General features: G+C 45.7%; 1 protein-coding gene and 1 pseudogene across 1 annotated transcript; both read right to left on the bottom strand.

The window, feature by feature from the left end:
- Nucleotides 1–29,108: 29,108 nt before the first annotated feature.
- LOC119357719 lies at nt 29,109–37,092 on the bottom strand (annotated as a pseudogene).
- An 18,488-nt stretch (nt 37,093–55,580) lies between these two features.
- On the bottom strand, nt 55,581–56,361 carry LOC119359124 (protein RALF-like 33). Its single transcript, XM_037625448.1, has one exon. It carries the CDS (start codon nt 56,173–56,175, stop codon nt 55,801–55,803), a length of 375 nt encoding a protein of 124 aa, XP_037481345.1. The 5' UTR covers nt 56,176–56,361; the 3' UTR covers nt 55,581–55,800.
- Nucleotides 56,362–62,271: the final 5,910 nt, after the last annotated feature.

Genomic DNA, 62,271 nt, shown 5'->3' with positions numbered 1-62,271 from the left:
TATTTTTCCCTTGGGAGTCGCGCTCCCGAGGGTCATCTTTATTTTAACCCCCCCCCTCCCCGGGCTAGTGCTTCTCTAAGTGTTGGTCCGAAACAGAGCCATTTACAGCGCCACCTCGGGGAAACTTGAGGGTTGGTTTTAGTTGTACGTAGTGTTCATTAGGTGTTGCCCTGAGAACGAGATATGTGCAGCTCCTATCGGGATGTCGGCGCATCGAGCGGTCTTGCTGGTCTTGTTTTACCATTGTAGAAATGTCTTGTGACCGGGATTCCGAGTCTGATCGGGTCTTCCTGGGAGAAGGAATATCCTTCGTTGACTATGAGAGCTTGTGATGGGCTAAGTTGGGACACCCCTGCAGGGTTTTGAACTTTCGAAAGTCGTGCCCGCGGTTATGGGCAGATGGGAATTTGTTAATGTCCGGTTGTAGAGAACTTGAAACTTAACTTAATTAAAATGCATCAACTGCGTGTGTAGCCGTGATGGTCTCTTTCCGGCGGAGTCCGGAAAGTGAACACGGTTCTTGTGTTATGCTTGAACGTAAGTAGTTTCAGGATCACTTATTGATCACTTCTAGTTCACGACTGTTGCTTTACTTCTCTTCTCGCCCTTATTTGTGTAAGTTAGCCACCATATATGCTAGTGCTTGCTGCAGCTCCACCTCACTACCCCTTTCCTACCCATAAGATTAAATAGTCTTGATCGCGAGGGTGTGAGATTGCCGAGTCCCCGAGACTCACAGATTACTTCCAAAACCAGTTGCAGGTGCCGCTGTTACTAGTGCAGATGATGCGGCCGAGCTCAAGTGGGAGCTTGATGAAGATCGTGTTCGTTGTGTTGTTTCGTTTCCAGTTGATCAGTAGTGGAGCCCAGTCGGGGTGATCGGGGATCTAGCATTAGGGGTGGTCGTCTTTTATTTTGGTTCCGTAGTCGGACCGTGATTGTATTCTGGATGTTGTAATGCTATACTTATGTATTGTGTGAAGTGGCGATTGTAAGCCAACTCTTTGTCCCTTTCTTATTCTGTACATGGGATGTGTAAATATTACCCCTCTTGCGACATGCCTACAATGTGGTTATGCCTCTAAGTCGTGCTCCGACACGTGGGAAATATAGCCGCATCGTGGGTGTTACAAGTTGGTCTCAGAGCCTTCCCCGACTTAGGAGCCCCCTGCTTGATCGAATCACTGATGTTGTTGAGTCTAGCAAAATGTTTTGAGTCTTATAGGATTATATATATCGAAGAGTAGGATTCTTTTTACTCCTCAGTCCCTTCATCGCTCTGGTGAGGTCTCCTGACGTAGAGTTTTGACTCATCTCTTCTCAAATTTCACTAAAAAAATTTAGGATCACGCGGGTATCTTGGAATCGTTCTGATGGTTTTGTGATGAGAACATTGTTCTTGGTGCCTCCTGACATTTAGGGGTTGTGGCAGTGTCCCGGGGAGTTGAGCTCCGAGGTGTTGTCGTCACAATTTTATCGTTGCAATTCTGGAATACCTGAGTTCGCCGACATCGAAAATCTCTTTTATGCAGTTGTTAGCGAGATAACCTCGACGCCACCCAGTACTAGGGCGGGAGTTCGGGAGTATTGCCATAACTCGTATAACGAATCCTTTTCGAAGGTTGAGGTAAATGATTTCCAAAGGTTTCTTGGTTATTTGTTGAAGGATGGATACAGCTGGATGTAGGATTTGCTAGTTTTGGGTGAGATATAATGCTTCCCTGTATCCCCAACACCTGATTGCATAACCAGAAAGTTTCGGGAGTTTATAAGTGGGAATTCAAGTAGCTCCTAGGATATTTTTCTGACAGATGCATGATATGAGATTGGGGTTCGACGTCTAGTGGTCCGCCCATCCAAGGTTGGTTTTACAGTGGTCTCGTTGTGTCTTAAAGAGTCCTTGGCTATGCTGACTCGGGGATGCTTCGTATGTCATGTGCGCTGCCTTGTACATGATGGTGATGTACGATCGAGCCTGTGTGGGCCCCACCATGAAAACTTTGAACGAAATCTCTATCATATGTTTGTTCCGGCTTATTCTACAAGCCAATCCTTTGTTTTTGTTTTGGTTTGTGGTATTCGAGTTGCTTCAATGTCAAATGTTGATTCCATACCTTTTCCTAAGCGGTGTTCTCATGCTCCTATGTGAATACTAATCCTTCATGATAATAGAGATTGTCATGTGAATCCTTTTCAACCGGTGTGTTTATCTTCAAGTGGATCTGATCATTTCTACATTCGTGAGATCAATTCTCAGTTCTTCTCAACGGTGCTCATTTCATCCGTCCCAAGCTGCCTTTGTTTTCCCGCCCTCCCACCCTTTTCCTTCAAGGATTCGGATTTGTTAATCAAATATCATGATATTGATGAGAAGCCTCTCCATTCTTTCCGTCAATGTTCTTACCCGGTGGTTCTCATGAAGATGCTCTACAAGTTCATCATTCCTTGTTTCTTTTTCTTCTCCGGTGGATCCAACTTAAGCTTTCAGTGTTGATCATACTATTTCCTCGTTTCAAATGTTTTCTCATGCCGGTGCACCTCTTAATCATCCATTTCTCGTTATTCAATTGTTCCGAAGTGCTGAAGATATCTCTAAGATTCGTGTTTCCACTCTGCATTCGTTCTAGCTCTTTCGAGGATGTTATCTCATTCAAGCCATTTACTTCAACCGGTGCAATCTCTCTTTCAAGCAATCATTCAATGGTGTATCTTTTGAGTGGGCCTTAACCCACATGTCTTTTTCCCAGGATCTTACCTGACTCTTCTAAATTTGCCGGAGCTATTCAAAAATTCATTTCAAAGTTCGACGTAAGAATGAATTATCATCAGCCAAATGTCTTTCTCCAAGATCTTCAAATTCTTTTCATCGTCGGTTCAACCTTTCTAATATTCATCCCGGAGTATCTCAACAATTAATGGTGGTGTTTCTCGTCGTCATTCTCGGATTTTGAAGACCGAAGAAGAGTTCCTCTTAAATCCTTATCCGTTATCTTGAAGATTCACGGTTCTAGCTTGTTGCCATCCTCTCATAATTATTTTCGATTGTGAGATTTCTTTTCACCTATCCGGAGCAATTCAAGATTCTTTTCAATTGGATTCTCCGAAGGCCACCATTTCGGGTTTATTCATACTCAGCTTTCAGCTTTTGTTCTCCAAATCTTACCGGTGCATCATTCAAGTATTCTATAATCAGCTCGTGATCTCTTCGTTCACTTGTATCAAAAATCCCATAAAGTATCTTCATTCATTCTCCAATTCTTCCCGGTGTTTCTTTATCTTTTCTTCGTTCATTTTCAATTCATATGGTGGTTCGTTCAAGATCTCTCTTCCTTGGTTATCATATCAATTTATTCGTTGTTTCCAAATCCTACCGGTGGTTCGTTGAAGACCGTCTCAAGTTTGTGCTATATCTATCCTAATCCTTTCTACGAGAGTAAGTTGTATGCAATCCATTGCTTGTCATCAATTTAATTGGTGAAGGATACGCATAACGTAATTCTTATTTTGGCTTCTTCCAAGTGCTTAATTCTTTTCTACCGGAGTTTGTTCATGATATCAAATTCTCAGTTCCAAGTTGTTCATCTTTTCTTTCCGGAGGTTCATCCAAATTCTTGGTTTCAATTGCTCATCTTTTATTCCGGAGTTCCAAGTTTTTCACTGTCATATCGTCGTGAATCTCTATCTAAATCATTACAAGGCTAAACCTTGTGTTTTCAACTTCTCTTTCTTTTATCATCCTTATTACCGGAGTTCTTTAGGGTGGCTACTTGTTGGTTCATCAAGGATTTAATTTCTTCTCGAAGTGTTCATCGTGATTCTTTTTAGAGGATCTCAAGTATTCTTCATCTTGTATTCCGAAGTGCATTTCTTTCTACCGTATCATTTGAGGTGGTGCTATGTCATTCTTCATAATTTGAGTTCATGTTTCATGATTCACATGTGGTCAAGAATGAGGTATCTTAAATCCATCAATCTCTTCATTGGAGTTATCTTGGATTATATTTCACCTAAAACCTTCCCTAAGGAATGTTGCTATTGGGGTGCTTATCAATAATCCAAGTTTCCTCCTATTCTCACGATGAAAGATGTTTTCATCTCTCCGTCGCTCTCAAGCAAGCAATTGTTTTCGTTTGTGGCAGGTTTTCACCTCAAGTTCTTGAGATGTTTTCCATAAGCCCTCAACAAGCCTGTTCTTTTCGTTGTTGATTTCCCAACAACTCCGTTCAATCCTTCTTTTTAAGGATGCTCTCTCAAATTCATATGAGGTAGAACATGTTGTTTTTCTTCTCCGTTTTTTTCATTGCATTCTTTCATTTCTTTCGGAGGTATTGTGATGATGCTCTCTTCACTCATCAACTCGTATTGTGAAGATCATGTTCTTTCCTTTGCTTATCCATTCAACCGGAGTGTCGTGTTTTCATTCAAGTTCTCTCATCTTATCAAGTTTTTCCTCTCTTTCCAACTGGAGTACTGTCTGAAGTTTTTTCTAACCCCTTATGCCATTCTTTTAATAGTTCCGGAGGCAGTGTGTTGTTGATTTCATCAAGTATCATCCAATCTTCCCAAGTTCATATTAAATTCCTTTCATTTACAGTCGGAGTGATGTCCAAATTATATCATTCTTATTCCTTCTCTATCTTGTTTTAACCGGAGTGTTGTGTCTATCATTCCTTTTTCTAACCGGAGTCGCATCCAAGTGCTTTCATTTTGCCAAGTTCATATTATTGCCTTCCATTCCAACCGGAGTGTTGTCGTAATTGATCTTTATCGTTTCTTGTACATCTCGTTTCTACCAGAGTGTTTGCATGTACTTCTTGTCCATTGCAACCCCTTTTCTTATGTCTTTCAACTTACAAGGTTCTAGTAATGTTCCTTGCTCCTCTTTTCTAACGGAGTGTTTTCAACTTCGTTCATCTTCGTTGTATTCTTTCTTTCAATTTGTTCAACCTCGCAAGGTTCTTTGGTTTCACTTATTGGTCAAAGAAGCAACTTAGTTTTACCTTTGTCCTCTTCCGTTTCCCTCCGGTGCCATCCTAGATCTCGGGACGAGATCCTCTTGTAGTGGTGGAGTGTTGTAACGCCCTGAGACCGATGCGCCAGGTGTCTTCCAGTTATTCGTTGTTGTTTTCTTGTAATTTGCTTGTGTGTTGCATCTTATCATATCATCATGTGCATTGCATCATCATGTTTTCAAAACTTGCATATGTCCCGGTCTCCCAGTTCCTTCCGTTGTCCGTTCTGAGCCCAGACACACTTGCACGCGCCCGCGACACGTCCGAAAAATCATTTTATAAGTGGCCGGAAAATGTTCTCAAAATGGGATGAGAGTTGGCGTGTGGTCTTATTATAGTGTAGGTAGGCCGCCTGCCAAGTTTCATCGCATTCGGAGTCCGTCTAACGCCCCAACGTTTAACTATAGCGGCAGTAAAGCCAGTCAAACATTAGACGTTTTCGGTCTCCTGAAACGGTTGCCGGGATGCCTTCTTTCCTCTCCTCTCAGCCCAAGCCTCTCTACACATTTCACTACCGACCGCCAGGCCAGCATACCCCTCTTTGCACAGTGCATCGACGCCTCGCGCGTGTTCGAAACTCACCCGAACCCGACTCAGACTGTCGCTACCGTTGTGTCCGGATCATCCCCGAACATCTACAAAACGTCTCCGTTTTCTTATTTAATCTCCCTAGCCTAATTATCCAAGACCGTCCGATTAAGATCAGAGGGTCCAAATGCCCCTAAACTTAACCCTTTTTCTATTTACTAGGACAAATGCCCGTGCGTTGCAACGGGAGTGTAGAGAAAACATATAGCACTGCAATATGATTTGTATGAAACGACGGGAAAAAGGTGAAAGATGAAGCTCTGGAGACTCGCTGCTCTAAACTTGTACTAATGATGCTAACAAAATGATAAAAAAAAATGACACGTAACTTTTACTTAGGAACATCATTCCAATGACTTCATCAAGGTGATGCCAGAGTTAGTAACCTCTGGTTCACGCCAAATATGGCAAAAATCTTGGTGTGTGGCCAATGAAACAATCGGATGAGGGACATTATCTAGATTGTTGACGGTATCGTATATTGGTATGTGTTGGAAAAAAAATTCACCGAGCACGACATAGTCTTGCGGCGGTCGGTACATATTGAATGACGAGATTCATCATTCATGATGCATGATTTGAAATCTTCTTTTATTGAATGGACTCTAATCATTACTGGTGCTCCGGTATGGAGCAAATGTCAGTTGCCATGAATAGTGGTTTACCAGATCGAGAAACTGAGTTGCGGGATACAGGACACTGACAACAAAAATGGTATATTTTGAGGGCAGATTTATAGACTTAGTTCGAGACATGGGACATGATCCCAAATCAATTGATCTAGGTGAAGAACAATGAATTGGCCTAGGGATTTTTTTTGACTTAGTTCGGGATATAGGCCATTATCCCAAATCAACTGATATAGGTGAACAATGTTAGTTTCAGATAATTACATTACACTGAAATTTAAATTAGAACAATGTCAATAAGTAATATAACATTTTCGACAATCTAGAGTACCCGGAGTAGCAAGTATACCAACTTGGTAGCAGCAAGCAAAACATGTATCTTTTGTGTTTTGGTAAAGACAGTCTCGTCGATATCAGGCAACACTGCCTGGATGCCGTCCGGATGCGGTCGTGTCCCTCTCTCGAGACATAAACGGTACTCCTAGTCTTACTTGACACCGGCTCAAAAAAGATGTTACGCGACACAGATGGTGCTCTGATGAATTGACGATTACATCAGACACAAACATGCAATGAATTCTGGAGCTGAATAACGTTGGCAAGAGGCCTAGGTTACTCCACATAGTTGTAGGCTTCCTTGGCTAACTAAACAGTTTCATTTAATGCCAAAAACTTGTAGATTAATAACAGAAATAATGTAGTACATTTTTTTGCGAGAAAGAAATAATGTAGTACTTGTCAATATTTGTGAGCAAATACCATAGACCAACATATGCATATCACATTCTATGTCAAGAGAAAACACGTGAAAAAGCACTAAGCATAATCTCACACAGGATGGATCAACAAACAAATGAACCCAGGTTGTTGGACAGCTTCAATTAGCGGTTCGTAAAAGAACAATTAATCAGGAATTTGGGGCTCACATGTGGGTAAAAGAAAAAAAATCCCCATTGATCATCGTCACCACACAACAGACTTATTACTGAACCGCGCCAACACAATGGAATATTTATAACTTCTAAAACTAATCTAGTCAAGCTAGACCTAAGGGCCGCCCTACACGAGCTATCCCCTGCACCTATTCCATACACCGTACCTATAATCCAACACGCTTTTAATTGTATTTTCTTTAGAATGCATGACCATTCTTTTTTAAAACACACACACGAATGTTCTTGAATCACATAAACTTTTTTAAATTACAAACATTTTTTAACATGCAAACACTTTTAGAATTACATGAACACATTATAAAAAGGGCGTTTTTATAAAAAATGCGAGCAATATTTCAATACATAAACTCTGTTTGAAAAACAATACATACATTTTAAAATGCAAGTGCACCTTTTGAAAATTCACTTGTTTTTTCAAAAAGCATGAACACATTTTAAATTACACAGCCATTTTTAAAGCATGTAGACACTTTTTAAAATTATATAAGCAGATTTTGGGGGAAAATACAAACCACTAATTCTGTAGCATGCACGTATAGAACTTGAATCCACGTACATATATGGATTCTGTATCCAAGAAATAAAATCTACTGTACCTTTTTTCAGCTCAAAATAAAAATCTATATGTGCGTGCACGCTAGCGCTAACACGTTTGTTGGTAGCTAGAAGAAATCAGCCGCCTCACTGGCGCTCCAGCGTCCTATTCACAGTTCCGTCCAGCTAATAAAATAAAAGAAACAACTGTGCATGCCCCACCCAACCCAAATCTCTGAGACCCCTAACCCCAGCAGTGGCCTTGTCGCTTCCAGTCATCCATCTTCTTCCTTCTGAGATTTCAGATCAGCATCATCTTCTTCCTGAGTTTTAATTTCTTTGTCCACCCTTGCCTATTGATCCCAACCAATTTATTGATTTCAACTCGCAGCAGTATTTAAATTAGTCTATTTGAGTGCAAGGAAGCGAGGTGGGATTAGACCGGCTAGCTATCACCTACGGGAGTTGAGAGTTCAATTCATATATGGAACATATATTTTTCACTTTTTTGGTCAAGGTGGCAGGAGCGGGCCCATCAAGGAAAGGCTGAGGCCCACTCGGTTGGGGCGTAGCGGCCTTTGGATTATGCTTTCTCAATGCACGAAACGACGATGAATATTTTCCTGTGAATAGTACCACCTCGCCGGATTAAAAAACTAAAAAAATCATTTAACCGCGGGACGAAACCAAGAATATCACCTTGCTTTATTAGTATTTAGTATTAGTATTAGTATAATATTAGTATTAGTATTTAGTATTAGTATTAGTATTAGTATATATAATATATAATATATATATATATAGGGGTAGGGGTAGGGGTAGGGGTATATAGATATAGATATAGATATAGATATAGATATAGATAGATCAACCAATAGCCTATTTTGGGCAAACCCTAAAATCTAGGGATTTGTCCCTGCCGCCGCCGCCACACTCATCTCCCAAATCCCCATCGGGATCCACCCCGATCCACCAGCCAACCGAAGCCGCCTCCTCCTTGCTCGTTTTCCCCATCGGGCCAACCAGCATCCCCTTCCTCGATCTCCTTCTCCAGCATCCCCTCCATCGTCCCGCGCGGCACCTGCCAGCTCACCGGAGACGAGTACCGCCACCAGACCGGACTCCCACCTCGCGCCCTCTTTTCTTCCCTCTGTCTTCTCCCATCGCAGCTCTTCCCTGCCTCGGTCCTCGATCTGGATCGAGAGGAGCACCGAGCCTCGAGCCCCCTGCGCCGTGTGCCTCCCTCGCCGGAGCTCCTCTCCAGCACGCCGGTGGCCCCGACCATGCCTGCCCTCCTCTCATTTGGATCGAGCAGGAGCTTCCCGAGCGAGAGCGCTCGTTTCAGGCGTCGACCGCGAGCTGCAACTTGCTGGAGCAGCTCCAGGCAGCAACCCCGCGCGCTGTGGATCCCCTCTGCCACGCCGTGCTCCTTCCCCGAGATCCTCCTCGTCGTCCCAGCAGCAGCACCGGAGCCACCTCGCGTCTCCTCCCTCCCGTTCCTTCTTCCTTCCTTCGCCTGCAGCCGCGCCAAGATGCCGCCGTTGCTCTGCTTCCTGACGAACAGAGGACCGCGCCTGCAACCCCTGCCTCCCTCGCTCCGCAAGCCTCGTCGCGGGTCAAACCGAGTCCAAGTCGTCGTTTGCTTCCTCGCCTTGTTCTTCCTCCGCCGCTCATCGCTGCCACGGCACACCGGCGCCCCAACCTCCTCATCGCCCGCGCGCCTACAGGGACCCGCCAAGGCCGCCCTTGGTGCTTCGCATCGCGCCGCCCTCCTTCCATGCCTCCTCTACTCCGGTCGTCATCGCCGGAACGCGCAACCACAGAGCCGCAGCCGACCCCCATGGTGCCCGTCGTCGGCGACCCCGAGCGTGCCTGAGATGTTCTTCCTCCGATGTCCTCCTTCGAGCGCGCCCGCTTCCTCCGGCCACCAGAGCCTCTGACCAGCCTCGCCGCGTGGACCTCCTCCCCCACCTGGCAGATCCGGCCTCTCCTGCCCGGTCGCCGCGTCGTTCGTCTTCGCCTAGCGCTGCCCCGCCATGGCGTCCTCTGCTTCGAGCGGGACAGCGAAATCTGCTCGATTGCCTCGACTGCGTTGACTAGTCGCCTCGCCTCATCCCGATTTCCACCCTGCGCGAGCCGGCCCAGCAGCTCCCCTGTGCCGCGCCAGCAGGCCCAGTTTCCCCACCGAGCCGGCCCAAGTGCCGTGGTGAGCAGCCCAGCTCGATACAAGTTTCAGCCCGTGGACGTTTTTATTTCCCTGGACGATTTTGACTAATTTTCCAGAGTTTGCCAGTTTTACAGAAAACCCCATGTGGTTCATACATATCATATCTCTCAAACTATGCATCATATGTAAAAACTTTAAATATGAAAAATGTTTAGAATTTTGTGTAGGTCCATAATATGCACTTTCATCTATGTTTAAAATGTTGTTTGATTAAATTTGCTCAAATGCCATGCTAAAATGCTTTAATTCATAACTAATTAACCGTAGCTCCAAATCTAATAAACTCTATATGTAAATGGGGTAGAAAAATGCCTAGTTTAACATGGTGTACTTTTTTTGCATGTTTAAAAACTCTAACATATGGTTTAGGGCAGAACAGTACTAAACCTAAAATATACATATGGAGATTTACCGGAATTGTTGTTCGTTGTTTCCGGCCTCATTTAAACTTGCCTAGATAGGTAGTTTTCTTTTACTTCACCCTTTGCCATGTTAATCAACATTTAATATTGTTGGGTACATAAACGAGATCGAACTAAATAACTTGTTATGGTGTTTCGTCAATACACAACTCGTTGCATATTGAGCCCCACTTAATTTGTAGTGTTGTTTGTTGCACTTTGCCATGCCATGCTTCATTAAACCGGACATGCATCATACTTGGTTGTGCATCATGCCATGTTGATGTGATAGTTGTTTACTATGTTGTTTGCTTCTTTCCGGTGTGCTTCTTCGGGTTGGTTCCGATAATGTCGTGTTGTGAGGATTCGTTCGACTACGTCCGTTTGTCTTCTTCATGGACTCGTTCTTCATCCTTGCGGGATCTCAGGAAAGATGACCATACCCTTGAAATCACTTCTATCTTTGCTTGCTAGTTGCTCACTCTATTGCTATGCCGTGATACCTAGCACTTGCTTTATCATGCATCCCATATTGCCATGTCAAGCCTCTAACCCACCTTTCCTAGCAAACCGTTGTTTGGCTATGTTACCGCTTCGCCCAGCCCCTCTTATAGCGTTGCTAGTTGCAGGTGAAGATGAAGTTTGTTCCATGTTGGAACATGGATTTGTTGGGATATCACAATATCTCTTATTTTAATTAATGCATCTATATACTTGGTGAAGGGTGGAAGGCTCGGTCTTATGCCCGGTGTTTTGTTCCACTCTTGTCGCCCTAGTCTCCGTCATACCGGTGTTATGTTCCTTGATTTTGCGTTCCTTACACGGTTGGGTGTTATGGGGACCCCTTGACAGTTTGCTTTGAATAAAACTCCTCCAGCAAGGCCCAACCTTGGTTTTACCATTTGCCTCACCACCACCTATTTTTCCCTTGGGAGTTGCGCTCCTGAGGATCATCTTTATTTTAACCCCCCCGGGCCAGTGCTTCTCTAAGTGTTGGTCCAAAACAGAGCCACTTGCAGCGCCACCTCGGGGAAACTTGAGGGTTGGTTTTAGTTGTATTTAGTGTTCATCCGGTGTTGCCCTGAGAATGAGATATGTGCAGCTCCTATTGGGATGTCGGCGCATCAGGCGGTCTTGCTGGTCTTGTTTTACCATTGTCGAAATGTCTTGTAACCGGGATTCCGAGTCTGATCGGATCTTCCTGGGAGAAGGAATATCCTTCGTTGATCGTGAGAGCTTGTGATGGGCTAAGTTGGGACACCCCTGCAGGGTTTTGAACTTACGAAAGCCGCGCCCGCGGTTATGGGAAGATGGGAATTTGTTAATGTCCGTTTGTAGAGAACTTGAAACTTAACTTAATTAAAATGCATCAATCGCGTGTGTAGCCTTGATGGTCTCTTTCCGGCAGAGTCCGGGAAGTGAACACGGTTCTTGTGTTATGCTTGAACGTAAGTAGTTTCAGGATCACTTATTGATCACTTCTAGTTCACGACCATTGCTTTTCTTCTCTTCTCGCTCTTATTTGCGTAAGTTAGCCACTATATATGCTAGTGCTTGTTGTAGCTCCCCCTCACTACCCCTTTCCTACCCATAAGCTTAAATAGTCTTGATCACGAGGGTGTGAGATTGCTGAGTTCCCGTGACTCACAGATTACTTCCAAAACCAGTTGCAGGTGCCGCTGTTACCAGTGCAGATGACGCAGCCGAGCTCAAGTGCGAGCTTGATGAGGATCGTGTTCGTTGTGTTGTTTTGTTTCCAATTGATCAGTAGTGGAGCCCAGTCGGGGCGATCGAGGATCTAGCATTAGGGGTGGTCTTCTTTTATTTTGGTTCCGTAGTCGGACCATGATTGTATTCTGGATGTTGTAATGCTATACTTATGTATTGTGTGAAGTGGCGATTGTAAGCCAACTCTTTATCCCTTTCTTATTCTATACATGGGATGTGTAAAGATTACCCCTCTTGCGACATGCCTACAATGCGGTTATGCCTCTAAGTCGTGCTCCAACACGTGGGAGATATAGCTGCATCGTGGGTGTTACAGTTTATTAAAACCCGGCGTGGCTATCAATGTTAAGTTGTCAGTACATGATCGGTTATAATCCGGCACTTATTGATCCGGTCTGGTTTTGACTACAAGTCACCAGTATTATATGGATAACCCGGTGTTTATCATAACCCGATACGGTTTTATCGTGAACCGGAAAACATGGAAGGAGTCATTAATACTCCAGATTGGTGTTATCACCCTTACTATAACAATAGATTGGTCAACCAACGAGGTGATTCAATGTAACATGTATCATCTATTTTGTATCTGGTTGTTTTTAAATACAGCCTTGGCTCTACACCTAGGCTATATATTTGGGCATCATGACCCGTCCAGCGGTAAACCGCCAGGACACTTTCAATCTCTTGTATGCAGGAACAAGTTAAAATACAACCACTATGGATTATGCATATAATAGATCCCAAAAGCATGGCGAGTTATCAGTATCAAGCAAAAACAAGTATGCTCGATGGCATAACAAACAAGTGTTTGAACTAGCCTATTACAAGGCCCTTTAATGCCCACACAGAATAATTGTTTCAGCAAGAGTGGCAGGCTACGACGGGCTAAACCGGCCTCCGGTTTAGGATTCATCACCAGGACGACTTGAAGATTGGGGATCATCTTGCATCGGTGCATCTTCCTCCTCCCTACCCAGTGGCTGGAAATCAATGGTTGCCCAATCAATTCCAATTAAGGCTTGGAACACGGGTTCTTCACTTATAAGGTTGGAAGGATCAATGTCAGGGGCATAAGTGTGCTTACGAATTGGCGGAACAAGATCTTCTACATCATGTGTTGGCGCAGGATATCTTTTCGGATCAGCATCATAAACTGGCTGATAATGAGAGAGATCCGTTTCTTCCGCCAATTTGCTTGCTAAATTTTGCATTTCCCTTGTGAGCCTTCGGAGATCGTCATTGTTAAATTCTGAACTGTCTTCCTTCACGCCAGGATAGCCTTTGCCAATATCTGACGGTTCAAGATCTGGAATCCATGCCTTGGCCCGGATTAGCGCAGTCAGCGCGCCTGATCTTGCAGCTGATCTTTTAAGTTCATCCAACCGGGCAGGCAACATTGACAGTTTCTCAATAGTTTCTTTTATTAACGTTGGAGGAGGCTTGTTATGAGCAGCGGTGCAACTAGCCCGTTGGGCTCCGGAATATAACTGCTCTATCAAAGTATAGGCAGCCTTCAGCTTCATCCGCATGTCAGAGCCCAGATGAGTAATGCGGGTCCCTATGACATTGCAAGCATCAGTAAACCGGTAACTGATGAGATAAAAAGAATTGAAAAACATCAGATGAGGATACTTACCAAATACATCAGAGATCATAGCGTTTATCTACCACTTTAAACCAGTTAGCTCTTCGACCACCGGTTTAAGGGCTACTTCTGCGTCCTCAGCTCTTTTTGCTAAAGCGGCTTTCTCTATGTCCCAATCCCCTCGTTCCTTCTTAAAGGTCTCCTTCAGCTTCTCCATGGCTGCTAAGACATTGGTCAGTTCCTCCTTGGCTTTAGAAGCCTCTGCTTGCTGAGATTTAATGTTCTCTTGAAGATTAGTGGTTTGGGTGTCCTTTTTGCTCTGCTCGGCCTATAAAGGAAAGACATATCATCAGTGGGCCGTGTATATTTGAAGTACCAAGCACATAACAAGTTGTGCACTTTGCACTTCGGGGCTAATGCCTATTTGCTTCATTATCAGAAAAAATTCAAGTCCCAAGTGTAATACAAGCATTATTCTTGGCACTTGGGGGCTAATGTACGTCTGCTCAAAGTAGCAGTGGTTAAAGTCCCGGTTCACCTTGGAAAGATAAACTGGCCCTTGGGGACTACATAGGCGCAAAGTTGTTCTAAATAAGTATGCAAAGCTGAGATATTGCAAAGTCCCGGTTTTTTATTGCCATCATAAATCGGCCCTTGGGGGCTACTAGAGTTGGTACTTACAATTGGACTTAAGAGAGAAAAGGTTATGTAATTATGTAATTACCTCATAACGCTCCTTCATCAGATTCACTAAACCGGATTCATAGTCACGGCTTGTGTACAAACGGTTTAAAAAACCAGAATGGAGTTCCTGGGCGTTGAGGTGGGCATAGCTTGATAAATCGGTGCTCCATTTGCCTTTTCCCATAGCAGAACGTTCCTCCTTGGCGCTATGCTTTGATAATGCAACAGGATTGCCAGGGGAGGTGTGGCCAACGCCAGTAATGATAACATCATCTTCCTTATCACCGGCAGCCTTCACTGGAGTTGACGGGATATCAGCAGCCTTAACCGGACTAGATGGTCCATCATCAGTACGGACCGGGCTCGTCGGTTTATCAGCATGGTGTGCTGCTTCAACTTCTACTTGTTCATCAAAATCATGATCTTGAGGGGGCGGTTCATCAAACATGGCGTCAGCATTTGGACCTTCCAGTTCTAGAGTTTTCTCCGGTTCAACAACCACATGGTCGTCAGACGGTTTATTCGCCCGAGCCTTCTTGCTGGTTCTAGCCTTGGCTCTGAAAGGAAAAATATGTACGGGTTAATATAGCATGCAAGTATAAAGCGTCAAAAGATTCAGTATAAAATACTTACCCAGCAACTGTCTTAAAAGGAGGGAGTTGTGTGGTCGTCGACTCGCCAGATGATGAATGAGGCGTTCCCTGATAATTTGAATCGGACGGATTAAGAGGTTTTCGGAAATAACCTGCCTTGAGATAAGAAGTATCAGAAGTGGGTGAGACCTCAGGTCGACATTTCCGAACCAGAGTGTTCGGTAAACCGGCTGAAGTGACTACTTGGCCACTGTGCCAGGTTGTGCGGTGAGCTTCGTGCTGCTGCTTCTTCAAAAGAAATTTTGGGTCCAAGTGAGCAAGGGGGTGAGAAAATTTTATTTTTCGGATTGTTTGATGGATTTTCTGTGTTGACGGAGTGTCTGAACCAGAGGGAAGAGTAATTACCTCTACGTCGTCAGCCTGGCTGCCTTCAGCGTCATCCTAATAACAATCATTGTCAATGAGGTGTATGAAAAGCGAACCAAGAGAGTCAAGTTCTACCTCTGAGTCCGGATTATCGAGGTCTTCGTCGAGGTTCAGCCCGGTGGATTCAACCGCCTTCTTCTTGGCAGGCCTCATGACCGCCTCCATCTTAGGTCGAGGGATTTTCACTGTTTTTTCTTGAGGTTTCTTCTTCCAAAATGGGTCATCGCCCTGTTAAAAGAATTGACAGAAGTTATAGGAGATTACACAGATTAAGTAAAAGCAGGAGTGAGGCAATGCTTACAGCTGGCTGTTTATTCAAAGTGTAGTAGGGACTTAACCCGGTCCTGCTACAGACAGCCTCCGATTCATTCAGCATCTTCTTCACAGATTCAGTAACTTCAGCTTCTGTCAGCTCAATATCAATATGATGTTGAGGGTCTTTTGAGTCACCAGTATACTCGCACATTAAACCGGGGATACGGCTTAAAGGCAATATACTCCATGAAATCCAGCAGTGAACAAAATCAACTCTTGTTAGACCATTAGCCATAAAGGCTCTGAGCTTGGAGAGCTGTGGAGCATATGTAGCCCGTTCTTTGGTAGTCAACCGTTGCGGAAATGGATGTGTGTTGGTAAGCCAGTGAGGATGGTAACCCGGCAGAGGATTCTCATCATCAGGGGAGGTATCTTTACAATAAAACCAAGTCCGGTTCCAGTCTTTAGGATGGCTATGGAGTTTGGCATGAGGGAAACTGACATCTTTTCTCTTCTGAATTGAAACGCCGCCCAGTTCGGTATTGGGCCCGTCTACAAACTCAGTACGGCGGTTCAAATATAAAAAGTCCCGGAATAGCTCAACAGTTGGCTCTTCTTGCAGGTATGCTTCACAAAATACTTGAAAGTCGCAAACATTGGACACAAAGTTTGGTCCAATGTCTTGAGGATGGATCTGGAAATTGGGAAGCACATCACGGAAAAACTTGGACCCGGGCGGTTTAAAGCCACGGCTCATGTGATCAACAAACACTACTACTTCGCCATCTTTGGGGGTAGGAGGGTTTTCTGGACCGGGAACTCACCACTGTATTTCACTTCGCTTCGGTAAAGTGCCAGTTCTGACTCATCCATCCAGTTGCTCTTCAGTAACCCGGGAAGGGACCCAGTTACAGGCATAAAATTGTTTGGCCATTGCAAGCGAAGAGCTGGAAAAGATTAATGCCAGTTTATGATTCATGATTGACAAAGCATAAAGCGCAACAGGTTAAGAAAAAGGCATTCAAGCATGCAAAATTGTTAAATCGAAGGCTGATGTTGTTATAAATGGTAAAGCGATAGGCGGTTTACAAGGGGACTAATGGCATATGACGGATTATTTTCTAAAAGGATAAACCGCCTACGCAGATGAGGAAGGTACAGATCTGAGGCAAAAAATGACTAAGTGAGGAAAAACATGTTTCACAAGTTCACATTGGCATTTTGGATCTACCACAGGTTAGGAAAAGAAAAAGATTTAGACCTAAAAAGTTGGTTCTGGAGCAGTTCGCAAAAGTCCAGATCTGTTTTATACATAGAAGGCATGGTTTGATAGCCAAAATAAAAGACTGATATAGCTACCGCACGGAACGCATCAAAGTTGAGGTCTGTTGTGTATGAACTGACGAAGAACAAGAGAAGAACACCATGAACTCATGTGAACCCTAAGTGGATCTACAGAGGAAAGAGGGAAAGACTTACCGAAGTTGTTGAAGTAGCGGAGGTGCGCCGCGTTTTTCTGGTGCGATCAGGTGGATGTAGCGGCCAATGGCGAGGCAGAGGCGAAGTTCGACGACGGCGTCGGCGCTCGGGTGCAGAGGCGTTGCGAGGTGGAAGAAGAGATGAAGAAGCAACAGGAAGAAAAAGAAAGGGATCCTCGGCCCTATTTATAAGGCAAAGAGATAAGCGACGGGCGCGGGAATCGAGGAGCCCAAAAAATGGATATATGACAAGGTTGTCTCCTTGATTGTTGGATGCTCATTAATAAAGGGTATCTTCAGCTTTAATGAACAGGTGACTTCACTGCGGTTTACTACAAATCTGTAGGATGACGTCACGGCGGTTTACAAGATCTATGTGAAGGTGCAAAAGGAGGAATTTTCTAAGTGTTGAAGATTGACATGAACAAGTTCAAATCAATCTGGAGCCTAATGTTGGGGATATTACTATTAAGTATAAGCCGGCCATGAGGGGTCGGGTTATGTTCACGAGGAGTTAGTCGTGTTTGAATCCCATGAAGATAAAAGGGATGGCGCTTTATGGAAGAGATCTAACATGAAGGCCTAGGGCCCAAAGGCGATTATGGCCCATAGATGTAAACCGCCATATGATATGTAACTTATGTTGTAAGGCAAGGAAAGGTAGAAACCGAGCCGGGCACGTTTATGAACCGGCCTCGGGATTCTGCAAACCGTCGGGCATCAACTTGTGTATATAAAGGGACGACCCGGCGGCGGTATAGGAACAACGGACAACCACTCGAGAGCCAGGCAAAGTGGATTCGCTCCCTGGTCATTGAAACCCTAGCAATTCCATCACAACTGGATTAGGCTTTCACCTTCACCGTAAGGGGTCGAACCAGTATAAACTCTTGCGTCCCTTGTCCGCTTTAACCCCTTTAAGCTAACCTGTAGCGATGGCACCACGACTAAGTCCTTTCACAAGGACATCTGCCGTGACAAAACCACGACAGAAACCCCCAGAAATAACCCTAGATGAGAAGTTCCGCCACCGCAAGCCTCTGTATCCATGAAAACTCAATCAGGAGCCCGTTCTGGCACCCTGCCGGAGGGGGAAATCATCACCGGAGGCCATCTTCAGCATCCATGCGGTATCTATGACGAGGAGGGAGTAGTTCACCCTCGAGGCTGAGGGTATTTACTATTAGCTCTGTGGTTGATCTCTCTCTCGTCTTCTTGATTTGGCACGATCTTGATGTATCGCAAGCTTTGTTAATATAGATGGTTCATATGGTGTTTTCCCCCTCTCTATCTTGTTTTGATGAATTGAGTTTTTACCTTTGAGGTTTCACTATTATCGGATCGAATACTTGTTGGATTTGAGAACACTTGATATATCTCTTGCATATGAATACCCGTGGTGACAATGGGGTGTTATATTGATTTACTTGATGTATGTTTTGGCGCTCAACTCGTGGATTCCCGAGGTGACATTGGGGTAATCTGTGCATAGCGGTTGATGCACGTTTTCGTCCTACTTTCTCCGGTAGAAATCTTGGGGCACTCTTTGAAGTTCTTTGTGTTGGATTGAATATTATGAATCTGAAGTTGTTTGAGGCATATCGAATAATCAACTCACAGATACTTGTGGTGACATTAGAGTATCTAGGTGACATTAGAGTTGGTTGATGTGTATCATATGGTGTTATTTTAGTACAAACTCTTGGGCTATTTGTGACACTTATAGGAATAGCTCGATAGATTGATCAAAAAGGATAACTCTGAGCTGGTTTCGTACGCTACATAAAAAATTCATATTATGTTCTCTGCTAGATAAGAACTTTGGAGTGATTATTTCTGCATGTTGAGGGATTGTTATATGATTCAATTATGTTAGTATTGTTGACAGATTGCACTAACGAAAGTATGGACCCTAGGCCTTACTTTCAAGCATTGCAATACAGTTTGTGCTCACTTTTACTACTTGTTACCTTGCTGTTTTTATATTTTAAGATTGCAAAAACCTATATATGGTATCCATACTGCACTTGTATCACCATCTCTTCGTCGAACTAATGCACCTATACAATTTGTCATTGTATTGGGTTTGTTGGGGACGCAAGAGATTTCTTGTATTTGATTGCAGGGTTGTTTGAGAGAGACCATCTTCATCCTACACCTCCCACGGATTGATAAACCCTAGGTCATCCACTTGAGGGAAAATTGTTGTTGTCCTACAAAACTCTATGCTTGGAGGTCCAACACGAGTCTACAAGAATAAAGTTGCGTAGTATACATCAAGCTCTTTTCTAGCGCTGTTGCCGAGGAGGTGAGTACTTGAAGGTATATCTTTAGTTCTTGCAATTGAATCTTTTAATTTATTGATTTATCACTAGTTTGGTTTATAAAAGAAAACTACTAAAAATGGAATTGAGGTTGCCTCATACTATTCGTCTTTGTCATGTCTTTCTTGAAAATGATGGAAAGGAAAATTATGCTCAATTGATAGAAGAAGAATTCAATAAAATGTTTGGCATAAAAACTTTGAATGGTGAGCATGATTGCAGTGTTGTTAGTTTGAATTATCTGAATATCCATGATGCTAATGATATGCAAAGCCATAAGATTAGGGATGCTATGTTTGATGAAGATGATATTTTTAGTCCCCCAAGTTTTGATGAGAATATTTACTATGATGATGTCATGCCTACTATTTATGATGATTATATTGATGAAAGTGGGTTTGGAAGAGTGTCAACTCTAGGTAATGATCCCACTATTTTGGAGGGTGTTGAATCTTATTACAATATTGATAAAAGTGGATTTGGTGAGGTCATGCCATTATTTAATGATGAATCCACTATTTTGGAAGAGGTTTCAATTGACTATGATAAAAAGTTGCTATCTATGATGATTATTGTGATGATATGTATGCTATAAAGAGTAATGATGTCCATAAAACTTGTCATCATCATTTTAATGCTCAAATTGATTATGTGGGTCAAGTGTCATATGATAGTTATTTCATTGAGTTTTCTCCCACTACTATTCTTGATAATAAATTTGCTTATGTGGAGAGTAATAAATTTTTTATGCATGTTGGATCATGAAAAGAATGTTTTATGTGATAGCTATATTGTTGAACTCATTCCTGATGCTACTGAATATTATTATGAGAGAGGAACATATGATTTTACATATCTCAATAATATCAAGTTTCCTCTCTTTATGTTGAAGGTTTTGAAGTTTTTCTTGTTTTGCCTTCCTATGCTAGTTGATTCTTGCTCTCATAAGTTGTTTGCTCACAAAATCCCTATGCATAGGAAGTGGTTCAGTCTTAAATGTTCTAGTCATGTGATTCATGATGCTCTCTTTATGTTTCAATTCTTATCTTTTATGTGAGCATCACTAAAATCATCATGCCTAGCTAAAAGGCATTAAATAAAAGCGCTTGTTGGGAGACAACCCAACATATTTACCTACTGTTTTTATGTGTTCACATGATTAATCTACTGTAGTAATCATGTTTTATAGCTTTTGTTTCAATAAAGTGCCAAGTAAAGCCTTTGGGATAGTGTGGATGATAGTTGACTTGATTCTGTGCAAAAACAGAAACTTTTGCACCTAGTAACAGAGTTGTTAAAACTCACTGGAGCTTCTAAATAATCTGAATTTTTTAAACATGATTTATATACAAATTTCCTACATTCCCCTCATTTTTCAGAATGTTTGGAGTTGCAAAAGTATGGTCATTGTTCAGATCATTACAGACTGTTCTGTTTTTGACAGATTCTGTTTTCAATGCATAGTTTGCTTGTTTTCTAGTTTCTATGGACTATATTGCTCAATATACATTGTGGAAATGATAAGGTAAAATAGGCATTGTGTGAGAAAAATTATGAATCTTGTCTTTGAAAGTACCAAAGTAAATGATTTGCTCTTTATCATACTAACCTATCTCACGAAGTTCCGTTAAGTTTTGTGTGATTGAAGTTTTCAAGTTTTGGGTGAGATGTCGATGTGAGGAGAATAAGGAGTGGAAGGACCTTAATCTTGGGTATTCCCGAGGCACCCCAAGGTAATATTCAAGGAATACCCAAGAAACTAAGCTTGGGGATGCCCCGGAAGGCATCCCCTCTTTCGTCTTGAACATTATCGGTAACCTCACTTAGAGCTATATTTTTATTCGTCACATGATATGAGTTTTGCTTGGAGCCTCATTTTCTTCTATTTTTATTTGATTTATGTTATTTATAATAGTGCTTTCTATCTTATATTTCAATAAAAATGTCAAGTATAGCCTTTACCATGCTTATTTGCAAGTCCATATGTTGTTGTTTGAAAACAGAAAGTTTTCTATCATTACCTGAATTCTTATGGTAAGTCAAAACGTGATAAAATCTTGAAATTTTTACACAGTATTTTATGATAATTTTTCTACAGTGTGGTAGTTGTTCAGAATTTTTGGAGTTAAAGAAGTATGAATCTTCTTGCATCCTTTACAAACTGTTATGTTTAGACAGATTGTTGTTGTGTTTGCATATGTTTGCTTGTTTAATGATTCTATTTGAGGATAGGAGTATTAAATATGCAGAGGCATCTAGTATGCAATGTTACATTATAATTTTAGTGATTTGCTATAGTAGGGAATGATAAGGTTTTGCATTGATTTATTCTAACTTATCTCACGAGTTCTTGTTGAGTTTTGTGTGGATGAAGTTTTTTGAGATTTAGGGAAACCGTGATATGAGAGGAATTAAGGAGACACATGAGCTCAAGCTTGGGGATGCCAAAGGCATCCCAAGATAATATTCCAAGAAGTCTCAAGCATCTAAGTTTGGGGATGCCCCGGTAGGCATCCCACCTTTCTTCATCAACAATTATCGGTTAGTATCGGTTGAGCATAAGTTTTTTGCTTCTTCGCATGAGATGTGCTATTCTTGGAATCTCATTTTATTTTGTTTTGTTTTCTGTTTGAATAAAATACTTAAGATCTGGAATTTTTAAATGAGAGAGGGTCCTCACTTAGCTACTTAATTACTTAACTACTCATTTGATCTTCACTTATATGTTTTTGGAATAGTTTGTCATTTACTCTTGTTCTTCATTTATATCCTAAGAGTAAATTGTTGAATGAATTGAATATCATAAAGTTGAAATTATATGTGCTTAATATGCTTGTATCATACTTAGTAGTAGCTTCACATTGAGTTTAAAAAGTGAAATCTATTGAAGATTGACAATCACAATATTGGTCATACAAGAAATTCATGAATGATTAGTATAAGGAAGAGTACTTTCACATATAAATATACTATCTTCGACATCTTTTCTGATTGTGAATACCCATTAATTATTTTCAAACTTGAGCAAATTAGTTGAAGTTGTACAAGGAAGACAATGTAATGAGTTATGTTTGGGTATATTTGCATAGAAGTTATATTGTTGTGGATCCTCCAACATGTGGTGCTTGCTTAGGATCTTTTGCTAGCCAAAAAATTGTACTAGGTAGAGATACTACTTGTGCATCCAAAAACCCTTAAACCAAGTTTCTTGCCATGAGAGTCCACCATATCTACCTATGGATTGAATAAGATCCTTCAAGTAAGTTGTCATTGGTACAAAAAGCAATAAAAATTGCTCCTAAATATGTATGATCTTTTATTGCAAGGGAAATAAGTGTTGTATGAACTTGTGATGGTAAAGAAATAAAAGAGATAGACTACATAATAAAGGTTGCTATCACAAGGGGTAATATAACGTGACGTTCCTTTCCATTAAGAGCTTGTGCATCCAAAAATAAAAAGCGCATGACAACCTCTACTTCCCTCTGCGAAGGGGCTATCTTTTACTTTTCAGTATTTACTTTCATGCAAGAGTCGATAGTATGCATTATCATTCAACCTCAATTATTCTCTAGTTGGTAAGTATCATGTGGTGGGGAAAGATCTAGTCACATATGGCCAAACAAATATATTTGACCATGAATTATTATTGTTGAAAATTATCTGCATGATAAATGAGTTGGGAGGGAAAACATTAAGCCCCTATCTTTATCTGTGTTCAATGGATGGCGTTTGTTCTAAAAATATGCTTTGAGCACTAGAAATCATAGAAGACTATATGATAATTGAGTATGTGGAGCTCTTACTTAGACTTTGTTGAACAAGTTGAATTGCAATTGTTTGGTGACTAAGAACATAGGTTGTTAAGTTTCAAGAGAATGCATTGTTTGAACCATAACATGTGAATTGATTGCTACTTTATAATGATGAGTTTTATGAGAAAGAGTTGTTGTTATGATGTTAGGAAAAGTGATTGAAGTTATCATCGATCAAACTTATACACTATGCTAGCATTCACACTTCATAAATTATTTCTTTTATCATTTACCTACTTGAGGACGAGCAGGAATTAAGCTTGGGGATGTTGATACGTCTCCAACGTATCTATAATTTATGAAGTATTCATGCCATGTTTACAACAACATTATATGGTTTTGGTATGATTTGAATGGAACTAACCCGGACTGACGCTGTTTTCAGCAAACTACCATGTTGTTGTTTTTGTGCAGAACTTTTTGACGTTTTTTTGGAACAAAAGAGGCACTAGAAGCTTCGTGGGAGGACCAGAAGGTGGCCACTACCCACCAGGGCGCGTCAGGGGCCCAGTGCGCGCCCTGGTGCCTAGTGGGCCCACCTTAGCCCATCTTAGCGTGACTCCGCCGCAAAAAATCCTATAAATACAAAAAAACCAGAAATAACCCTAGTTGAGAAGTTCCGCCGCCGCAAGCCTCTGTATCCACGAAAACTCAATCAGGAGCCCGTTTCGGCACCCTGTCGAAGGGGGAAATCATCACCGAAGGCCATCCTCATCATCCTGGCGGTCTCCATGATGAGGAGGGAGTAGTTCACCCTCGATGCTAAGGGTATGTACTAGTAGCTATGTGTTTAATATCTCTCTCTCTTTCTCTCTCTCTCTCTATCGTGTTCTTCATTTGGCACGGTCTTGATGTACCGCGAGCTATTTTAATATAGTTGGATCATATGGTGTTTCCTCCCTCTCTATCTTGTTGTGATGAATTGAGTTTTACCTTTGAGGTTTCACTATTATCGGATTGAATACTTTTATGAATTTGAGAACACTTGATCTATATCATGCATATGAATACCCATGGTGGCAATGGGGTATTATATTGATTCACTTGATGTATGTTTTGGCACTCAAATCGCGGATTCCCGAGGTGACATTAGGGTAATCTATGCATGGGGGTTGATGCACGTTTTCATCCTACTGCATAGGGGTTGATGCACGTTTTCATCCTACTTTCTCTGGTAGAAATCTTGGGGCATTCTTTGACGTTCTTTGTATTGATTGAATTATGAATCTGAAGTTGTTTGATGCATATCATATAATCAAATCGTGGATACTTGTGGTGACATTGGAGTATCTATGTGACATTAGAGTTGGTTGATGTGTATCATATGGTGTTATTTTAGTACAAACTCTAGGGTTGTTTGTGACACTTATAGGAATATCTCAATAGATTGATCGGAAAAGATAACTTTGAGGTGGTTTCGTACCCTACAAACAATTTTGTCTTATGATCTCCGCTAGATTATAACTTTGGATTGACTCTTTGTCGCACGTTGAAGGATTCTTATATGATTCAATTATGTTAGCACTGTTGAGAGAATGCACTAGTGAAAGTATGAACCCTAGGCCTTGTTTTTAAGCATTGCAATACCGTTTGTGCTCTGTTTTATCATTTGCTACCTTTTTATTTTTTTTATTTTCAGATTACAAAAACCTATATCTACTATCCATACTACACTTGTATCACTGTCTCTTTGCCGAACTAGTGCACTTATACAATTTACCATTGTATTGGGTGTGTTGGGGACAAAAGAGATTTCTTGTATTTGATTGCAGGGTTGTTTGAGAGAGACCATCTTCATCCTACGCCTCCCACGGATTGATAATCCTTAGGTCATCCACTTGAGGGAAAATTGCTATTGTCCTACAAAACTTTGCGCTTGGAGGCCCAACACAAGTCCACAAGAATAAGTTGTGTAGTAGACATCAGTGGACTTCACCAACGATGTTAAGGTGATCAAGAATTTGGGCATCACCTGCCAGAATCTTGTCGACATCCAGTGCCAATACAAGATCTGGGGCAGCAAGAAGCACGAGAAGGACTCACTGATTCACCTCGCCGAGGCCATCATCGACCCCTACTACAAATACATGCATGAAGGATTCCTATAACAAGGACAAGCGTGCCGAGCACTCGTCCTGGATGAAGAAACTCGACAAATCTCACATCATGTACGCTGCCAAGGAGGCGTACGCGTGCTACGAGATGTACAGGTGGACCGTTGACATGAGGAAGTGTCTCCTTCCCCAAAATGGCCAGGGATCCAGCCGGAAGCAGAGCAATGGCAAGCGTCGTCACAACAAGAAGTAGATGATTAGATGCTCGTTTCTCCTAGTTTCGTATGCATGTGATTGTTTACTTTGGTGTGTGCAAATGTTATGTGTGTAGTTGCTTATGTAATTGTATGTTTAATTTTCTTATGCAATCATGTTCTTATAAGTATACATGGTGATGTTCTGTAGAGAGAGCGTAGATATTGTGCGGACAAAGCAAATCACATCGCACACGGACTAAACAAGGGAAATCATCGGTGATGATTTCATCAATCGCTCACAATTGTATACCAACAAGCGCTTGCCAAAAACACACACAGCTTGTTAACGGGAATCGTCTGTGTTGTTATCGTTCTTCCCACATATTTCTAATTACTGACCTGTTTGCTGCGTATCACACAAATCTTATTAAGTTGAACCGTTTATGTTGTGTTTCCTAATCGAAAATAGTTCATCTGAGTGAACTGTATGCCGTATGTCACACACACCTTAATTTGTCTGACCTTTTCTATTGTGTTGCCTAATCACAAACAATTAATCCGAGTGAACTATATGTTGTATATCGCACACACCTTCATCTGGTTGACCACTTCTCTTATTATGCTCATCACAAACAGTTCATTCGAGTTCATTACATACCACGCATCACACACGCAACTATAATCTGAATCGTGTTTGATGTCTCCACCATCATAAACGTTTTGTATCATTTTTGACAGTTTTATTACAACACCGTTTACGATTAATACATCACACACAGTTTCGTCAAAGGGTCTCTGATTGTAGTTTCGTGTTAGCAGCATCCTGCAGTAGTGATCCTGAGTGATGAAGGCCTTACAGGAGTATGCCTCGAAGAAGGGGCATCAACACAACTGCTTACAAGACGCACACGGATGACTACATTGTCTTCAGCAAGGAGGGTAGGAGGAGTTCCTTGTGAGAGAAAAAAATCTACAAGTCCTGCGTGCAACAACTTGAAGATCATGATTGTCATTGACATCAATAAATTCCAATGATGTGAGGTCAATAATGCAGGATCGGACATTTCCTAAAATGCATCGTTGTTTATTGATGATAAACCATTGAGGTTGGTGGTAATGAAGATGAATTCCTCCTTTGACTGAGTACCAGATCAGGGATGAAAACAAAGATCGCCCCGAAATGCGAAGTATTGGTGGCAAAAAAGTGCACCATACATTTGGTATGAGTTTTGGGGGGTATATAAAACCATCAGGCACCATAGGCAACTAATGGGTTCCCTAGGGGCCATAGATGTTGACAGCATCTGGGCGCCTACACAGTGTGCCTACGCCCTGTGGGCCACCACAGGTGTTGGACTTTGGTCCTCCGGTGTTGTGAAATTTCTTGCCAAATTTTGTTGGAATTTTCACGGACTTTTGGTATTTTTCTTGTAAAATTGAAAAATAACAGAACAAACATGAACTGAATTTATAGGACATTGCATACTTCAAGGATTACAGACATGAAACATACAAAAATTGTAGATATCTTGGAGACGTGTCAACATCATGTTCTCGTCCTCGAGCATGAAGATGATAACAAAGATATTTTTTTTATGTAAATGCTACTGTCGGATCACGGGTTCCGGCAAAACCCTCGAGGTTCGAACACTGGGGTGCGCGCGAAGGTTTTCTCCCTATCGATCCACGCCCTAGCTCGCTAAGATCTCGCGGATGAACTCGACGAACTTGCAACACAAAGACACAAGATTTATACTGGTTTAGGCCACCGTTGTGGTGCAATACCCTACTCCAGTGTGGTGGTGGTGGATTGCCTCTTAGGCTGATGATGAATAGTACAAGGGGAAGAACAGCCTCCTGAGGTTGAGGTGCTCTTGTGCTTGGTGCACTTGTGTGGTTGGGGATGATCTTTATCATCCGTCCCCGCCTATGGTGGTGGCTAGTCCTATTTATAGATGCCCTGGTCCTCTCCCTAAATATTGAGCGGGAAGGGAGCCAACAACGGCCAATTTGAAAGGGGACAACTAGTACAAGCTATCCTGACAAAAGTAGTCTTCGCCTGCAAAAGGCTATGGTGGTGACGCCGTCCTGGGCTCCATGGTGACCTCCGTCTTGCCGTCCTTATGGTCTTGGTGTCGTTGCACCGATATGGAAACCTTTCCTTGATGCCTCGATACTCCGTGCCTGCGCTTGCCCCCTTGGCACCAAAGAGGAAGCAAGGACACTGCACGCTGGCTCCCGCCTGGCACCCGCTTAGTCTCGATCGTCATGGCTCACGTCACGAGGACTTCGCGAGGTTTTCCTTGCCTTGATCTCTCCGCCCCTCATGAGCCTGCCTGGCGAGGCCGCTCCTGAGGAGGTCTTGTGTCATCCGCCTCGTGAGGCTTGGCCCCTCGCGAGGGTCTTGAATACCTCGTTGATGAAGATGGGCCGTACAGACCTGCTAGCCCAGACACGCCGTGGGCCGCAGGCAGGCAAGTCTGGGGACCCCCGTTCCCAGAACGCCGACAACTACCTATCATGAACTTGATTAACTAATGCAAACACATTTAGTAAGTCTAAACCAATAATAAATATGTTTGAAAATGGTTTATATTAAAAATATTAAACTACCTCAGTGCATACAAAAGAAGTTCTGACATATTCTTTGGTAGCCAAATGCAACAAATCAAAATCACCATTGTCAAAGGTTTAGAAAGAATGTCAATATTTATGGGCAACAAAACGATAATCTTCTATAGGTAGCAATCACTTCTAGGTTAACCCAAGATATAGGACCGAATATGATCACGTGTTTCATGCCTGCGCTATTTTAACCAATCAACAACTTATGAAGAATCTCAGCATAATTTTAGATCCCATGCTCTAATCATTTCCCGGAGAACATAATGAGGAGTTATAAGAAGTCAAAAACAGAAAGTGTTGCACTTATGTATCTGATCATTAGGCCAAGAGGAAGACCTTATAATCGATACTAAGCAAGGAGTAGAGTTTGCCATGTAGTTATGATGCACATCGAGCTATGAATGAGTGAAAGCTCTCGTATGAACTAGTGAGGGTGAATCCAACTTACTTGAAAACCTGAAGCTTATTTGAGAAGGTTCATCATTAGAATGTGCAAACCAAGTTCTATAATATGATGTGCCGACCCAAGTAAACTTAGGTATGTACCCCAATTTCTATTTTCAGAAGGACGCTAACAACAAACCGGGCAGAGCACCATATGCCACTTTTGTTAATGAGAAAAAGGGTGGTAAAAGAAGAGAAATCATTAGTTACCCATTAAGGTTAATTTGATTCGATGACCAGAGTTTCGCGAGGATATATAGCCTGGAAAGACGATAGAAAATGCATTCATTTGCCTCAAACTTTAGAGGGGCTAATGAATGACAATAACATTTTGATTTGTAAAATACATACATTTCTTAAAGCAAAAAAGCATTATGTAAACCCATTTCGTATGTAAACCACTTATGCACGGGCCAGGGGTGATCCTCCTTTTCAAAACTAAATAAATTATAAACCCCTTAAATCAACTGACATACTTTCCTGTAATATATTTGTAATCCGAAAAGGGTAGTTGTGCATGTAGAGCAGGCTTTTGGGTTGAAGTAATTGGTCATGGTGAGATGGGGTGGAAGGCGACGGTGGAATGGTTGGCAATGTGCAGGTTGAACTGCCCACCTTTCTCGCTCACGTCGAGCTTGTCCATGCCTGGCGGGGGCACCATCTTGGAGCTCCTCACAAGCTTCCTGACGATGAGCGCCAGGATGGGAAGTGCAAGGATGATGCCGAGGCAGCTGCACCGGCCCACGTCGAACGGGAGGAACCGGAAGTCCACCTTGCCACCGATCGTGGCATCCATGTTGCTCTCCTCGCCCAAGAACCTCTCCGCCCTGAACTCCTCCGGCTTCTCCCACAGCTCCGGGTTGTTGGCCAGCCACCAGGCGTTGACAACGACCTTGGAGCCCTTGGGAATGGTGTAGCCACCAAGGATGGCCTCCTCGAAGTTCATATGGGGACGAGGATCGGGATGGGGGAGTGCAGCCACAACGTCTCCTTGATCATAGCCTGCAGGTACGCCAGCTTATTGACGCTGGACTCGGTGATGGGCTCGTCATCACCGAGCACGTCCCTGATCTCGCCGCCCACCTTGCGCTGCACGTCCGGGTGGTTCACCACCTCGGCAAGCGCCCACTCGATGGACCATAGCGTTGTCTCGATGGCCGTGACGTTGATGTTCTCGACGATGTAGATGACGTTCTCCGGCGTGATCTCGCCGCTCTTCTCCGCTGTGAGGATGTGGTCGATCGCGCATCTGAGCTTGTTCTTGTCTTCTCCTGGCATGTCCATCACCTTCCTTCTCTTCTCGACGTAGTTGGTGTTGAAGAAGGCGAGCCTCCGGGTTTGTAGGTCCCTGCACTTGTTGAGGTAGCCACGCAGGAAGGGCCTGGGGATGGGGATGAAGTCGCCATAGTTGTAGTCGAAGCTCTGCGTGAGGCGGCTGCGCTCGGAGTTTCTTAAAAGTTTGGGGTTGCGATGCTTATGTGAAAAAGCTTCTACCTGATAAGCTCGAACCCAAATCGGAGAAATGTGTCTTCATAGGATACCTAAAGGAGACTGTTGGGTACACCTTCTATCACAGATCCGAAGGCAAGATATTCGTTGCTAAGAATGGATCCTTTCTAGAGAAGGAGTTTCTCTCGAAAGAAGTGAGTGGGAGGAAAGTAGAACTTGATGAGGTAATTGTACCTTCTCCCGAACTGGAAAGTAGTTCATCACAGAAATCAGTTCCAGTGATTCCTACACCAATTAGTGAGGAAGCTAATGATGATGATCATGAAGCTTCTGATCAAGTTATTACCGAACCCCGCAGGTCAACCAGAGTAAGATCCGCACCAGAGTGGCACGGTAATCCTGTTCTGGAAGTCATGTTACTTGACCGTGACGAACCTACGAACTATGAGGAAGCGATGATGAGCCCAGATTCCGCAAAATGGCTTGAGGCCACGAAATCTGAGATGGGATCCATGTATGAGAACAAAGTGTGGACTTTGGTTGACTTGCCCAATGATCGGTAGGCCATTGAGAATAAATGGATCTTCAAGAGGAAGACGGACGCTGATAGTAATGTTACTATCTACAAAGCTCGAATTGTCACAAAATGTTTTCAACAAGTTCAAGGTGTTGACTACGATGAGATTTTCTCACTCGTATCGATGCTTAAAAGTCTGTCTGAATCATGTTAGCAGTTGCCGCATTTTATGAAATCTGGCAAATGGATGTCACAACTGCATTCCTTAATGGATTTCTTAAAGAAGAGTTGTATATGATGCAACCAGAAGGTTTTGTCAATCCTAAAGGTGCTAACAAAATGAGCAAGCTCCAGCGATCCATCTATGGACTGGTGCAAGCATCTCGGAGTTGGAATATATGCTTTAATAAAGTGATCATAGCATATGGTTTTATACAGACTTGCGGTGAAGCCTGCATTTACAAGAAAGTGAGTGGGAGCACTACAACCTTTCTGATAAGTATATGTGAATGACATATTGTTGATCAAAAATAATGTAGAGTTTTCTGGAAAGCATAAAAGGAGTTTTTGAAAGGAGTTTTTCAAAGAAAGACCTCGGTGAAGCTGCTTACATATTGGGCATCAAGATCTATAGAGATAGATCAAGATGCTTGATAAGATTTTTTCAATGAGTACATACCTTGACAAGATTTTGAATTAGTTCAAAATGGAACAGTCAAAGAAGGAGTACTTGCCTGTAAGGTGTGAAGTTGAGTAAAAACTCAAAACCCGACCACAGCAGAAAATAAAGAGAGAATGAAAAGTCATTCCCTATGCCTCAGTCATAGGTTCTATAAAGTATGCTATGTTGTTTACCTGTCCTATTGTATACCTTAGCATGATTCTGGCAAGGGAGTACAATAGTGATCTAGGAGTAGATCACTGGACAATGGTCAAAATTATCCTTAAGAGGACTAAGGAAATATTTCTCGGTTATGGAGGTAATAAAAGAGTTCGTCGTAAAGAGTTACGTCGATGCAAGCTTTTTACATCAATCTAGATGGCTCTAAGTCTCGATCTGGATACATATTGAAAGTGGGAGCAATTAGCTAGAGTAGCTCCATGCAGAGCATTATAGACATAGAAATTTGCGAAATACATATGGATCTAAATGTTGCAGACCCATAGACTAAACTTCTCTCACAAGCAAAACATGATCACTCTTTGAGTCTTAATCACATAGCGATGTGAACTAGATTATTGACTCTAGTAAACCCTTTGGGTATTAGTCACATGGAGATGTGAACTAATCACATAAAGATGTGAACTAGATTATTGACTCTAGTGCAAGTGGGAGACTGAAGAAAATATGCTCTAGAGGCAATAATAAAGTTATTATTTATTTCCTTGTATCATGATAAATGTTTATTATTCATGCTAGAATTGTATTAACCGGAAACTTAGTACATGTGTGAATACATAGACAAACAGAGTGTCACTAGTTTGCCTCTACTTGACTAGCTCGTTGAATCAATGCTGGTTATGTTTCCTAACCATAGACATGAGTTGTCATTTGATTAACGAGATCACATCATTAGAGCATGATGTGATTTACTTGACCAATCCATTAGCTTAGCACGATGATCGTTTAGTTTGTTGTTGTTGCTTTCTCCATAACTATACATGTTCCTATGACTATGAGATCATGCAACTCCCGAATACCGGAGGAACACTTTATGTGCTACCAAACGTCACAACGTAACTGGGTGATTATAAAGGTGCTCTGCAGGTGTCTTCGATGGTGTTTGTTGAGTTGGCATCGATCAAGATTAGGATTTGTCACTCCGATTGTCGAAGAGGTATCTCTAGGCCCTCTCGGTAATGTACATCACTATAAGCCTTGCAAGTAATGTAGCTAATGAGTTAGTTACGGGATGTAACATTACGGAACGAGTAAAGAGACTTGCCGGTAGCGAGATTGAACTAGGTATTGAGATATCGATGATCGAATCTCGGGCAAGTAACATACCGATGACAAGGGGAACAACGTATACCGTTATGCGGTTTGACCGATAAAGATCTTCATAGAATATGTAGGAGCCAATATGAGCATCCATGTTCCGCTATTGGTTATTGACCGAAGACATGTCTCGGTCATGTCTACATAGTTCTCGAACCCATAGGGTCCGCACGCTTAACGTTTGGTGACGATCGGTATTACGAGTTTATGTGTTTTTATGTACCGAAGGTAGTTCAGAGTCCCGGATTTGATCACGAACATGACGAGGAGTCTCGAAATGGTCGATGCGTAAAGATCGATATATTGGAAGCCTATGTTTGGACATCGGAATGGTTTCGGGTGAAAACGGGAGTATACGGGAGCACCGGGAGGTTACCGGAACCCCCTCGGGAGGTGTATGGGCCTTAGTGGAAGAGAGGGAGAAGAAGAAAAGGAGGGGGCGTGCCCCCCAAGCCCAATCCGAATTGGGAAGGCCCCCCCCCTTTACTTCCTTCTTCCTCCTCCTTCCTTCTCTCCTAAAACCAAACAAGGGAAGGGGGAATCCTACTCCTGGTGGGAGCAGGACTCCCTTGGGTGCGCCTAGAGAGGCCGGCCCCCTCCCCCTCCTCCACTCCTTTATATACGGGGGAGGGGGGCACCCCATGTACACACAAGTTGATCATTGATCTTTTAGCCATGTGTGGTGCCCCCCTCCACCATAATCCACCTCGGTAATATCGTAGCGGTGCTTAAGCGAAGCCCTGTTCCCGTAGCAACATCATCACCGTCATCACGCTGTCGTGCTGACGAAACTCTCCCTCGAAGCTCTACTGGATCGTGAGTTCGCCGGACGTCACCGAGCTGAACGTGTGCAGATCGCGGAGGTGTCGTACCTTCGGTGCTAGATCGGTCGATCGTGAAGACGTATGACTACATCAACCGTGTTGTCATAACGCTTCCGCTTACGGTCTATGAGGGTACGTAGACGATACTCTCCCCTCTCATTGCTATGCATCACCATGATCTTGCATGTGCGTAGGATTTTTTTTTAAATTACTGTGTTCCCCAACATTATTACATCACCATTTACGATTAATACATCACACACAGTTTCATCGAAGGGTCTCTGATTGTAGTTTCGCATTAGCAGCATCCTACAGTAGTGATCCTGAGTGATGAAGGCCTTACTGGAGTATGCCTCAAAGAACGGGCGTCAACACAACTGCTTACAAGACGCATACGGACGCCTGCATTGTCTTCAGCAAGGAGGGGTAGGAGGAGTTCCTTGTGAGAGAAAAAATCTACAAGTCCTGCGTGCAACAACTTGAAGATCATGATTGTCATTGACATCAATAAATTCCAATGATGTGAGATCAATAATGCAGGATCGGACATTTCCTAAAATGCATCGTTGTTTATTGATGATAAATCATTGAGGTTTGTGGTAATGAAGGTGAATTCCTCCTTTGACTCAGTACCAGATCAGGGCTGAAAACAAAGATCGCCTCGAAATGCGAAGTATTGGTGGCAAAAAAGTGCACCATACATTGGGTATGAGTTTTGGGGGTATATAAAACCATCAGGCACCATAGGAAACTAATGGGTGCCCTAGGGACCATAGATGTTGACAGCATCTGGGCGCCTACACAGTGTGCCTATGCCCTGTGGGCCACCCCAGGTGTCGGACTTTGGTCCTTCGGTGTTGTGAAATTTCCTACCAAATTTTGTTGGAATTTTCAGGGACTTTTGGTATTTTTTCTTGTAAAATTGAAAAATAACAAAACAAACATGAACATAATTTATAGGACATTGCATACTTCAAGGATTACAGGCATGAAACATACAAAAATTGTAGATATCTTGGAGACGTATCAACATCATGTTCTCGTGCTCGAGCATCAAGATGATAATAAAGATAATTTTTGTATGTAAATGCTACCTATCATGAACTTGATTAACTGATGCAAACACATTTAGTAAGTCTAAACCAATAATAAATATGTTTGAAAATGGTTTATATTAAAAATATTAAACTACCTCAGTGCATACAAAAGAAGTTTTGACATATTCTTTGGTAGCCAAATGCAACAAATCAAAATCACCATTGTCAAAGGTTTAGAAAGAATGTCAATATTTATGGGCAACAAAACGATAATCTTCTATAGGTAGTATGTAAAGATGGCAATCACTTCTAGGTTAACCCAAGATATAGGACCGAATATGATCACTTGTTTCACGTCTGCGCTATTTTAACCAATCAACAACTTATGAAGAATCTCAGCATAATTTTAGATCCCATGCTCTAATCATTGCCAGGAGAACATAATGAGGAGTTATAAGAAGTCAAAAACAAAAAGCGCTGCACTTATGTATCTGATCATTAGGCCAAGAGGAAGACCTTATAATCGATACTAAGCAACGAGTAGAGTTTGCAATGTAGTTAGGATGCACATCGAGCTATGAATGAGTGAAAGCTCTCGTATGAACTAATGAGGGTGCATCCAACTTACTTGAAAACCTCAAGCTTATTTGAGAAGGTTCATCATTAAAATGTGCAAACCAAGTTCTATAATATGATGTGCCGACTCAAGTAAACTTAGGTATGTACCCCAATTTCTATTTTCAGAAGGACGCTAACAACGAACCGGGCAGAGCACCATATGCCACTTTTGTTAATGAGAAAAAGGGTTGCTAAAAGAAGAGAAATCATTAGTTACCCATTAAGGTTAAGTTGATTCAATGACCAGAGTTCCGCGAGGATATATAGCCTGGAAACGACGATCGAAAATGCGTTCATTTGCTTCAAACTTTAGAGGGGCCAATGAATGACAATAACATTTCGATTTGTAAAATACATACATTTCTTAAAGATGAAAAGCATTATGTAAACCCATTTCATATGTAAACCACTTATGCACTGGCCAGGGGTGATCCTCTTTTTCAAGAATAAATAAATTATAAAACCGAAAATTGCATATGGGTCGTACTGGCATATAATACCATTATCCCAGCGCTTGGTCCTCCTCGAGATGCCCGCGCATGCGGGTATAGGCCCATGTATTCGTTTTACTCATGCATTTCTGAACATTGCGCACGTGGGTTGTCTTTAGTCATTTATGAGGCCCAGCTAGCAGGGTCCAGTACGGTCCTAGTGTTCTCAGTTTTTCTAGGGCCGTCCTTAGCGTCATCTGGGCCATTAGCTTCAGAGCTAGTTTGTTGCCCACTGGTCAGCCCAGGGGCGGAAGCTGCTTCCATTATAAGCTTTTATCCCGTCAGGCGTAAATCTGGTGTCCTCAACAGCAATCACACCTACATGATCTTGTATTCTCACGTAGAGGCTTCCCCTGCAACAGAAACATTTTCTCAACATGAATCAATCTTTTTTAGGGGTAATTTGTCCGTCTTGTGTAAACTTGAAGCTTTCTATTTTTACCGAGAATCCGCAGACAATCTCCTGCATGGTCTTCCTTTTATCAAGATTAAGCCTGCTTTTCCCGTATCTAATGCCGAAGCCATGCTATCGTAAGCCTCCGTCAGTGAGTCGAAAGTTGTCCCTAGCTTTGGCTTTCACTACTTCATCACCCTCCCTGTCCACAAAGCCCATGATAGTCTTCTCAAGAGCTCCCATCCTGCCTGGACAGGGGGTCGCTCGATTGGATTTGCGCCCACATGTACCCTGAAAGGAACATAGAGAAAGCAACGACAAGTACTCCCTACGTCCCATAATATAAGACTGTTTTTGACACTAGTGTAGTGTCAAAAACGTTCTTATATTATGGGACGAAGGGAGTACAATACAATTTCCAGTTTTTCCATTCGCATTCGACAGTTCTACTTTTGGCCCGCATTCACTTTCACTAGACTGTACTTGCATAAACTTTTATCTAAGTGCCAACGACAGTCAGTATTACAGGCATTTTTCTGCCTAACTTTTTGTATTGGATTTCTGTTGACCGAATTTTCTTTCTTTCAGTCTGTGTACTGGTTTACTACTTGACATTTTTCCTTTCTCCAATTTTGCAAACCCGAAACATTTTCGTTCAGTGCCAGTATCACAGTTCGTGCAGAAGCAAAAAAAGAGTTGAGCCTAAGGCACAGAATCAGAATCAAAGTCAGAGCATGCCTACCTACTTTTGCATTTTTGGATCAATTTTCTAGATGAACCATTTCTCAGATTACATTCCAGGCCTTGCATTTTCTACGACTAAGCATCGACGGTTACCACCATGGCATTTTGAAGTACAACTATTCCACATTTTCGTTAGCTTAAAGACATACTCCTACCTTCTTTATCCAGCCTGTCGACTTCGGATCAGGCTTTATTGCCGACTCCCCCGACTCCGCTGGGGCGCTCTCGCCACTGCACTCGCCGGTGGCGCCGCCGCAGCTGTTATGGGCAGCCACAGATAAGGCCGGCACCCAACCTCTCCCCCAGCCAGCCCCCTCGCTGATCACATCTTGGACGGAGCACGTCGACGCCGCGACGCCGGGGAAGATGGGCAACCTTGGCCGCACATGAACAGAAAAGGGACAGTCAGGACGGGATGGCCCCGATGTGAACCGGATATACCGGAAAGACGCCGTCTCCATCCACTGCGGTCTCGTCCCCCGCCGCCGTTCACGGCGCCTCCGCCTCCATGCCACGCGCCTGCCTCCCTCCCCTTCCCCTCTTTTCAGTGGACTAGCACTTTTTTCGAAGCAACAATGCAACCTGGCCCGTCACTGGTAACATAGCTTCACTGCCACGAGCCCAACAAAGACCCATCCACTTGCGGGAAAGTTTTTTTTCCCGTTGCCCTAGATTCAGCAAAGGGCCCCGAGATCTCTCCAGATGCAACGAGGTGGCATTTCCATATCTTTCTTTTAAATTTTCCACCGCGCCGCACGGCAGGGGTAGCATGCGCACAAGCCGCACGTACGCGCACACCCCCGAGCCGTCTTCTGTCACGCCTGGGCGTTGGCTTTCATTTAAACGAAAAAATTTGAACCATGGTCCAGGAAAGAAGTTAAAATATGGGCCGCTAGCAACATGTCTGTCAGCTCCCGGCAACCGAACGTCCACCCCTCACCGCGTATTCCTACCGTAGTTGCGTCCCATACGACGGACCCACCTCATTTTCTCCATTTTTCTTCCGGCAACGCTACAATTCATTTAATGTGCCCAGCTGCCTGATCTGTGCCGACCAACGGCTATGATAATGCTACTATATAGTAGTGGGGAAGGATGAAAAGAAAACAGAAAAATAGGAGGTGAGTGTACACCCCACCGGTCACTGCTCCGGGCGGCGGCCACCACAATACGCCGCCGTCCACCCGGGCACGATGTCCACCGTCTCGTCACACGCTGCTCCGGCTGGGGCGACCACAACTCTCACAGTGTGCCTCGCCGCGCGACTAGGGTTTTGCTTCTCCCACCTCGTTCACGGTTTCTCTTCTCTCCAGGCTGGTGACTTTCCTCCCTCTCTTCTGGTATTGGTGCGTTCTGCCTGTCGCTTTGATGCATGCTTTATGCGTCGTCGGCCTAGGTCGAGTTGTGTCGCTGTAGGTTGTTGCGCCGCTGGCTGCGCCGTCGCCCTAGGTCGAGTTGTGTCGCTGTAGGGTCTACGGCGTTGCTGCTTCGTCGCGTCGTTGGTCTAGCTGCTCGCTTTTTCGCTCGCCCCATGGATGGTTTGCGGTTCCAGGATGACATGCTTGCCAAGTATGGCTGTGCCACTGTCGAGGTCGTAGCGGGCCGTAGCCGCCCCCCCGGTGTCCTCGCCGTCGTGCTCAACGACGGCGTTACCCTCTCGCCATACTTTTTCGCCTTCCTTCTGGTCAGCTGGTTCGGTGGCTTCGCCAACGGCTACCTTGTCAGACCGCGTCAGCATGGTTGTTTTTTCTTTCAAGTTGCCCATGCATGCACTGCCAAGGAGATTGTGCTCCGGGGATGCTGGACGTCCGGTTTGCTTCGTGTCAGTATGTCTCTTTCTAGCCCGTCCTCGCACCCTGCATCCTTGTCTCTGCCACACGTCCGTGCTTCTGCGTGGCTGACTAACTCTGCGCTGCCCTCTGTACTCGGGCCCCATCCCGTGCAGCCGGTTGCCGCTCCTCGTGCCCAGGAATCCGGGAGGGTTGGCATGAGCCCGCAGGCTTGCCCCTCCATCTCCTCTCTCTCTCCAGCGCATGCGGCGTCCGGTAATCAAGTGCTTGTCAGCAAGAATGCGTTTAGTCCTTTCCAGCTTCCTGAGCCGCAGGCTCCTGCCCAACCCCTGGCGGGTCAGGGCTGCGCGTTTGTCGCATCCTCGTGCCCCGTTGCGCCCCTCACCCTCCCGCACGGCTCCTGTTTCGCTGAGCCCTCTCCGCCTCGCCATGCAACCTATAGGGAAGCCCTGCTATCTCCTCCTTCTCCAGGCAATCCCTCGTGGGCCGCGCCAAATCCACTTTTTAGATTTGGTAAGCCCGCCGATATGCATCGGCGCTGCTTCCGCTGCCTCTCTCTTAATCATAAACGTCGGGATTGTCGAGATCCCGCTGTTTGCTGGCTGTGCCGTCGGGTTGGGCATCTCAGCTTCCAATGCTCTGTTCGTGTTTATGGCTCTAACCCTAGGCCCAGCTCTGCGGCTATTAATATCCCTCCCCCGCCCGTACCGCAGCCCATCGCTCTGCCCAGCTTTGCCCCCTCTCCTTCGCTTGCCATCGTCCCCCTTCTCCCGTACCCAGCCAGCCCCGCTCCCATGGAGCCGGTTGTTCGCGGCCGGCCCACCTCGCTCGACGTCCACTTCCCCCTTGTCCCTGATCAGCACACTCTAGTTTGCCTCGTCAACATCTCTCCACCCAAGCCCAACTTCCTCCCATGGCTCTGTCGTGTGTTCCGCCAGCGTCTTGGGATCGAGGCGATTCGCTTCGCGGGGTCCTCTATGGGCATGGCTTTCGCTGTGTTTCAGCGGGAGGAGGAGCAAGCCGCGGCCTTTCGTGCGAGCCCGATCTACGTCGGCTCCTACACGGTTCGTCTCCTGCCTCATGGGGCAGGGGACAACACCTTCTCCTTCTCCTACCGGCACGTCTTCAACCTCTCCCTGGAGAAGCTTCCCCTAGAGCTCTGGAACAGGCGCGGATTCACGGCCTCCGTTGCTGGCTTTGCCAGTGTTCTTCGGGTGGAGCATGCATGCCTGCATGGCAATGGCTTCTCCAGCATCTTCGTGCTCGTCAAGGTGGAGGCGCTCCAGCATATCCCCCACCATCTCGCCTTCCATCGCCTCGATGGCGCCGACACCTACGCGGACATCCTCGTCAACGAGATCTGGGATGTGGCCCGGTCTTTGGGCGCCCCGTCGGCACCGCCGCAGCCTCCGTCTGCTCGTCGTTTCGATGGTGAAGGGGGCAGCTCTGGTGCTAGCTCCGCCCTCCCAAGGACGGCGCTTAGACGGGCCCCTCCATCACCGCGCGGCCGTCGAGCATATGGGCAGCTTCAGGACGACGATGGTGCGGCTACCCGTGCATACCGTGCCTTCCTGCAGCCCCATATCGCCTCCGTTGATGACTTCATGACCATGCTCAAGCTCTCCTTCAAGCCCAAGCTCGTCAAGGGGGAAACCTTCACCCTGCCCATGATCGAACAACTTGTGCATGAGGATGAGGCTCGTGGTTGCCTCAGCCCTGTCATCCTGGCCGCGGACGCCGTCCTGCCTCGGGCTAAAGTCTCCTTCGACCTGGAAGCCATGGCCTTCTCTTTCAAGCTTGAGCTAAGCCACTGCCGTTCTGCCGAGGGATCGATCCAGGTCCGGGCAGTGGCTATAGACGAAGGCTTCTTCCCGTGCTTTGATCTCCGCTCTGAGCTCCTAGCACGGGAGAGCTGCCGCTCCCTTCTGTTTAAATTCTGGCCGCACGATGAAGCCGGCTTGATGTGCCCCCGCACCCTGCCTCTTTTGCCTTCAGTTGAAAGCCTGCACCCACCTAAGCCCATTGTGCCTCCTGGGCTGCTTCCTGCTGTTGGGCCTCTGCTCGCTACCAACTGTGTCATCCTCCCCTCCGAAGCCTATTTCCCTGCTCATGCACGCGTCTAGGCCCATCAGGTTCTAGCCACCCGGTCCATCTGCTCCAGGCCCTTCAAGCACGCGCCTGCCCTCGACGAGGGCCTGCTGAGCTGCGATCGCTCTCCTGTCGTCTCCACTAACCTAAAGCATGGAGCCTGCGCTTCGCTCCCTGCTCATGTGGCGGTGGTCTTCTGTTCCTGCCGCACGCCGCCCCCTTAGCCTGCTGCTGGAGATCTCTGCGCCTCTCCCCCCATGCTGCAGCTTCTGGGCGCCCCTGTCGCTGCCGGCGCCGCTGCCTTGGCCCCACAGGCTGGCCCGGCCAATACGGATCTAGCCCTTGATGTGGGCTCGGACCCAGGCTCGGGTGGGTCCCTTCCGGAGTTGGGCATCGCCGTCGACAACGACAACGGCTCGGCCGTCCCGACGAAGGAGGCGTCTCCCACGGCCACTCACCGCAGCCCTCGTATCATGCGGATGTACGTGTTGGAAATATGCCCTAGAGGCAATAATAAAAGTATTATTATTATATTTCCTTGTTCATGATAATTGTCTTTTATTCATGCTATAACTGTATTATCCGGAAATCGTAATACACGTGTGAGTACATAGACCACAATATGTCCCTAGTGAGCCTCTAGTTGACTAGCTCGTTGTGATCAACAGATAGTCATGGTTTCCTGGCTATGGACATTGGATGTCGTTGATAACGGGATCACATCATTAGGAGAATGATGTGATGGACAAGACCCAATCCTAAGACTAGCACAAAAGATCGTGTAGTTCATTTGCTAGAGCTTTGCCAATGTCAAGTATCTCTTCCTTTGACCATGAGATCGCGTAACTCCTGGATACCGTAGGAGTGCTTTGGGTGCATCAAACGTCACAACGTAACTGGGTGACTATAAAGGTGCACTACAGGTATCTCTGAAAGTATCTATTGTTTTATGCGGATCGAGACTGGGATTTGTCACTCCGTGTAAACGGAGAGGTATCTCTGGGCCCACTCGGTAGGACATCATCATATGCGCAATGTGACCAAGGAGTTGATCACGGGATGATGTGTTACGGAACGAGTAAAGAGACTTGCCGGTAACGAGATTGAACAAGGTATCGGTATACCGACGATCGAATCTCGGGCAAGTACAATACCGCTAGACAAAGGGAATTGAATACGGGATTGATTAAGTCCTTGACATCGTGGTTCATCCGATGAGATCATCGTGGAACATGTGGGAGCCAACATGGGTATCCAGATCCCGCTGTTGGTTATTGACCGGAGAACGTCTCGGTCATGTCTGCATGTCTCCCGAACCCGTAGGGTCTACACACTTAAGGTTCGATGACGCTAGGGTTATAAAGGAAGCTTGTATGTGGTTACCGAATGTTGTTCGGAGTCCCGGATGAGATCCCGGACGTCACGAGGAGTTCCGGAATGGTCCGGAGGTAAAGATTTATATATAGGAAGTCCTGTTTCGGCCATCGGGACAAGTTTCGGGGTCATCGGTATTGTACCGGGACCACCGGAAGGGTCCCGGGGGCCCACCGGGTGGGGCCACCTGCCCCGGGGGGCCACATGGGCTGTAGGGGGTGCGCCTTGGCCTACATGGGCCAAGGGCACCAGCCCCAAGAGGCCCATGCGCCTGGGGAAACCCTAAAGGAAGAGTCCCAGCAAGGGAAGGCACCTCCTAGGTGCCTTGGGGGGGAGGACTCCTCCCCTGGCCGCCGCCCCCTTGGAGATTGGATCTCCTAGGGGCTGGCGCACCCCCCCCTTGGGATCCCTATATATAGTGGGGTAGGAGGGCCTCCCAAACACACCTTATGCCTTTGGTGCAGCCCCTCCCTCTCTCCCAAGTTCTTCTCCTCTCCCGTGGTGCTTGGCGAAGCTCTGCGGGATTGCCACGCTCCTCCACCACCACCACGCCGTTGTGCTGCTGTTGGATGGAGTCTTCCTCAACCTCTCCCTCTCTCCTTGCTGGATCAAGGCGTGGGAGACGTCACCGGGCTGTACGTGTGTTGAACGCGGAGGTGCCGTCCGTTCGGCACTTGGTCATCGGTGATTTGAATCACGACGAGTACGACTCCATCAACCCCGTTCACTTGAACGCTTCCGCTTAGCGATCTACAAGGGTATGTAGATGCACTCTCCATTCTACTCGTTGCTGGTCTCTCCATAGATAGATCTTGGTGATACGTAGGAAATTTTTTGAATTTCTGCTACGTTCCCCAACAGTGGCATCATGAGCTAGGTCTATTGCGTAGATTCTTTGCACGAGTAGAACACAAAGTAGTTGTGGGCGTTGATGTTGTTCAATATGCTTACCGTTACTAGTCCAATCTTGTTTCGACGGTATTGTGGGATGAAGCGGCCCGGACCGACCTTACACGTACTCTTACGTGAGACAGGTTCCACCGATTGACATGCACTTGGTGCATAAGGTGGCTAGCGGGTGCCAGTCTCTCCCACTTTAGTCGGAACGGATTCGATGAAAAGGGTCCTTATGAAGGGTAAATAGCAATTGGCATATCACGTTGTGGTTTTGCGTAGGTAAGAAACATTCTTGCTAGAAACCCATAGCAGCCACGTAAAACATGCAAACAACAATTAGAGGACGTCTAACTTGTTTTTGCAGGGTATGCTATGTGATGTGATATGGCCAAAAGGATGTGATGAATGATATATGTGATGTATGAGATTGATCATGTTCTTGTAATAGGATTCACGACTTGCATGTCGATGAGTATGACAACCGGCAGGAGCCATAGGAGTTGTCTTTATTTTTGTATGACCTGCGTGTCATTGAAGAACGCCATGTAAACTACTTTACTTTATTGCTAAACGCGTTAGTCATAGAAGTAGAAGTAGTCGTTGGCGTGACAACTTCATGAAGACACGATGATGGAGATCATGATGATGGAGATCATGGTGTCATGCCGGTGACAAGATGATCATGGAGCCCCGAAGATGAAGATCAAAGGAGCTATATGATATTGGCCATATCATGTCACTACTCTATATGATTGCATGTGATGTTTATCATGTTTATGCATCTTGTTTACTTAGGACGACGGTAGTAAATAAGATGATCCCTTACAAAATTTCAAGAAGTGTTCTCCCCTAACTGTGCACCGTTGCTACAGTTCGTCGCTTCTAAGCACCACGTGATGATCGGGTGTGATGGATTCTTACGTTCACATACAACGGGTGTAAGACAGTTTTACACAGCAAAAACACTTAGGGTTAACTTGACGAGCCTAGCATGTGCAGACATGGCCTCGGAACACGGAGACCGAAAGGTCGAGCATGAGTCGTATAGCAGATACGATCAACATGAAGATGTTCACCGACGTTGGCTAGTCCGTCTCACGTGATGATCGGACACGGCCTAGTTGACTCGGATCATGTGATCACTTAGATGACCAGAGGGATGTCTATCTAAGTGGGAGTTCATCAGATGAACTTAGTTATCCTGAACATAGTCAAAAGACCTTTTGCAAATTATGTCGTAGTTCACGCTATAGTTCTACTGTTTTAGTTATGTTCCTAGAGAAAATATAGTTGAAAGTTGACAGTAGCGATTATGCGGACACTAGAACGCTTATGTCCTTAATGCACTGCTTAGTGTGCTGAACCCCAAACGTCGCTTGTCGATGTTTCGAACATCGAACATACACGTTTTGATAACTACGTGATAGTTCAGTTAAATGGTTTAAGTAGAGGCACCAAAGACGTTTTCGAAACGTCGCGGAACATATGAGATGTTTCGAGGGCTGAAATTGGGATTTCAGGCTCGTGCCCACGTCAAGAGGTTTGAGACCTTCGACGATTTTCTTAGCCTGCAAACTAAGGAGAGAAGCTCAATTGTTGAGCTTGTGCTCAGATTGTCTGAGTACAACAATCACTTGAATCAAGTGGGAGTTGATCTTCCAGATGAAATAGTGATAGTTTCTCCGAAGTCATTACCACCAAGCTGCTAGAGCTTCGTGATGAACTATAACATATCAGGGATAGATATGATGATCCTTGAAATATTCGCGTTGTTTGACACCGCGAAAGTAGAAATCAAGAAGGAGCATCAATTGTTGATGGTTGATGAAACCACTAGTTTCAAGAAGGGCAAGGGAAAGAAGGGATACTTCATGAAACGGCAAATCAGCTGCTGCACCAATGAAGAAACCCGAGGTTGAACCCAAACCCGAGACTAAGTGCTTCTGTAATAAGGGGAACAACCACTGGAGCAGGATTACCCTAGATACTTGGTAGATGAGAAGGCTGGCAAGGTCGATAGAAGTATATTGGATATACATTATGTTAATGTGTACTTTACTAGTACTCCTAGTAGCACCAGGGTATTAGATACCGGTTCGGTTGCTAAGTGTTAGTAACTCGAAATAAAAGCTACGGAATAAAACGGAGACTGGCTAAAGGTGAGCTGACGATATGTGTTGGAAGTGTTTCCAAGTTTGATGTGATCTAACATCGCACGCTCCCTCTACCATCAAGATTAGTATTAAACCTGAATAAGTGCTCTTGCACCTAAAGGAATGGTTTATTGAATCTTGATCGTAGGGATACACATTTTCATGCCAAAAGATATAAGATAGTAATGATAGTCCCACTTACTTGTGGCACTGCCATGTAAGTCATAATGGTATAAAACGCATGAAGAAGCTCCATGTTGATGGATCTTTGGACTCACTCATTTTTGAAAAGTTTGAGACATGCGAACCATGTCTATTGGTATATATGCATGAAGAAACTCCATGCAAATGGACCGTTTGAACTCACTTGATTTTGAATCACTTGAGATATGCAAATCATACCACATAGGCAAGATGACTGAAAAGCCTCGGTTTCAGTAAAATGGAACAAGATAGCAACTTGTTGGAAGCAACACATTTTGATGTGTGCAGTCCAATGAGTGCTGAGGCATGCAGTGAATATCGTTATGTTCTTACTTCACAGATGATTCGAGTAGATGTTGAGAATATTTACTTGATGAAACACAAGTCTGAATTATTGAATGGTTCAAGTAATTTCAGAGTGAAGTAGCAGATCATTGTGACAAGAGGATAAAATGTCTATGATATGATCATAGAGATGAATATCTGAGTTACGAGTTTTGGCACACAATTAAGACATTGTGGAAATTGTTTCGCAATTAATACCGCCCGGAACACCATAATGTGATGGTGTGTCCGAACATCATAGTTTCACCCTATTGATATGGTGCGTACCATGATGTCTCTTATCGAATTACCACTATCATTCATGGGTTAGGCATTAGAGACAACCACATTCACTTTAAATAGGGCACCACATAATTCCGTTGAGATGACACCGTATGAATTATGGTTTAGAGAAACCTAAGTTGTCGTTTCTTGAAAGTTTGGGGCTGCGACGCTTATGTGGAAAAGTTTCAGGATTGATAAGCTCGAACCCAAAGCGGATAAAATGCATCTTCATAGGACACCCAAAACAGTTGGGTATACCTCCTGTCTCAGATCCGAAAGCAATAAGGGATTGTTTCAAGAATCAGGTCCTTTCTCGAGGAAAAGTTTCTCTCGAAAGAATTGAGTGGGAGGATGGTGGAAACTTGATGAGGTTATTGAACCGTCTCTTCAACTAGTGTGTGGCAGGGCACAGGAAGTTGTTCCTGTGGCACCTACACCAATTGAAGTGGAATCTTATGATATTGATCATGAAACTTCGGATCAAGTCACTACCAAACCTCGTAGGACAACAAGGACACGTACTACTTCGGAGTGGTAAGGTGATCCTGTCTTGAAGGTCATGTTGCTAGACAACAATGAACCTACGAGCTATGGAGAAGCGATGGTGGGCCCGAATTCCGACAAATGGTTAGAAGCCATGAAATCCGAGATAGTATCCATATATCAGAACAAAGCATGGACTTTGATGGACTTGCCCGATGATCGGCAATCATTGAGATAAATGGATCTTTTAAGAAGAAGATGGACGTGGATGGTAATGTCACCATCTATGAAGCTCGACTTGTGGCGAAGTGTTTTCCGACAAGTTCAAGGAGTTGACTACGATGAGATTTTCTCACTCGTAGCGATGCTTAAAGTCCGTCGGAATCATGTTAGCATTAGCTGCATTTATGAAATCTGGCAGATGGATGTCAAGACAAGTTTCCTTACTAGTTTTCGTAAGGAAAGGTTGTATGCAATACAATCAGAAAAGTTTTGTCGATCCTAAGGATGCTAAAAGGTATGCTAGCTCCAGCGATCCTTCTAAGGACTGGAGTAAGCATCTCGGAGTTGGAATGTACGCTTTGATGAGATGGTCAAAGATTTTGGATTTATACAAAGTTTATGAGAAACTTGTATTTCCAAAGAAGTGAGTGGGAGCACTATAGAATTTCTGATGAATACATGTTGATCAGAAATGATGTAGAATTTCTGGAAAGCATATAGGGTTATTTTGAAAGTGTTTTTCAATAGAAAGCCTGGATTAAGCTACTTGAACATTGAGCATCAAGATCTATAAGGATAGATCAAAATGCTTAATAATACTTTCAAATGAGCACATACCTTGACATGATCTTGAAGGTGTTCAAGATGGACCAGTCAAAGAAGGAGTTCTTGCCTGAGTTGTAAGGTACGAAGTTAAGACTTAAAGCTCGACCACGGCAGAATAGAGAGAAAGGACGAAGGTCGTCCCCTATGCTTAAGACGTAGGCTCTTCAGTATGCTATGCAGTGTACCGCACCTGAAGTGTGCCTTGCCATGAGTCAGTCAAGGGGTACAAGAGTGATCCAAGAATGGCTCACAGGACAGCGGTCAAAGTTATCCTAAGTAACTAGTGGACTAAGGAATTTTCTCGATTATGGAGGTGGTAAAAGAGTTCGTCGTAAAGGTTACGACGATGCAAGCTTGACACCTATCCGGATAGCTCTGAGTAGAGAGACCGGATACATATAATGGAGCAATAATTTAGAATAGCTCCAAGTAGAACAGTTGTTTGGAATAGCTCCAAATAGAGCGTGGTAGCTGCATCTAGGAGATGACATAGAGATTTGTAAAGCACACACGGATCTGAAAGGTTCAGACCTATTGACTAAAACCTCTCTCACAAGCAACATGATCAAACATAAAACTCATTGAGTGTTAATCACATAGTGATCTGAACTAGACTACTGACTCTAGTAGACTCTTGGGTATTAGTCACATGGCGATGTGACCTGTGAGTGTTAATCACATGGCGATGTGAACTAGATTATTGACTCTAGTGCAAGTGGGAGACTGTTGGAAATATGCCCTAGAGGCAATAATAAAAGTATTATTATTATATTTCCTTGTTCATGATAATTGTCTTTTATTCATGCTATAACTGTATTATCCGGAAATCGTAATACACATGTGAGTACATAGACCACAATATGTCCCTAGTGAGCCTCTAGTTGACTAGCTCGTTGTGATCAACAGATAGTCATGGTTTCCTGGCTATGGACATTGGATGTCGTTGATAACGGGATCACATCATTAGGAGAATGATGTGATGGACAAGACCCAATCCTAAGACTAGCACAAAAGATCGTGTAGTTCATTTGCTAGAGCTTTGCCAATGTCAAGTATCTCTTCCTTTGACCATGAGATCGCGTAACTCCTGGATACCGTAGGAGTGCTTTGGGTGCATCAAACGTCACAACATAACTGGGTGACTATAAAGGTGCACTACAGGTATCTCTGAAAGTATCTATTGTTTTATGCGGATCGAGACTGGGATTTGTCACTCCGTGTAAACGGAGAGGTATCTCTGGGCCCACTCGGTAGGACATCATCATATGCGCAATGTGACCAAGGAGTTGATCACGGGATGATGTGTTACAGAACGAGTAAAGAGACTTGCCGGTAACGAGATTGAACAAGGTATCGGTATACCGACGATCGAATCTCGGGCAAGTACAATACCGCTAGACAAAGGGAATTGAATATGGGATTGATTAAGTCCTTGACATCGTGGTTCATCCGATGAGATCATCGTGGAACATGTGGGAGCCAACATGGGTATCCAGATCCCGCTGTTGGTTATTGACCGGAGAACGTCTCGGTCATGTCTGCATGTCTCCCGAACCCGTAGGGTCTACACACTTAAGGTTCGATGACGCTAGGGTTATAAAGGAAGCTTGTATGTGGTTACTGAATGTTGTTCGGAGTCCCGGATGAGATCCCGGACGTCACGAGGAGTTCCGGAATGGTCCGGAGGTAAAGATTTATATATAGGAAGTCCTGTTTCGGCCATCGGGACAAGTTTCGGGGTCATCGGTATTGTACCGGGACCACCGGAAGGGTCCCGGGGGCCCACCGGGTGGGGCCACCTGCCCCGGGGGGCCACATGGGCTGTAGGGGGTGCGCCTTGGCCTACATGGGCCAAGGGCACCAGCCCCAAGAGGCCCATGCGCCTGGGGAAACCCTAAAGGAAGAGTCCCAGCAAGGGAAGGCACCTCCTAGGTGCCTTGGGGGGGGGGAGGACTCCTCCCCTGGCCGCTGCCCCCTTGGAGATTGGATCTCCTAGGGGCTGGCGCACCCCCCCCTTGGGATCCCTATATATAGTGGGGTAGGAGGGCCTCCCAAACACACCTTATGCCTTTGGTGCAGCCCCTCCCTCTCTCCCAAGTTCTTCTCCTCTCCCGTGGTGCTTGGCGAAGCCCTGCGGGATTGCCACGCTCCTCCACCACCACCACGCCGTTGTGCTGCTGTTGGATGGAGTCTTCCTCAACCTCTCCCTCTCTCCTTGCTGGATCAAGGCGTGGGAGACGTCACCGGGCTGTACGTGTGTTGAACGCGGAGGTGCCGTCCGTTCGGCACTTGGTCATCGGTGATTTGAATCACGACGAGTACGACTCCATCAACCCCGTTCACTTGAACGCTTCCGCTTAGCGATCTACAAGGGTATGTAGATGCACTCTCCATTCTACTCGTTGCTGGTCTCTCCATAGATAGATCTTGGTGATACGTAGGAAATTTTTTGAATTTCTGCTACGTTCCCCAACAGTACGACGGTGTGCGCATCGGCTCAGTGGAGCGTGCTTCCAAGAGGAAGGCCGCCGCCTCCGCCGCTTGCTCCGGCAGTTCCAGCCGGTGGCCAAACTCCTCCACCAATCGCCGCAAGAAGGCCAAGATAGTCCCAGTCGCCGACATCCTGGATCTCCAGTTCTCCAGCATGCCTTGGCCGCTGACCAGGGCCAAGCTCAAGTAGCTGACCAGGTGCTGTGACCTCAATGTGGAGGCCATTCTTGCTGAAGCTACCTCCTCTACTTCGGCCGGCGTAGGTCCTGCTGTGACTTCTGACGCGTCTTCTGCTTCCTCCATGGGCGACGCTTCTGTCCCTAATGCATAGATTGCATTATGCTCTGCTAGTGTGTCTGGTTGTTGTTAGCTTTGGCTTGTGTAGCTTGTCCCGTTCTTTGTATGCTATTGTTCGTAGCTCGAGTTGCTCTTGGTGTCTGTTTTGTGTCCCGCTATGTCGCTGCACCAAGGTGATCCTGTGTCATGTCAGTCTGTTTCGGGTGCGTCCTTGTTGCTGCATCAGGGTGTTCTACTGCTGTGTCAGTTTGTACTGAGCCTTGTGCTCTTTAGCTATCTTCTACTTTGATCAAGAGTCTTTGCTTTTCGTTTCCTTACATGTTGGTCTCACTCTTTTTGCACGGGTAGTTCGCACCTTTATCCATGAAAATCCTTAACTGGAATGTTCGAGGCCTGGGAGATGAGAATAAGTGTTCTTTGGTTCGAGATGTTATAACCTCCTGTCGCCCTAGCATCCTTTGTTTGCAGGAAACTAAGCTGGAGGCCATCCCTGCCAGGAAACTCCGTAGTTTCCTGCCGGCGTACCTTGATCAACAAGCTGTCGTGCCCTCCTCCGGCTCCTCTGGTGGCCTGCTCATGGCCTGGGACTCTTCGGTTGTTGCTGGCCAGGAACTTACTGCTTCCAAGTACCATATTTCCATCAGGATATCCTCTACTTCATCCAATTCTGCCTACATTATAACCACCGTGTACGCGCCCTGCGACGCTCATGAGAGACAAGCTTTCTTCGAGGCAATGGATAGCACAGTCCAGGCAGTTTCTGAACCTTGGATGGTTATTGGTGATTTCAACATGTATCGGTTCCAGGATGAAAAATCTCGTGGTCGTGTGGATTGGGCAATGATGGAGCTGTTCAATGACTGGATCAGAAGCCATGGTTTAGATGATGTGCAGATCTCTAATCGCAGCTTTACTTGGTCTAACAAGAGAGAGCATCCTACTTTGGTTCGACTGGACCGAGCTCTAGTGAATGCTCATTGGCTCCTGACTTTTGCTCAGTCCTCGGCCTCGGTGGTTCCGTCTGTCACCTCGGATCACGTGCATGTTCTTGTAGTTTTTGACAATTTGAGACCCAAAAGTCGGTTTTTTCGGATGGAGAATCACTGGCTGGAAATGGACGAGACCAGGGCGATCATTATTAATAGTTGGAGGGGTGGTACTAGGCCGATCCTCTCTGTTGCCTCTCTGCTCAGCCTCAAAATGAGAAGGGTCCGTGCCACCCTCCGGCGTTGGAAAAGGAACAGACCGGGCTTGGACTTGCTCATAAATAGTAATAAATATGTTGTGGATTATCTCAATGCTGTGGAAGAGCGACGCCCCCTGTCCTCAATCGAGACAGTCCTGAGAAAGTTTGCGACAGTCAAAGCTGACCAGTTAATACAATGGCAGTCTGCTTTTTGGCGTAGGATAGCTAAGCTCCGCTAGTGTGTCTCAGGTGATGAGAATTGCCGGTTCTTTCATGCCGCTGCCAACGGACACGCCAAACGCAATCAAGTTCGTGTCCTTGTTTAGGGGGGTGTGGAACACTTTGATGATCAGCAGAAGATGCAACTTGCCACCGCTTATTTTTCAGAACTACTGGGACAACCATCACCATCATTGCCAACTGTTGATATCACTGCTTTATACGAGCCTGCTGATTTGTCTTGCCTTGCTACGGAGTTTTCCTGGGAAGAGATTGTTCTGGCTATCAACCGCTCGCCCAACAATCGCAGCCCCGGCCCGGATGGTTTCACGAATGAGTTTTACAAGGCTTTCCACAATGTGCTCAAGGAGGACTTACAGCTCTTTTTTGAACAGTTATACCACAACCAGGTGGATCTTTCTGGCATAAGCTCATATTTCCCTCTTACCCAAGAAGGAATCACCTCTGGAGCTGTGCGACTTCAGGCCAATTTCTATTGTTCATAGTGTCCCCAAGCTGGCTAGCAAGGTCCTTGCCCACAGATTGCAAATGCATATCCCTTCCCTGGTTCACCCTCTACAATCTGGTTTCATCAAGGGCCGCTCCATAGTTGAGAACTTTGCTATGGCCGCTGACATGGTTCAAACTGCCCACAAAAGGAAACTACCAATGGTGGTTCTCAAGCTGGATTTCCGAAAGGCGTTCGACACTGTCAGCTGGGCCTGTCTCTTCAGCGTTCTTCAAGCCCGCGGTTTCCCTTCACAATGGATTAGCTGGATCTCTTCACTTCTGACCATGACTAGCTCCAGAATCATGCTCAATGGTGAGCTTGGCGAATCGTTCGTTGCCAAAAGAGGTTTTCGTCAGGGTGACTCCATCTCGCCATACCTGTTCATTTTGGTCGCTGACGTCCTACAGAGGTTGTGCTGTTTGAGGTTTGAAGACGGCAGTCTGATACACCCGCTTGGTTCTGACCGAATGTACCCAGTGCTTCAATACACTGACGATACACTTCTTTTGTTCCAAGGTAACAATCAGCAAGCAGCCATCGTCAAACAGATCCTGTCTGACTTCTCAGCTTTCACCGGACTACAAATCAACTACCACAAGAGCACTATGATCCCTATTTGCATCGACCTGAACAGCACACAGGAAATTGCTGACATGTTTGGCTTCCCCATCTCAAGCTTTCCGTGCACATACCTAGGCCTGCCGCTCTCCTTGCACAAGATTAAGCATGGCCTACTCCTGCCTATCATTCATTGAGTGGACAAGAGGTTATCAGGTTGGCTTGCTACCTTTCTGTCTTTTGGTGGCCGCTTGACTCTGGTTAATTCAGTCCTTGCTAGCATCCCAATTTATTATATGTCATGCTTCCTTTGGCCTAAGGAATCACTTAGGATGTTGGAAAAGTTGCTGAGGGCTTTCTTCTGGCAAGGCAGGAGCACAGTCAAGGTAGGCCAATGCCTCGTTGCCTGGCATTTTGTCACTCTCCCAAGATCTGCAGGTGGTTTGGGCATCAGGGACCTTCCTGCCCATAACCAAGCTTTGCTCACCAAGTTTGCTGCTAGAGTTTCGCAGACCTCGGAAATCCACTGCTTTCAATGGTTTGCTCAGCAGTAATGTATGCACGTTATCCCCCTCAAGGGCTCAAACCGTGACACGGCTATATGGAAGAACCTCAAACGTTTCATTCCTACAGTGTTGGCATCCTCCAAATGTTCTGTGGGTCCTGGCAAGCTCATCTCCTTCTGGCATGATCACTGGTTGCCAGCGGGGCGGCTACATTTCTTGTTGCCCGCCCTCTTCTCATATGCTAAAGATGACACTTGCACGGTGGCCTCTCAGCTCTGCAACAACGCCTGGTGCATTCAACTACACCCCAACCTGTCTGCCTCTGCCGGCTAGGAATTGCAGATGCTGCACTCCTTTCTGCCCCCGCCTCCTACAGATGCTGCAGCTTCCGGCTCGGATGTCAGAATTTCTGCTATACATCATAAGCCACTGACTGCTTCTCAAGTATATCAACTTTTTACCTTCAGAGGTGTGGCCTGTGAGTTCAGCTCTTGGGTTTGGGACAAGATCATCCCTCTGAGGTACCGCGTCTTTCTCTGGTTGGTTTTTTGGGGGCGACTAAACACAAGGGATAACATGTTTCGGAAACATTGGTCCCTACTTGCCGAACACCAGGACTGCGACCTTTGCCCTGCCAGCGAGTCTGCCAGCCACATTGTCCTACGCTGCTACCCGGCTTCTGTTATCTGGGTCGCGTTCCATATGGACGACCTTGCCTGTAGCTCCACGGACATCGTTCATTTTATATACAGCACTGAGCGGGCTTGGATCAACTCTAGAGGAGTGCACATTCTTTTTGCTACGGCTGCAGTCACTCTCTGGCACGCGAGAAACGACAGAGTTTTCAACAACAACAGATGGCCTCCGTCCTATCTCAAAAGATATATGTCACAACTCCTTCAGGATTGGCAGCACATGGCTAAATGGCAGGCTGACAAAGATGCTATCACGAGCTGGATGTACCTCCTGAACTAATTTAGCTTTGTAGCACTCTTTTTTCTCTCCTAGCTTGCCTTGTTCTTCTCTCTTTCCAATGGCTGCTTATAGCCATGGCACTACGGTGCTCAATGTAAGCTTCATGTAATCGATACTTTGGTCCCAGGCCTTGGCCTGTTTTGAAATATATAAGGTAGAATCTCATCTACCTTTCATTTCAAAAAAAAAACTATATAGTAGTATGAGCCATATCGCTCCTTATAAACCCCTTAAATCAACTGACATACTTTCCTATAATATATTTGTAATCCGAAAAGGGTAATTGTGCATGTAGAGCAGGCTTTTGGGTTGAAGTAATTGGTCATGGTGAGATGGGGTGAAAGGCGATGGTGGAATGGTTGGCAATGTGCAGGTTGAACTGCCCGCCTTTCTCGCTCACGTCGAGCTTGTCCACGCCTGGCGGGGGCACCATCTCGAAGCTCCTCATGAGCTTCCCGACGACGAGCGCCAGGATGGGCAGCGCGAGGATGGTGCCCGGGCAGCTGCGCCGGCCCACGCCGAACGGGAGGAACCGGAAGTCCACCTTGCCGCCGACCGTGGCGTCCACGTTGCTCTCCTCGCCCAAGAATGTTTATTTTCAATTTGTTTGAATGTTTGATGATATATTGTTTAAGTGTTTGATGCTACAATATCACATGTTGCGTTTTTTTTCTATGTGGTGTGAGGGTACGCGGGATTAATATATTTTTATAGGGCAGTACCTGCTAATTGATTTCAAAAATTATTGACTTAGGTCAAAATCATGAACGAAATTCAAAATTGAATACCTCAATCAAATGAAAAAGCTTCGTAATTAAGGAACATAGTGAATTAAAATAATTGAATGAGAGAACTCCTTAAGAAATTGTTGGCCCGGTCAAAATCAGATGACTCAGTTTGAAATTGAAAACCTCAATTGACTGTGAGGTCTTAAAAATTAGGGATGATGATGGAGTGTGTTTTCTTTTTGTTTATAATACAATGTTTTGGTGGGTCTTTTATGGTGTGATTCAATATTATTTGCTAATCTACCCATACTTATGTGGGGAAAAAATCTATGTCGGTGATAACATGTATTATGTTGGTGCTACAATATCACATGTTGGCGCTTCTTTTTTTAGGTGGTTAGAGGGTGCATAATTCACTCTTTTTATAGGCCAGTTATTGCCAATTGATTTCAAAAATTGTTGACTTAGTTAAAGTTGTGAACTAAATTCAAAATTAAATACCTAGATTGTACAGAAAAGCTCCAAAAGTAAAGAACATAGTGAATTAAAAGAATTAAATGAGAGAGCTCCTTAAAATATTGTTGATCCGATCAAAATCGAATGACTCAATTTTAAATTGAATACCTTAATTAATTGTGAGACCCTAAAAGTCATGGAGTATGAGAGGATGGACGCTCGCTAACCATGTCCAAAAATAAAACTCCGCTCTTTTTCAAATACGAAGACAAGTTCCAAAAGGAATAAATTGCCATGCATGGCAGTAGCATGAACATGATGGACACATAGAAACTACTACTCATCATCATTAAAAAACAATAGCAGTCGTTAAATTCGTTGGATCAATGATGTATAGCAGCACAAACGCATACAATTAGGTGCCATGGGAAGAAAGCGAAATTGTGCCCCAAGGCTACAGCGTGATCGTATTAAACCGTCTCTTTCCATCAATGCTCATGTTTGTTGTCTCCACGCAATTGTTATCGAGGAAGATGATAAACTCATTGAGGATGATAATTGGGGTTAATGTGAAGCTAAGTGTTTGGTGTAGCAGTCTCGTGACAAAAAGGACAAGCTATGAGACATAAGTAACTTGTAAATTTGTACAGTCAGCTTCATTTATTTATAATCATTAGTCTGTAGCAATGCACGGGCGTTCTACAAATACAATTGGTAATTAGGTGCTCGCACGGCCACACACCTCCTCGCCGCTCCGTGCGTACGCATCGATCACTGCCGTACGCGCGCAAGATCCACCAGGCCTACGGACGAGGGATCAGTTCATGTTGCGCGCGCAGTGCGTGATGGCGGAGCAGCCGCGCGTGTAGGGGTTGGCCTGCTGCATGGACCCGCAGTTGATGTAGTAGGACGCCCCGCGCTTGTCGCAGGGGATCTGGTCGGCGCGCAGCGCCGCGTAGCTGATGTACCTGGCCGTCGACTTCCGCGCCAGCGACCGGCGCAGGGCCTCGCCGGCGCCCGGCGCCATCTCCTCGTCCTCGTCCACGCCGCACTCCCCGATGATCCCGTCGCAGGCCGCCGCGCGCGACAGCAGCATGGAGGCCAGCTCGCCCGCGGAGGCCGGGGACGGCAGGCAGGCGACCGCCGCCGCGGCCGCCAGGAGCGCGAGCAAGGCCACGCCGAGCCTTGCCATGCCAGTCTTCGACTGTCCGGTAGCTGGTTTCTTGCGGGTTTGAGTCGCGGTCGCTTTGTCGGTCTGCAGCTAGGGTGGATCTCTCCCAGCTTTCTTCTCTCTTTGAAGGGAGTGGGAGGAGGGGGAGATGGAGGGGAGATGCGGGGGAAGTGGGTTTGGAGAGGGAGCAGGGCGGCCGCACGTCGGCTTGGCCAGTGCCGCCGCGCGTTGCGGCCTCCGCCTCGGCGCCCAGCAAGATCGAAACCATCATACGCGCCATAGGTTCTAACTTTAGGTGCTAGGAAGACCCATGTTCTACGGTGTCCACTGACCGCTAGTACGTGACATGTGGACACCTTCTGAGGTGCCCGTTTCGAGCGTCCTCTCCCGTCTCCGACTACGCCGCCACGAGGCCATCTCCCAGCCTCGCCGCGCCGCTTCCCTCTGTCCGCCTCCACCAGACCACGGCCGCGCTGCTGCCCTCCGCCGGCCTCCACCAGAAAGGAGATGCTTTCCCGGAAAGAGGCAACTGAAGAGACAGCCGTGGAAGAAAGAGACGAGGCTGCAAATGATATGAACTCTGCTTCTGCGCAACCGGGTTTATGCCTGATGTAACTCTATGATGGCCGCAGCAGTTTTCCACATTGCTAGTACGTACTTGGGTTACCTGGGAATTTCATGTGTATTATGTATCCGAAGTTTAATTTCCATATGGATCAGGGCTCGTTTGATCTAATCCGGACGAGCAGTGGCAACAAATGGCCAGACACAGAATTTACCAATACTGAATTTGAAAGTGCAGTTCAAGGATTCCAGACATGCAACGCCCAGAAATTCCACTCCAATATTGAGCATACTGGAAACCTATCTAACGGAAATTCTACTCATTTGCCAACGCAGAGCCAATATGCAGACAATGCTGCATAATACAGTATATACAAAGCAGAATCCCCGTCAGTACAGACTGAATGTAAATTCAACAACAGTCTCATCATATGCCAGTTGGACCTGTTAACTCCAGAGGCAGAGGGCTTCACAAATCACAATGATAAAAAAAAGCTCTCGATTTGGAAAAAAGTTAATAAAAACTAAATAAAATTTCATGGATTTTGAAAAAATATCAAATTTTTAAAAAGTTCATTATTTTTTGAAAACAAATTTGCAGAATTGAAAAAAGCTCATCAATGTTGAGTAACGTGATTGTATTAGAAAACATAAGTTAGACTAGGAAATATTCTGGCTTGCCTTATACTCCAAATAGATCATGTACTCATATATATATGCTCATGAGGCTCAAGCAATACAACGATCGATTCCACCAATCCTCTCTCTCCCTTTTAACATGATATCTATCGCAAGTCGATCCTAAACCCTAGCCGCCGCCGCTTCCGCACACACGCGTCGCCTACGGGGCGGTCGGCCTCCATGACCGTCGCCGGGGGCCGCGCCGCCCGTACCTAGGGTTCGTCCGCCGGCCGTGTTGGCCGGCTGCCCTAGAGAGTCTTTTTCCCGAGCCCTTGCTTCGGGTTTTTTCGCTCTCTCGCCGGTTGTTTTGATCGGCGTTTTTTCTTTTTGGTTTTCTGATCTAATCTTGATCAGTTTGCGTTGCCCGCCGTCGTCGTCGACCCCCGTGCGCCTCTACTCCGGCCCCGGCACGACCAGCCGGTCTCTCCTCCGACACGACGGCCACGCGCGCCGAGACGGCCCGTCCGGGCCAGCCGTCGTCCGCGCGTCGGTCCGCCCGTTGCCCTGCGCCGACCGTCACCGCCCTGCTCCAACCAGGACACCCCTGCATCGCCCCGACCCGGCGGCCTCGCGCCATGCGACGGCCAATCATAGTCGTCGCTCGCGCCGGCCCGCCCATCGATCCACGTCACCCGCCTCCGCCGCGTCTGCACAACGGCCCGGCGGTCTACCTCGCCGGCCTCGTTCTCGGCTGCGTCGGGACGGCTACGTCAGGCTCGTCGGCTGCCTCAACTCGGACGCCGCTGCTCCGTTGGTCGCTTGGGCCTCGCTGCCCGGGCGCCAGCGCTGCTTTGGCAGCCTTGGTGCCGGTGCTGACAAGCTCGTCCGCGACGTCCCATGGCGTCCGTCGTCGCCGGCTTCATCTCAGACTCCGCCGCCACCACACCTCCACCGAGCGGCGTCCCCAACCTCGCGCGCGGTCGGCTTGATCACCCGCTCGCCGCCGCTCGCCGCCTCATCTACGTCGCGCGACCGGCCTGGCTCGTCGGCTATGCGCGCCTCCGCAGGTCCCGTGAAGATCGTCCCGAGTTCAGCGCGCCTCTCCACCGATCGAGCATCGGGCTGCCGCTGCGTCGCTCCGTTGGGCTGCAGCGCCGCCGCCCCATGGTTCTCCTCGCGGCTGCATCGACTCGTGCGTCACCGCTGTGTCGCCCCTTCGGGCCGTAGTGCCGCGATACAGGGTCCCCGCCGCCGCCCCGAGGTCGTCCCCGCGGCTGCACCGACTCGCGCACCGCCGTTGCGTCGCCCCTTCGGGTCGCAACGTCGCGGCGCGCAGTCCCCGCCGCCGCCCCGAGGTCTTCTCGTCGTCGCCCTGACCCGCCAGCCGCCGCTGCGTCGCCCCTTCGGGCCGTAGCACCGCGGCCCGCGGTCAGCTCCGCCGTCACCGCGCGTCGACCTCCCGTGGTATGCGCCGCGTCGTCTTCCTTAGCGCGGGAACGCCACCGTCCGCGTCGGTATTCGTCACGCTGTCATGGTTCTTCGCCTCTTCGAGCACCGCTGCCGCACTTCTAACCTAGCAGTCGCCGCTGCCGTCAGGCCGCCGCTGCCGCTCTTCTTTGGCCGCCGCCGCGGCTACCTCCGTAGCTGATGCCGCCGCCCGTCCATCCCGTTCGTCTTTGTCCAGCACCAGCCCGTCGCCAGCGTCGCCGTCATCTACCCCGACCACTTCGTCTACTCCAACCACCGTTGGTGACATCGGCACTGCGCCGATGGACGCCGCAATCGTCGTTGAGTTCTTCTCTGCTAGTCCCTTCGACTTCTCTGACATAGCGTACAGCTCGTGCAGGTCCCTCGTCTACGCATGCCCGGTGCTGGCAACACCGAGGCGTGCCTTCATCCACGACGTGTCCCCGGGCCTGGCAAGCCTGGTCGGCGCTTCGTCAACTTCATCTTCGTCCGTCTAGGCATGCCCGGTGCTGGCAACACCGGTACGTGCCTTCGTCCACGATATGTCCCCGGGCTTGGCAAACCCGCCGCGACGTGTCATCAACCACATCTTCTTCGCGGCGCACCACTACTTCAACACCACTGCGCCCATGCTAACTCGGCGCCCCCTTGCGCCTGCGGCTCCACGGCGAGTTCCTCGACACCGGCCACCCCGACTCGACATCGATCACGGCATTCTTCGCACGGCTACCTCGACCACGGCTCCACCACCCACGCTCTTGGCTACATCGACAAACGGCACAAAGGGCTACCGTCTGCTTGAGCAACCTCGTCGGTTTTCACTCCAGCCACGACTCCGTGATGCATTGACCGTTACGACTGTCGGGGGGTGTCCGTCGGCTTGCCTTCGGATTCTTCTCCAGTCTCACCGTCTGCGTCGCTACCGTTGTGACTGCGGGGGGATGTTGAGTAACGTGATTATATTAGGAAACATAGGTTAGACTAGGAAATATTTTGGCTTGCCTTGTACTCCAAGTAGATCACTAGATCATAAAGGCGCGCGTTGCGGCGCCCGTCTGTCTTGACTCTTGAGATAAGGCTGGCAGAATGGAGAGATTACCACTGTATATAAGTACTAAAAGAGAACAATGTATGCACTTTTAGCAACAGGAAGATACCAACTCACTCCACCATGCAAGAGAAAGAACCTAAAAAGCTCAATACATGAAAACCGTGAGAGAAGTAAATTCTTTCTATGCATCATGCACATGGTGTAAGATCAATTATCAATATATAACATTCTTGAAAAGGTTCCAACCAAATGTGGTCTTTTTGCACCACCTAACAATGTGTAGTATAGGACCAATGTTCATGAGTAAATTTAATAAGTACCAAAATTAATTAGTGTTATATAGCGATGGCTGTCGGATGCAATCAGGCATAACCATCCCTGCTAGACCCTCAACTTCCAATATCTTCATAATGGTTGCAGCATCACATGTGATTGTAATATCAACAATATAATCCACCAGCATCTGCAAGTCACACACAGTAAGTTAGTTCACCTTAACAAGTTTTTCTTTAAAGAATTTATTGGCACAAATTCCACACTAAAAAATTGGATTCGGATATTAAGTTGATTGTCTAGTACCTTGTGGATCTCTCGCATGACTTGTGAGAGGAACAAAAGTGCTTGCGTCAGGTTATCTACTGTACTATATCATCAATATGGTATACAGCTAAGGAACAATTGAAGGATCAAATTGAGCAGTACGTGCAAAAGAACAAGAAGATGACGGTGAACCTTAGGTGCGGAGCTGGAAGGTGTATATATTGGATACAATGACACACCAGCCCTTAATGCCGCTCGTCCTTTTTTGCGCCCTCGTCCTTGCAGCCCCTGAACCCAACCAATGTGAAAAATGTAAATATGAAAGGTCACTACCATTTTCATTGCTACACACAGAAGTTAGTTTAGTAGAACAGTGTGGTTCAGAAAAAAAAATTAGTAGAACAATGGAGGATTCCTTGTTGTCATTGGAGTCATTGCAGAGGCCGCCGGGTGTGTTGATGTAGTGGAGTGGCGCCCATTGTACGTGACCCTGATGCCATCGGGCCAGGAGCTCATGTTGATAAGATTGACTACGCTGATGAGGGAAACATCTCCTTCAGATTACCGACAAGTTTTATACAAATATGTAAAGATGAAGAGACATAGGTAAGGAATTGGTCAGAATCAGGAGAGATGTGATTTGGCGATCACGATGTGTCCTTCCGGATGTAGACTCTGTGATTGTGGATTTCTATTTTCACCCCATAGATACACGAAGGGGAGAAAAGGCCCATTTCCGTGGAGGTGGGATTTTGGGTGCACCTGCGGGCGTTGATCTCCACCGTCACCAAGGTCGTGACGCACCATCGTCGGAGCTGCCCTTGTCACCGTCAATTCCCATCGGCCCATCTGGGACGCTTCCAGCCGCTGCCGCTATTGCCAAAGGTTTGATTAGGTTTTTTTTTGGAAATAAGAGGTTTGATTAGGTTTAGGGGCTTCTTAGGCAAGAAGAGGAGAAGGCTCGTGGTCGAGAGGAACCTCTCCCTCGTGCGCGGTGAAGAGACTATCAAAGAAAGCTATGGGCCACGCAGTCTTGGCCCAATTATTGAGAAGAGGCCCAGGTAGATCCCGGGAGCAGCAGCCCATCAACGTTGGGCCAGCTAGAACGCACAGGTGGAAAGGTGAAAATGGATCGCGGTAGGTGCTGGGACGACTGAGCAATCAAGGACGTTGGTTAGTTTGATCGGACGGTCAAAGATCTCAAATCACTGTGAGAGGCCGTAGGTGGCTGAGTTATACTGTTTTTTAATGTACTCATATATATATGCCCATGAGGCTCAAGCAATACAACGATCGATTCCACTAATCCCCTCTCTCCCTTTTAACAATCAAACTTCAAAAAAATGCATGAATTTGTAAAACAAGTTCATCAATTTCCAAAACAGTTCACAAATTTGAAAAAGTTCAATAATTTTGTAGAAGAATCATCAAATATGAAAAAAGTTCATCGGTTCTGGAAAAAAATATGATTTCAAAAAATGTTTATCGATTTTAGAAAATGTTCATCAACTTTTAAGAAGTCATCCATTTTGAAAAATTTAACGAATTTTAATAAAGAAAAAAAGAAAAATCAGAAATGATAAAAAATAGAAACTACGGTTCATAAAAACATATAACATAAAAAAAGTGGTAAATACACCAGAAGTTATAGAACTTGCACGCGGCCGTTAGTTTGGTGCACAAACTTGCAAAATACGTGTTTCTGGTCATCAAACTTGGAACGGTCATATTTCATGTACACAGACGTATATGTAGTCTACATGGCATGTTAGTTTGGCCAGGGCCGTTGTCAGGCGTTGTCACATGGTAGATTTCAAGAAAAAACCCTTGCCTCTTTTATTTACCTATTAAGTCCCTAAAATAAAATGATAAAA

The sequence above is a fragment of the Triticum dicoccoides genome, chromosome 2A (assembly GCF_002162155.2).
Source record: "Triticum dicoccoides isolate Atlit2015 ecotype Zavitan chromosome 2A, WEW_v2.0, whole genome shotgun sequence".
In the NCBI taxonomy this organism is placed as follows: domain Eukaryota; kingdom Viridiplantae; phylum Streptophyta; class Magnoliopsida; order Poales; family Poaceae; genus Triticum; species Triticum dicoccoides.
The sequence above is the reverse complement of the archived record's forward strand: the minus strand, read 5'-3'. Positions and strand labels throughout refer to the sequence as shown.

Coding starts and splice junctions, on each gene's coding strand:
- LOC119359124 (XM_037625448.1), bottom strand. CDS start 56,175: ATGGCAAGGCTCGGCGTGGCCTTGCTCGCGCTCCTGGCGGCCGCGGCG.